Here is a 72,089-nt window from a genome sequence, read left to right as displayed (position 1 = left end):
AAGATGAGGAGTCACAGTACTTGTTTGAGCCTAAGTCGCTCCAGATAAGGAGGCACTACCCCGAGATTGTGATTGAGTCGTTGAGACAAGAGGATGTTTTATTGCAACCTGAGAAACTTGGGGTTGACATACAATAGGTAGCGCTTGTACTAGCGACGCATTCACCATAGCAGGTGTGGTGGGAATATCCGACACAGGGTGTACTGGTTGCATTGAATATACAACCCCTGGTTGTCGAGGTAGTATTGGTACCCAACCGCTGGATGTAATTCCAGTTTGACCTGAACTTTGTTGTAAACTCCCATATGGTTGTTCTCTAGGAGGGAACAATGAAAGAGCATACTGCCCTCCATACGGTGGAAATCCAATACTTAAAGGGTAAATTGGCCTTTGAGGACACATTGGATCAATTTGTTGAGTTTCAACATAAGAAATACCAGATGATAATCCGGATGAAGAAATAGGAACTAACCATGTCGTCGTCCCTGATGGGACTTCGGCTTGTTGTTGAGGACAATTTGCCGGGACAGATGGTATACCAGCGAACATCGTTGGAGTAGCAGCAGGAGGCTCTGCCGCTGTTGTGTCGGACGACACAGTCCTAGATGTCGACGGTTGTTCAGACATACTGAGTCTATCCAATAGATTGCCTAGCGATTCTTCAGGAACTTCACTGGTGATAGACTAACTTCGAAGATCAACGAGGGAAGGGTGATGATTATTCCGGTTAAAATAAATTTTATAACGACGCTTTAGACACAACTTGCTTTTTCACTTTTTAAGAGTCGAGAAAAAGCTAAAGATGACTCTAGTCTCCTTCGATTGTTTAACGAGCCCGAAGTGACAAATGCTCGGATGGACTTTTTCAGTTATAGAGTTTGAAAAAGGCCAAAAGAAACTGCTCTGAAGTTCTAGGCAGAGGGTGTGCCAAACTTTTCGCAAAACCACAGAATACGTTTTACGGTATGGGTGGTCGATCTTCGTGAATGCTGTGTTCACTGCATTGCGATCAGTAGGGCGATCGACACGGTTTCCTATGGATAAAGGCTTTGTTCCTATAGGGGTCTCCCAATATATACGCGACGGTACGTGGGAGCACAAATCCATATTGATCCTTATCGATTCACCGTGGAGGAATCACCCAACCACTCAACGCTAAGATATCACGTTTAACGACGCCGGAACACGTCTCTAGCTTAGACCTCTATGTGTTTGCGTTATGTTTCAATGCGTTGTTATGTAAATTCAATTTATTTTAAGGTTGATCTTGTTTAGCAGTTTGCCTTTATGGATCACCACGAGATGTATAGTAACACTCCTAAATGCAGTCTAAGATGATAAGCAAGCTTTTCAATCTTTCAACTTTGAAAATCTTAACTACTGAGGGAAAAGAAAGATAACATCTTTTCACACAGATCATAGAGCACACACTAATGCATTTTCCCCTGAATCAACATGCAAACTGTCATAATGCACATGCACAATGCAAGTATTTATTTTCTCTTCCTTAATGTTTGTGCGACACAAAAAGAAAGCTGTTGTATAACTTTGAATTCAATTTCAAGTGAAAGAAAACAAGCTTGTCCAAAATCAAAAGACACCTTAAGATTTACTTGTTTCGACACTAGAAATATATAAATTCAAACCAAATGACGAAAGCAAAAGCTCAATTAGCTATGAACAGCAAACAAACTAACTCTTAAGATCAAAACGACACTTTATCACAGGTCTAGATCTAAGAGGTCACATCAAGACTAGTTCACTTTCGTTATGGGAAACTGTAAATGATACAAGAAATACACAAAGAACAAACACAGTTTCTTTATACAACCGAGGCAGAATAGTGGCAAGGAAAGTTGGTTTCAGATAAGCACATTGACTGGTAACAGGCAGCAAAAATAAGAGTGAAAACAGGGCAAGAAACAGCAGGAAACCCCAGTAGCACAAGGCAAGACTGGTCCAGCACAGGTGGTACACACGCAGTTTGACCTTCAGCGTAGGTAGCCCCTTCGGGAACTGCGCTAAAATGCAGAAAGCCTTCACACAGCCTGCACTGAAGAACGAAACTTTCGTTTCTCTTGGTTTCCAGGTCACAGATTGCTAAAAAATTCACAGTTTTTGGCCAAATCAGAAGCTATCAGTCAAGTACACACTAAGGGATGAAAAGGAGGATGAAAAGCTATCACTAAGAGCTTATTAGAGTCCTTGTGGATCAGTTCTTCAAATCATAAACTTTCCCAGCAACTAAGCTAGAGTAGCTGCCCTCTACTTTGCATTTGAAAGATCCAAATACAGTTCGATTCGGTACTCCCTTTGTTTATGAAATGAATAGCAAAAACTCAAACAACCAACAAGATACGATCCCCAGCGGAGTCGCCAATTTGTTGTTGGGAAAAGTATCCAATACGGAATGACCCTATCCCACTCTAAGGGTGATAGTACCTCAGCAACAACCGAATGCAAAGCTATTCAAGATTACTTCTTTATGAGATGTAAGAGAGAGGAAGAAGAGATCCACTAACCATTATCTTCCGCTAATGATTGATCCAATCTTCCCTCTTTGCTGCTTGCTCCCAGCTCCTTGCTCTTTCACTGGCCCAACTACACAAAGATCCTGCAAAAGCACAAGAAAGGGAAACTACAAGAAATCTCCTCTTCACCTCCTTCAAGCAAATCACCCAATAGTTCTATGCACAAACCAACAACACTTCCTTACATTCACAAGATTCCCCGCCCCCTAGACCTCATGAGAGAGCTCTATATATAGGAGATTTGGAGAAAGGATGAGTCAGCTTGAGCTTGGCATGGAGCTGACTAGTGTCCTCTCCCACTTTAGTTATTCTTCAGTTCTTGAGTCCACTTGGAGGTTCTTGCTTCCACTTGGAGATCTAGCCCCTCTTACTCATCACAAGGCGAATTCCCCGATCCAAGTGTCATTTTGGAAGCTTCCTGGGCACTTGACACCTTGCAGAATGACTGTGCCACTTGGCCAATCTCGCCCAACGCAGGTAGCCTTCATTAGAGTTGACATTCAGCGTAGGTACAAAGTGGAGCAGTTGACATTCAGCGTAGATGCTCAGTGGAGCAGCTGACATGATCCAGAATTAGCTTGTTTTTGAGTGTTTTCAGGTGGAGAACTGATATTTAGTGCTGTGGTTTGCTGACCTTGTTCCTCTAGGGGTAGGAACAACATGTTTAGGGACTTTTGATCCCTCAGATTATTGACATTTCATGCTTCATACTGTAAGGCACAAAAATGTCTATAACATAGCTATTCCAACTCTTTGGAAGGCCAAGGAGAGCGAGGCTCACCATATCATCATCGGCAATAGTTATTCACACACTGCCAAGCTCATCTCTGTAGGTGGTGAGCTTGTTCAGATATGTGGAAATAGTAGCACCCTTCTCCATCTTGATTCTTCGAAGCTTATCTTGAGTGCCAATTTCCTCTGGTCACTACTATTCTGGTAGAGGTCCTTCAATGTGTTCCACATTGAAAATGGAGTATCCTTCCCACGGAGACTCGAGACAATATGGTCTCGAACTCCCTCAAGGATGATCTGTCTCACCTTTGCCGCACACTTCTTCCACTCAACCAACTCTTGTGCATTAGTTGAAGCTGGCTTTAGGATTTATTAATCAATGAATTCCTTCAAGCCATTGTCTTCTAATATAGCCTCCATTCTATCTTTCCATGCTATGTAACTCAAGCTACCTTCCAAGACATACTCGAGTCTCAAGCCATAGAATGCCATTGGCCAACCTTGAAGTATGATATGAATTCAATTTTCACTTGCAATCCCAAACTTCAAACTTTGAATTCTCTTCTTAGTATATTGTTCACAGCTCCGATACCATGTAGAAAACATGTGATAGGTTAACCGATAATGCAATATAAATCAAATCAAAATACTATAACCTATTTCTACTATCAATTTACAGAAGCTTAAAGATTGAGCTAAATAATATAACCAAAAGAAGAAGAATCAATGGCGCAATACACATGAAAATAATTTGGGGAAATCCTTAGATAAAAACCCCACACTATTGTATTATCATACATGGTGGAAATACATAGGAATTATACAAAGCCTTAGCTCTCACAGCTAGCTAGCTCTCAGTACAATCCTCATAGATGCTCACAGGCAATCTTGGCTTCTGTCTAGCCTTCCTCTCTACCCTCCAAGTTCCTATTTCCTTGCGTTGTTCCTTGTGGATGATTAGCCTATTACCAAGTGGAAAAACAAGCCTTCAAAACTACGCAATCCTCAAGGATGAATCCTTGAATGCATGCATGAGTTTTCTCCATGAGAAAACACATGCAACTGATAATACTCTGTCCTTGAACATTAATCTCAATTGGGTCTTTCTCATAATAGACATGCACGAGTTTCTGATGAGGGAATCTTCAGTTAACTAGAGTAGCACTAGTTCAGTGCATTAATGCATCAACTGACTGTTAACTCACTATTAGTTCCTCAAACAGTTTGGAACTAATTTAACTGGACTTAACTCAGTAAATTGAGTTAACTAACTACAACTCAAATATAACTCAATCTTATCTCCTTAATTTAAGGGATAACTCTTGCATGACTTCAGAAATACTTCTAACTTGAATTTCTCCAACTAATTAATTTAAAATAAATTAATTAATTATTTCCAAGTAGCTGTTAAGACTAAATTCGATTTTAATTCACAATTTAATTCAAGGACAAATTAAATTGGAATATTCTTATTTCCATATTTCAACAATAAATTCTCAGAAGAGCTCTGGTTCAGAGCTTCACATGGGCACACCTACCTGAGACTGCAGTGTGTCCACCCAAAGACATTTAAGATGAGGTCGCAAAGGTTTGTACTAACGGCAGAAGCGCTGCACAACGAGGTGGGATCATGGTTGGGAGTGGCTTGTGAAATCACAGAAGGGAAATACAACTATATTTTTAGAGCCTTGAAGCAACAAGTGCAAGGGCAAGATGTGGCGGAGAGCAGTAGGAAGTGACCAGTCGACGATGAACTCCAACCAATGGTGCTTTAGATGGAGGAGAAGATGTTCAAACTCAGATTGACAATTGCTAGTTTAGAATCAGTTGAGAGAAATTATCTTGCCCAATTTCAAGGCTCTACCATGTTTTCTCTTATTATAACAACCCCGCTGGCCATGAAAATCCCCACCGGAGTAGCCCAGGCTCCCTCCCAGCCAACAGTCCCCAAGCCAAAGAAAAAACAAGTTGTCCGTAGTTTGGTTGCCAAAAAGCCGAAAACTGTTCCACCAGCCCTGATTATCGACCTTACTGATGAGACTGAGCATTCAGTCTTCGCGACCCCCATAGTTGAAGAGATTCCTGCCATTTCCACCGCTTTACATCAGTTGCGGGAGTCTGCGTTGCACACAACCTCCAATTCTGTGACCCTGTCAGAGACCCTCTCGGTAGGCCGACAAAAGACGACTGTGGAAACGGAAATTCAATTAGCTGAGTAGGTAGAGGGCACCACTCCTGCCAATTGAATGCAACCAACATCACTTGCATCACCGATGTTTGGGTCAGACCCACCACAAGGGGGAAGCCTAGATGTTATTCTACAAGAAGCAAGGATTGAACCGTACCTTCCACCTTTCCCTATAAAGCTCACAGTAGTCCCAAACCCTAGCATCATTCCACCTACTCCACAATTCACTCGACAGTCACAACAAGCTCATTCGTCGGTAGCCTACCCATCCAACAATAGTTCCCTAAACCCAATACAATGCAGGACGACGCACTCGAGCACTGGTCCTTGGCCTAGTTATTTATATTTATACAACAAGTAGTGCACAGGGCTGAAAGGATCCATGAGGATCTGGCCAAGGAACATGAACAACAAGCAAGGCAGTTGCAGGAAGTAACAGAAGAGCGTGATCACCTGCGACAAGAAAATTCAGATTTGCAAGCCCAAGTTGATCAAATCATGCAGCGATTCTGAACATTATGGCCAACAATCATTGAGGAAAACACAGAGGCGCCGACGAACATCACGACATGCACGCTGGTAAAATGTTGCGACCACATCCAGGTGGCATGCTCAAACTTGGTAGCTACCAATGCTGACATGAAGAAGAAGCTAGAGACAGTGAGGTCCACACTGCCAGACCCAGTGGAGATCTACATGAGGACAGTCGAGGGAAAAATCGCCGAAGGGGAAGCAAAGAAACAAGCCTTAGCAGACACCCTCACCGACGGCTACGCTCTGATGAATAAAGTCCATGACAGTCCAGGAAGCCTAACGCTGAAGAATCACTCAGTCTATCCGATGAGAGAGAAAATACAGACCCTATTCACTAGCATAAAGGACTGTACAGACCCCACCCAACTACAGCAAATCAACGACCGTATTGACGCCATCCAGGCCTAAGTTGATCATATTGAGGAGGAGTCTATAAAGACAAAGAAGGTAATCATAGATCTGTAGCCACCAGTTCAGATGCAGGTTTTGACTCTGAACGAGCTGTGTGACTCTAATGGACAGAAATGGAGCGACCTACAAAGCCAGTGGCCAACAAAGCTAACGTAAAATTCGGCCGAGGCATTCACTCAATGCGTTGACGCAATCCTCACTCGACGGGACACTGCCACTCAAAGATACAGAGAGTTCAGGCAGCAGACCATGGCCATTATTCCAGAGTTGGAGCCTTCATTTGGAACGGGGGACACCAGAGGCAAGAAAGTGTAGTAGAGACAAATGCCACTTCACGAGCAATGGTCGAGGCAAAACAAGAACCAGCCCAGCCATCAGTAGAACCAACGCATTTGAAAATACAAATGCCATCCGTAGAGCCAATGGAAATACCAGCAGGAATGCCTAAGGTCAAAATGAATAGACTCAGGGATGAGTCAAAGGATTGTGATCAGGGCTTGTTGGGGCCTTCGTTTAATTTTGAAAAGGTTTTGATCAATTTTGGCTAATCGAAGGATGAGAAGGAAGTGAGTGGCAGAAATGGTTAGCTTGCAGAGGAGTTAGCTAGATAGAAAGGCAGGATCAGGCAGTTGCGCAAGAGTTGTGGCAAGGTGGTAGCATAAGACAAAAGCAACCGAGTGGGCGGGAAGGTGCAAGAGTAGCCAAGCAGGAACTGTCAGTCCAGGCAGCATAAAGGAATATAAAATGGGAGGGCCAAAAAAGGAGAGAGGTTGGCTGGTTAATGGGATAGTTGGCAAGGTTGTTGGAATTGGCGAGCAGAAATCTGATTGTGGCAGACGGATATTAGAACATAGGAGTCCAGGCAAACTGGGCCCTTGAGGCTGAGATCAAATCCATGGATCTGAACTGGGTATTCTTTTTAGTTTCTTGGAGCAAATGCTGAATTTATGTTGTACTATTTTATTGTTAAGTTAATATAAAGAAGGCTAGACTAGTTGTGAATCATGATATGTATGGGTCCCCTGGTGTGATGAGTTTCTAAAAAATTTAAATGTCCCATCAAATGCATGTATTTAGTAGTTCTTGTGTAATCGTTGTTATGTTGTTATCTCTATTTTGTGTGTAATGAATATATATTTGTTATTGGATGATTCCTCAGTTGGTGCTCCCTTGATGCCATGCTGAAACTTTCTTAATTCTGGTTGCAACACGCCTCAGGTGAGACTTCTTACCCTTTGGATAAGGTGAAAATGTTGGTGTTATCCTAGACTACAACAAACATTGTTGGCCCTCTGCGCCTGAACCCGGGGTCTTTTCTCCCTGATGACTCTTTCGTGCCAACATTCACCATAGCCTAATAAAGGTTATATTACTCCATCAGTTGACATAGAATAACATGACATGGGACACCTTCATTGAGGCAGCCTTGAAAACACATATAACCACTTCACCAAGCTAGCACCAAACCATGTCAATACATCCCATGGAGGTGGGGTCATCAAGCAAACATGATGAAGTTTCCAAGGCACCTAGGCCTGAGGTGACCAAGACATATTAGAGAGGAAAAAGGCTTGTGTTTTCTCCTCAAATTAAGGAAGGGGCCAAGCCTACTACATCAGTAGAACAAGGATCACCATCACATCATCAGGCTTCTTTGCATGATGAGGAGCCCATTGAGAATGAATTTGACCTAGTTGACTTGGAGGCACATGATGAGAATCAAACCCCACAAAAATTTATCAAAGAGAAGGAATCTCAGATCATGGAGCTCAAGGACAATTTGGAAAGGGCCAAATTCATCATTTCATTCCTTGAGCAAGAAAACAATCAACTTAAGGCAAAATAGCTACTCATGGAGAAAGAGAAATTCAAAGCCAAGAAACAAGAGATGAAAGGCAAGGAAGTGGTGGACCATGACGACATTGAGAAGCATGAAGGACATGTGTCCGGGAAGAGACTAAGGACAATGGGTCTTAGGAAGGCACCTTAGAGTGAAAGACAACAAAAGCCACCAATGGAAGAATTGACCTTTGTAGATAGGATTGCCATGGAAATAAATAAGGACAAGGATTTTTGGCTTGAGAAAGTCAATTGCCACCTTGAGAAGCTCCTTGAAAATGCCAATAGGGATAACAAGTTGCAAAAGAAAATGGCCATCCATTATTACACAAGGAATCAGGTTTCCAAGGTCAAAATCAAGCAATTGAAGGAAAAACTCAAGGAGACCCTAATCAGCCAAGAGGAGAAGTGTAAGTTAGATTTTCTTTCTGATGCATCCATGATTGCATAACATACCTCATTAGGCATCTATGGAAAAATTTTGAGAGGTTTTGGAGAAAATTTTGTGCTTTGGTGTAGACTGGTTTAGGCTTACAATTTTTTGGCAATTTTCTGTCTAGGAGCGCAACGAGCTCATGCTGCGCTTCTTCCTCAGGGCTCCAAATGATGGAAAATCAGAATTTTTGGAAATATTATGACCCCATTTCAAAACCCATTTTCCCACTTTCCTGGTCTGGGGCTCTTTTTTGAGATTTTTGCTAAAAATAGGCCAAAACTCACCTTTATGCCCCTCTTTTTCCATTTCACTGCGCAATTGGAGACACCTTGGGAGAATGGCCATATCTCAACCAAAAATGGGTCCCTTTGAGTGCACAAATACTCTAAAGACATCTAAACTCTCCCAAATTTCCAAAATAGGCTTTAGATATGTATTTGGACTTCAGAAAGGCACTCAAAAATGGCCTCCAACAGCTCGCTGTGCACATGGAAATTCATGAGATTTTTGTAAAATTTTTCAGTTGTATTTTTTGTAATTCCTAATTTGACTTTGGTAAAAGTCAAAAGGGTGAATTATATGAATGTGAGGGGTACAATTAAATGTAAATAATGGGTGGTTATTCTTTGTAAGTTGTTTTGATGTAATTTTGACCTCATTTATGAGAGAGGTTGGACTCAAAGTTAATTGTAGAAGTTTTTTTTAACTTCCCTAGACATTAGGGTTTGGTTAGAACACCTCATGGAATGGTTCCTGGAGTCATGGATTTGACCCCTGAGTGTGGGGCGATGTTTTTTTGGTACTTTAGTATCAGTTTCTTAGTGATAGAATGAGTTGGATTTCAGAGGAGAGAACTATTGTAGCTTGTACTTGGACATTTTCTAAAAATCAAAGGACATAGTTTGCAGTTATTATTTAGGAATTCATGTGCAGTAAGTTTGTGATGTTGTTTTTTCTCTGTTATAGCTTTATATGAAAGATATTCATCTTCTCTTTCCATCCATAAATTCCTCAATGGTTTTCCTTATAGTTTATAAACATAATTATTTGTATAAAGCTCTATTTTGATGGAAAAAGCATTATGTGTTACTTTCTTTCTTGCTTAATGAATTCATGTTTCATAATCATTAAGACCTTTTGATTCTTCTAAACACTACACTACACTGACAAAACCTAAGATCCATCACAAAAGTAATGCTACCTTTCTCCTTTATATATTTTTGTTGTAACCCTTTGATCCTCTGAACTAGCCACCTGGTTTTTCTCCCTTATCCAACAACAAAACCCTAAATTTTCCAAAACCCACCTGAGCCTAGCTATCTAACCTAAAATCCTTTAAATTCCAGTCATCTCTTGGCGGTGATTTCCTAAAGAGATCCCTCTCTGGTATGGTAGGGCTAGCTACCAAATTAAAATCTTGGTCTGTGGTTACCTCTATCGATCTCCTCATCAGCCTGGGATATTGTGGAGGATAACAGAGGGCATGACAACTGGGGAGTGCCAAGGTGTTCTAGTGAATGTAAGGTTCCCAAGTCATGGAAAAATGCGATGCTAGTTGTGAGGTAATGACTACCAAGGTGTGTTAGGGAATTATATGGCATGCTAACATGTGCCAGATAGTATAAAGACATGTCAAACAAGCTAAGATGTGCCAAGTGCTAAGGCATGCCAAGATGTGCAAGGGTGTGAAAATGCATGCCAGGGACTATTAAGGCAACAAAATGGAGGAACAAGTTAAACTACAAGGAAATGAGCACATAATAGGCTTAATAAGTCATAAATTTACCTTTTCCATGAGAGGCATGCTATGCACACCAACTCTAGGTGCCAATAGGTGCCAAGTGCCAAGTGTCACTGCATTCTAAGTGCCAAATATTCCTTCATTTATTCTCATCTAGTTTCCAATAATTGATCTCAGATAACTTTAATATTAAACTATGCCAAAGCATACCAAGTCATCTCAACGCATGCCAAACATGCTAAGACTTACCAAGTGCCAATATGCGTCAAGGAGTGTGATGCATGCTATGAAGTGGCAAAGAATATCAAGGAGTACTAAGGTGTGCTAGAGAGTGCCAATGCATGCTGAGTGTTAGGGAGTACTAGGAAAACACAAGGGAGAACTAGGTCAAAATGCATGGAAGTGAATGAATATGAGGGTGTCTCAGGGAGTGTCAATGAATGTTAGATGTCATGCTAAGGAGGGAGTGAAAAGGTATGCTAAGCATGGGTAAGTCATGCCAGGGAATATAAGGGAATGTCAAGAAGTTCTAGAGTGTACTAGGTAGTTCTGAGGTGTGCTAACATGTGCCAAATAGTGCCAAGGCATGTCAGATGCTAAGACATGCTAGGATGTGAAGGGTGCTAGAGTATGCCAATATGCATCAAGGAGTTTCAAGGAAATAAAAGGAATAACCAAGCTAAAATGTAAGGAAATGAACACATAATAGGGTTAATAAGTCGTGACTTTATATTTTTCAAAAGGGGCATTCTAAGCACACTAATAATATGTTCCAATATATGCCAAGTGCCAATGTGTGCCAAGCGCTAATGTTTGTCAATGCAATATTATGCCAAGCTGTTCCAGGGCATGCTAGGGACTACATGGTATGCCAACACATGATAGGGGGGTACTATGCTATGCTAGGGCATGTCAACATGTGCTTGGGTATCCTACTCATGGCAATATGTTATAGGTACAAAGATGTTCCAAGACATGTGAGGTGCCAAGGAATGTTAGTGTACTGTTCCAAAGCATGTTAAGGTGTACCATGAGTGTTGAGGAGTGTTAGGTCTCTCTCATTAATAGAATTGATAGAGCTTGATTATGTATTAAATAATATAGTTCCTACACACACTAGTGGATCTTTATTTAAAGGAATTTTGCTAGATAATAAACCTAATAGAGATTAATCATGTGTTTACTCATAGGAAAACTATATTGTTATGACTTGAGGGAAATGATACACACTAATTACTTATTAACAAATTGACTGACTATAACCACTATGACCTTGGACACATAATGAAAAAGACTCCACAACAATGGTCTTAAATTGTTGTCTTTTGATAAAAAAATATAGTAACAGGTACATATCGTCATCAAAAACTCATTGGAATGATCAATGATGACGAACATTTTTTGACCATCACCAAAAGTAACCAAAAAGAGCATTGGTGAGGGTCAATAAAATATCATCACTAGAAGTGTCACCAAAGAGAGATTTAGAGATGGGCCTTTAATGACCCTCACCAAAAGTGTCACCAAAGAGAGAATCAGTGACATGGCCTTTAACGACCCTCACCAAAAGTGTCATTGAAAATGGATTTGGTGACAAACCTTAAAGGACCATCACTATATACACTTACATCAATGTTTTATTAAAGACCATCACCATATTCGACATTGGTGACGAACCTTAAAGGTCCGTCATAGGCATGAAGTGTCATCAAAAACTCATTGGAATGATCAATGATGACGAACATTTTTTGACTGTCACCTAAAGTAACCAAAAAGAGCATTGGTGAGGGTTAATAAAAGATTGTCACTAGAAGTGTCTCCAAAGAGAGAATTAGTGATGGGCCTTTAACGACCATCACCAAAAGTGTCACTAAAGAGAGAATTAGTGATGGGCCTTTAACGACCCTCACCAAAAGTGCCATTGAAAACGGTTTTGGTGACAAACCTTAAAGGACCATCACTATATACACTTACAACAACGCTCTTTTAAATACCGTCACCATATGCGACATTGGTGATGAACCTTAAAGGCCCGTCATAGGTATGACCCTCACCAATGACCTTTTTTCTTATAGTGTGGGAAAAGAAAATCAGGTAGTTGATTTCCTATCTAGGCTCAACCATGCAGGTGAGGATATTCCAGTTAATGATATCTTTCCTGATGAGAATTTGTTTTCTATTTCTGTCAAAACACCTTGGTTTGTAGACATGACCAGTTATCTTTCTACAGGAAAGTTACCACCCTACTTCTCATCTAGTCAGAAAAAGAGAATTATTAGAAAAAGTGTTGATTACTCTTGGATAAAAGGAGACCTATTTTGCACCAAACCTGACTTGATTATACGCAGGTGTGTCAAAGAGGATGAGATATATTATATCTTGAGAACTTGTCACGATGAACCTTGTGGAGGACACTTCACAGATAATATCCTCTACTCAGGTTTCTACTGGCCAAGTGTTTTTAAAAGCTATAAATGAGTCTATTTGTAAATGTGATAGCTGCCAGAGAATAGGGTGACCTGTTCAAGCAGATTAAATTCCTTTGCAACCACAAGTTCTCATAGAACCAATCGAGAGGTGGGCTCTTGATTTTGTAGGTCCCATCAATCCTATGTCCAAAGGTAAGAAGTATATTTTAGTTTGTACTAATTATGTTACGAAGTGGGTGGAAGCGAGGGCACTACCTAGAGCAACAAAGAAGGCAATGGTAGAATTTCTTATATATATATATATATATATATATATTTGTAAGATTTGGGGTACCAAGGGAAATTGTTATTGATCAGGGTACTCAGTTTGTGTGAAATCTTGTGTAGGTAATTGTACTGAAATATCATATTACTCATCGGAAGTCCACCCCTTACCATCCATAGGAAAATGGGCACGTAGAATCAACAAATAAGGTGTTGGAGACAATCCTGACTAAGACAATGCAATTACATAAGAAGGATTGGTCTGGTCGACTTCCCGAGGCATTGTGGGCCTACAAGATCACATGGAGAAACACCACTGGATTTTCTCTGTATGAATTGGTGTATGGAAAACAAGTTTTATTGCCAATTGAATTTCAGATCAAAGCTTTTTAGATGGTAGTAGATTTGGGCATAAACCTTAATGAAGCACAACAACAGAGAATCCTGCAGCTTAATGAGTTGGATGAGATTAGGCGAGATGATTTTCAACATACTGATCTAATCCAACAACAATGGGATAAATGGCATGACAAATACATTAATAAAAAGCAGCTCAAAGAGGAATACTGGGAATCACTGTTTGATTCAAAATTTAATAATTTTAAAGGGAAATGTAAGTGGCTTGATCCCTATGAAATTGAGAAATTGTTTGATAATGGATCTGTTTGGTTTAAAAAAATTGATCATGGAAACGTTACCTTCTTGGTCAATGGGCACAAACTCAAACTATATCAGAAGCCCCAATCTAAGGAGAAATTTGTGTATGAGATTGTGAAGAAGAAAGAGCTGGAAATGGTGGAGAAGGGAGTCATTCCTTTCACAACCTCTTCTTGATTTTCTGCCATAATAAACTCAGTTTACTTTGTTCCTTCTCGTGCTTAGGAAACCATGAGAGGAATGTCTATTGGGTATAGTTTAATTCCTTTTTCTACCCCCAATGGACTAATTACAGAAAAGGAGCCCCCATGGAGTCTTCTCTTTCAGTATTTCAGACTCTCTAAAATTGAAATATGGCAAGCATGAACTTCCCTGGGCTCGTTAAAATCACAGGACAGTAGATCCTTCGAGATCCTCAAAATAAATTATGTCTTTCAGTTAATTTTTGGTTTGCTCATGTTGGACTGATGTGGGATCTCTTAAGGCCCTCCTTCCAACAATCTTGGCCCATCGACATCAGCAAATTATCTAGGTTCAATATTAGAGACTTTTGATTCCTTGAAGCTTGTATACCTTAATGACAATCTATCTCATTAGCGGCAATGGAGATTCATCATGGCTCCTTCACTGTTGGATCCTACAACGGAGTTCGACAACAACTCATACATACACACCTGATAGGATGCATCAGAGGTACCTTGTTCCTCGCTTTCATTAATGGTGATGGACCTCGCGTTGGTTAACAACTAACCTTAATGGCTGGTAATCCAACGAGATTACTTCATATTTGACTTCAACACCCATATTCATGTGCAGTAAATTGTACGAGAAAAAAGGGGAGAACATGGTTTCCTGCAAAGGTAAAAGTTCAACAGTTGCATTTCCTCTAGCAAATCACTTATTTCTTGAAGAGAAAATTTCCAGCATAACATTATCCTAAAGAATCTGTCAAATACTGGTCATCTTCACTGTTGGTTGAGGCCATGTAATTACACGATCTTGCATATATTATGGTCAAAGTGGTTTATTATTCCAAAGCAAGTGCAACCATCACCCAAGGTACTTGACCGTTGTAAGGTAAGATCGAGTAGGTACGCTTGGCATCAAAATACTTAAGGTAAAAAGGTAATGGTACAAAAATTTCAAATTTGCATGAATACGAGTGATGGCCACCCTCGCGGAATAAGGTGGATATGAGCCGTTGTGTCATAACATGAGTTCCCATTCCCGATTATTATTTTGATGTGTACATTGGTTATCTTCCCAACATTTATCCTGCAGAACGGATCATGATGGAATTCATGATCACATTCCATGTCGTTTGAATTTTCCTTATTACCCTACACCTTTCCTAAATTAAAACATTCTTGTTCTTAAGGAATTTAGACTTCTGTGATCCATAACATTGTTAAGATAATCTTCGGCAAGTTTTCGATTATCTAGCTTGGTCTTAGAGGCATATCAACGAATTGATCGAACTCTGCTCTCTCTCACTCCTAGCTACTCTTGAAAATGTGGTACGCCATCAAGTTCGAACCTCAGGGTCATGCATTAATTGATGCTTACCACAGAGTAAGTCAAGGTTGGAGAAGGTAGGATGGTTGTCACTTTTCTTAAATTTTAGCGGGCATAATTTAGAAGTAAACAAGTCCTTTTCTCTAAACCTAAATGGCGACACGGCGCAGGTGGGTAATAAAAAGTTCAGATCAACTAAGGGGCTGGTAGCCCAGGAAGGAGAACGTTGGTTTAAAAGCCAGCGATTCAACAAGAATATTTGTGTACCCTTCCTCAGAAAAGAGATGCAAACTCGGACTGGAGCAAATTCGTCTCCTTAACCATTTCTGAGACAAACCCTTGAATTTACCATATTACCTTAGAATGTCTTTGTTGAAGATGGCTACTTCTGCCAAGGAGAGGGTATCACATATAGAGGAGAACCTCTATCATCACAGTCTTGTCAAAATTATCGTGATAGAGGTTTTGAAGAAACAAAATAAAACATGGGAAGAGTTTTTAGTAGAGAATTACTTTTTGGATGATGAGAAGGAGCCTGATTTACCGGAAACCAAAGAGGTAGAACCAACGAATAAGCCGAGAAAGAAACCTTGGACCCGTAGTCAGCTGACAAAGGAGGTTAATAAAGAGGAGGAGGTGGTGGTAGTAGGGGAAACTGTGGGAAATAAGCCTAAGCCATCAAAGGGTACCTTTTCTCCTATTAGGCGTTTTTCGAGAAGCCAGGAAACGAAGCTGGAGATAAACGAAACTACAGAGGAGGGGGTACAACAAATTAAAACTGAGAAGAAGGATAAGAAGCCCCAAGACTTGTCTAAGGGGAAGAAAGTAAAGATTGAGTCAACTATGTTTGTTGACAAATAAGAGTTGGAGGCCACGTCTTTCCAAGACCCACAACTATAGGAAAGTGGGGATAAAACAGTCAAAGGTTGCAGAGAGCGGGAGGAACCAAGTCTGCCTCAGTCCTCTCAAGGGAAACATGGGGATGAGGAAACCTCTAAGAAGAAGCAGTCCCTAAAGAATACGGAGGAATCTGTCACCGAGATCATTGTGTATGAATAGGTTCTTCGAAAGGAAAACAAAGCTATAAAGGAAAACAACATACACCTGCAAAAAGAAATGAATGAGTGGAAAGCGAAGCATGAGAAGGCATTCTGAGTCATGAAGAAAAACCAAGTTCAGATCAAGCACGTGCAAAAGAAGAATGAAGAATATCGAAGTAAGGTTCAGAAAGATGAGTCCAGCAGGGCACAATTGGATCACCTGGCTACAGTAGCTGTAACACAGGGCAAAGAATGATTTTTCCTTCAGCTTTGCAACAATTTTTCTTGCATAGGGGACATGCAAGGAGCTAGGTGTGGGGGAGATTTTGAGTCCCAATTTTGTCCATTTTTGATAATGTTTCTAAGGCCTTTCTTCCCCTCTTTTAAACTATTTTTGACCCTTCATGTCTCTACTTTTTCCATATTATATGTGTTTTGACCAAAAGGGTACCGTGACCTTTAAGGTATGCAAATCATTTTAAAAAGTATCATTTCACTTTATTCTTGAGTATTTTTGAAGTTGAATGTTACCTAATTGAGTTATCTACAATTTCAAGAGTGTTAACTGAATCTTATGCAGACCAACTATCTTCCAAAGTGGTTCTGTGATTTCCTGCAAACAACCCATGATTTCCTGTAGATACGCTGATTTTCTATAACTGCTCTAATTTCCTGATTGCGATGGTTGAGTATGTTCTAGTCAGCCTCGAGGAGAACAAAAACATGGGTTTTTTCAAGAAATTCATTTACATGGATGTTGTCCTATCGGCTGCCTCAAAACTGCCACCGAAACCAGCGAGATCTTCAGACCTCTCACAAATGGCCATACTGGGAAACAACTCCAGCAAACTCAACGAGATCAATTTGATCCATGCTTTCAGTCATGTATCAAACTCAACATGTCTATTTTTATTGTCTTTTCTAGTTATTATTAGCAAACAATTGCATTATGTTAGTTTTCCTAATTTGGGCAAGTTTATGCCTCTGCACATGTATAAATACTTTAATGTTTCATTTGCATGGGGGGGGGGGGGGACTGATATACTAGACTTTTGTACTACTATAATATTTTTTCAGATTAATATAAATATCCATGTTCTGTTGATCTCGTTGTGTAAACTTCTTTAGCAGTTGAAAGGGTTGTGAGTAAGGGAGGGCCCCCTTTACTCACAACTCCTGTAGTTGCAAATTTGTGTTCTTTTAATTATTTTCATGAGTTGATTGAATTATTACACAACTTTTGTTCCTCTTTTCTAATTTTTAGCAGAACATGTATGATGGTTAAATGGTGAATCTTATTTGATGAATATGTTTAGAGTTATTTGAATAAGATTTAATTTACATTGCGAATTGTTGAATTGGTTTAATTGATGTTTGATTGATCCATTATCTTTTTCTGATCAACTTCGACAATTATAGGTGTTGTAGAAGGATGATTAAATCCGATCCATAGCCTTTGTTGCTAAGTGTTGATGAGGAAAAGAGATATTGAAGCTTCGTGTATGTGGTTTTGGTTAGAAAAACATTTAAAGTATTAGCCTGCATATATTTTGCATAACATTTCATAAGGTTACCTACCCCTAGTTGATAATTTATGTCTATCGAATTATAAGTCTAGAATTTTCCCAAACAATCGCAAAACAGTAAACCTTGGATATATCTCACAATATGTTGGTTAGGAATTTGAGTATTCTTGGTCAACTACCAAAATCAAGTGTCTCGAAATGTTTAATACAATAATTATTCTGACTATCCCCCAGACAAAAAAAAAATTCAGAGAATTGTTTGCAAGAAGCTTATATGGAAATGCAGGTCTTTCTACGTCGTGGACTGATAATTATTTTGAACAAATAGGGGTTCAATCCCTCGAAGGGAATTCTAGAGTTTTTAATGTTAAGATAATCATAGGCCTTTTGTTTAGTGCTATAGGAATTATGTTGTTTCTAGAAATATGTGTGTTGATAAAAGCTAAGAAAATGCCTCAGCAAGGGTTTGAAGATTCAAAAATAGGTGGCCATGGAAGATGACACTGTTCTAGAAACTCAATTTATCTTTAGAAGATGTTGTTGATTCTCTGTTTGATAGAAATATCATAGGAAAGGGTTGTTCAAGTGTTGTTTATAGGGATGAAATGCCTAATAGAGATGTCTATGCAGTGAAGAAGCTTCAGGATTCAAAGAAGGAAGGACAAGAGACCATAGCCTCATTTGGTGTAGAACTGAAGACACCCGGCTCTATCAAGCATAAAAACATTGTGAGACTTCTTGGCTTTTATTCCAACAACACAACCAAGATTCTCATGTATAATTACATGCCCAATGGAAGGTTGGGTGGTTTGCTGCACGAGATGAGATAATCACTAGACTAGGAACACTGATAAAACAACATTTTGGGAGCAACATAAGGGATTGTGTATCAAGATCACCACTTCATCCCAACTATCATTCACTGTGATGTCAAAGCTAACAATATATTATTGGGTTGTCATTTCGAGCATGACCTTGCATATTTCATCCTTGCCAATCTCATCAATTCCTCTAACAATTACACCAAATCTTCAACATATGTGGCTCGATCCTATGGGTATATTTCTCCTAATATGTATTGTTAAATCCGTTGTTGTGCTTATGTGCTATTAATAACTATTTGTAGGATTTGCTTCAGTAAAGGATAGGGAACTTAAGGATATTTGTTAGGCCAAAACAAAGCATGACAGTTATAGACACATAATTTATGAAGGATTTCATGTTGTAGCATCTTGTACATTCATAATTTACCTTTAAGGTCGTCAATCAATAATCTCATGTTGTGCTATTTGTATGTAATTTACCGAAAATTTCATGTTGTAGCATGTTTTACATTCATAATCTTCTTTTTTAATGTTGCATTTTTAATATTCTCTTTATTCATGCTTCTTATAATTCTCTTATTTAAAATGCCTGTATTGGATAGCATATATTTTGCAGACTGCCTCATTCCCAAGGGTTGGATGGTCATGCTACTTTAAAAAAAATCATCATAATCCATAATTCTTTCAAAATCCTCATACATTCGATCCTTCCATATTTGAGGTTAGTGAATGCAATGATTCCAAAATGTTTGGATTTTAAGGAGGATCAATGGTCCTATATATATATATATATATATTCCAAGGTTTATAGTGGAAATTAATGAAAAAAAATTATTTTAACTATCCAAGGTTTGTCGTGGACATTAATGAGAATTTGTGATTTTCACCATCTTCTTTTCAAGATCTACAGATATATAATTTACTTCAAACGAATTTTTTACCCTTGGCAGTGGAGTCCATTCATGCCCCAGGAATGAACTCGCAAAGTCGGACATGGTTATCCTGATCCACAATTCTACAACCAAGCACAGGTACCATTTCTACTAGTATTCGATTCCCTAAATCTATTGAAAAACATAAACGCTACGAAATCATATTTCAAGATCATTTCAATCCTGAATTTTTTAAGATGCAAACTAGAATTGAGCTTCGTCTTATAGACATACATAGAACTTACAAATTTTTGTTGCACCCATCCCCATTAGTTCACTGCACACATACCTCGCTATGTCATGGATATAAAGGTGGATAAAGTAGCAAGGAATATGTTAACAATATTTTAGGCATTATATTTTGTAAATATTTGCCTAGATTTGGGAGGCCTTTTAGAAATATAATGGAAATTTTCCTAGAAGTACAGGGTTATCAATAGATGAATATATACTCATGAAAATACTTGACTGTAAGGGGAAGCATATCAGAAAATATTTCCACGCACAACCATGGTGGTGGATTTCTGGTTTGTTTATCATTAATGGTGATCTATCAAGCCTTTGTTTTTTGACTTCATGCATGTGGGAAGTTGTGGGCACCAAGAGTATAATTCAATAAGGCTCCATCCTTGTTCCCAAATAAGGACTTCCACCAAAAGTCAGGCCCAAGACTGAAAAATCTCCAGGCACATGATCATCCTCACCACGTACTTAGTAGTTCCAATTGTAGTAGTAGTAGGAGACACAAATATGTAAGACTTATGTGATACTACATAAGGGGTTGTTCAAGAAAATTAATTAAGGCAAAAATTAATATTTTGTCTGAAACATTTAATTAAATTAATTTGGATGTCAGATAATCTACAAAACTTTTCACTGTTTTCATTTTTATATTAAAATCGGTTGAAATATATGCGTAATCGAGGTTTTCATAAAGACATGGCAAGGAGGAGCATAGGTCAGGCTAAAAGAGCTATTCAACTTGCTAAATGAGGTTTTCATACAAACTTGAGTGAGTTAAAATGGGATAAAAGAGCTAAAGTGGTAATGGTGTCAATGAAGCCATCCGAAGCATTTTTGCGACCTTTTTTTGTATTTGTTTATTGACAAATTCTAATAAGAAAGAAATGTGAAAGTTAATAGTTGCGGCAAGATATTAACAATTTGTGTTAATGCTAGTTACTTTGCTTTGTAGTATTAGATTAAATTGTTTGTAGATTATTGTGTATTGTTAACTTATTGTGTGGGTCATGCTACAGGGGTGTGACATTGAACTAACTCCATTGAGTTATTTTTTATTAAGTTAAAAATAGGGGTTGCATGATTATAGATTTTATGAAGATTATGTCATTATGTATCGAGCATTTTTTTCAAAAGAAATGCCTATGTATACAATTTCAAGGATTTCCATAACTCCTCACATAATTCTTTAAATGGTACCAACTCAATGAAGAGCACTTGCCTTATAAGCAGGAGGTTGGTGGTTCAGTTCCACTATGCCCTAATAGGCATTATGAATGATACTGTATTTTAATTTTAAATTAAATACTTTTATATTGATTTATTTTAACAACGAGACATTTTTCTAGATTCATTGTTTTATATTGTCTCTAAAGAGAGAGAAGTGATATTGTATTATTATTAAATATATTTGTATAGTGTCTTTAGACAGACAATAGCTAGGATTAAAGATGTATTGTCTCTATAAATACACTGTCTTTAATCTCAACTATTGTCTCTAGAGAGAAAAAATGGAAGTGTGCCTTAAGAGACAATAATGCTTATGTTATATATTGCCTTTATAGAGACAATTTTGTAAGACATTGATTTGAGAAACTCACTTAAAGATAATACACAAGTTTTCTTTTTCTTTTTCTTTTTTTTGAATTCAAGCTTCTATGATCCATAATGAATTACAAAAAGTCTTCCCGTAGAAATCACATAACATAATTTTTTTGGTCGACGCATTTCAAACCAACTAGTGTGTTCATCTCAAATATTGTTTTAAACACCCCTCATGTGTACTAGTGTAAGTGTAAAAAGGTGGTCCATAGTTGAATGATATCTCCTAGAGACACTTTAATCTCTGCCAACCTATTTCATAGGTTTGTCATTGTTACAATGTCAAAAGTTTATCTAAACTCAATGAAACAACACAAGAGATGGGTTTTATTTTTGCAACATTATTCCACAATGATCCTAAGTGTAACAATGCAGTCCATAGTTGAATGATCTCTACAATGACCCTCTTGGGCTTAAACTCTTTTTCCATCGCTTTCTAAGCTCCATAAGTTAATCATCCTTTCTTAATAATTACTTACACGTTGGCTAATGGGGTAGTCACAATAGTCCTATAATTAGAGGGAATGCTTTTATCCACACTAGTAAAAACAACTACAATAAGACTTTGTCTTTAGAGTTTAAAGAATCCCATCTTAACTTCTATGTGAGGGATGAGGTTAAACTCTCTACTTGAAAATTTCAGCTTCATAACCTTAAAAATCCTTAACTTTTTCATTTGCAAACTGCTTAATCACATATTCTATATCCATTTGTAAGTATATATAATTGGCCATAATAATTTAAATTATTTTAATTTCATAACCTCAACTATATAATTAATTAAATTAACATACATATATATTTCCAAAATATGTTATTTGATAAATTACTATGAAAATAGATATAATTTAATATATATTTGACAAATTATTACGAAAAATGGATATAATTTAAAAAATGCAAGGTAGTAAAATTTGAAATTCCAACCCCCCACATATATATGAGATTATCTGAAGCTGTAGCTATTGTAGTGTATTTAACGAAAATTATATATACCATTTTATGAAAAAGGTAGGTAGATATAGGCATTTCTTTATTATATGGCAAAACCAAAGGAATCACTTGTTCTCTGCCATGTACATTTTCACATTACTCCACCACATCAACATATTATATATACATTTTCACATTACTCCACCACATCAACATATTATATATATATGGCAGAGAACAAGTGATTCCATTGGTTTCGCCATATAATAAAGAAATGCCTACATCTACCTTTTTCATAAAATGGTATATGCAATTTTCGTTACAATAGCTACAGCTTCAGATAATCACACAGGGAATAGAGGTTATGGTGCAGGTGGTTTGAGGAGCAGAGGCAACCCATGCAGAAGTCTGGGAATAAAATACATATTAACCAATTCATCCGGCTCTATCAATTCCCAGTCGTATCTTAGAACAAGGTGGTACAGAAACACTTCCATTTCTATCCTTGCAAACTCATTTCCTGGGCACATCCGGTTTCCCTGCCCAAAAGGAATGAAACAGAATGGTTCCCGTCGTTTATCGAACTGTCCCGGATCAAATTCTTCTGGATTCTCAAAGTACTATCCCTTGTTCTGAGTCTGCGTCATGGAATAATTAACCTGCGTCAGTAGACATGCATGAATGTGAAATGTAAAAATACGATGTTCAGATTTCTAATATAAATTTGTTGTACTGATCTTTGAATACTGGGGATGAACATTCCTTGTGGGGGGATATCGTGAGGGGACCTGGGGCAGTTGAATAGTATTTAAGAAGTCGATCAGTCTTGCCAGTGAACACGGCAGATCAAAATAACATGTTGGCATGTCACTAGTTCTCAACGCTGGGAGTTCCTTCAAGCACTTCGCCAAATCCAGAAGCCTGCAATAATAAAAGGCATTTTTATGTCAGTGCATGACAGTGGATTCGCTGAAGTGTTTGGGGAACTCCGAGCGCCAATGAATCTACACTGGATGTACTGCTGGTCATATGTATGCATGTGCTTGCCTGGTTATAGTGTGCAAAATACATAAAACTAGTTTCTAAATTAAAGTTAGAGGAAGATCTAACACCGAAGTATGTGTCTAGGATTTTCCTTATGTTGTCGAACTATTTTGGTTTGTGTTTGCAGTGAATAATGCTCGCTAACTGGAATCGGTTTGGTTTGTGTTTGCAGTGAATAATGCTCGCTAACTGGAATCTGGTTGGTTGGTTGGTTGGTACAAAGTTTAATGTTCTATCAAATGATTTCACTGGCTCTATTTCTCCAAACAGTTGCAAAGATTTGATTAGTCTTCGGCTGGGTGACAATAAGCTTAGTGAGGAAATCCCAAAATAGGTTGGGAAACTATAAAATCTAGACTTCCTTGAAATGGCAGATAATCAGTTTACAGGAACCTTTTTTCCAGAGATTACATGTAAGTTTGTTGCCATGGAGATTCATCTATTGGATTTATAAAGAATCTTCCTGTATTGGATTTATGAGTGAATATGTTTGTGGGTTCCATACCTTTTATATTGGGAAATCTCATTTCACTGGACAAGCTGGCAATGAATTATGAGTGAATATGTTTGTGGGTTCCATACCCTCTATATTGGGAAATCTCATTTCACTGGACAAGCTGGCAATGAATGGAAATGATGTCTGGAGTGATAAAAAGAGAGATTTTGTTGTGCACTAAATTTCAGTACCTAGACTTGAGCAACAACAACTTGACTAGTGGCATTCTTTTTTGAGATTGGAAGCAACAACAAATTGACTAGTCCCATTCTTTTCTAAGATTGGAAGCATAGAAGGATTGGATATTGCAATGAATCTCAATTGGAATTGTCTCTTGGAGACCATTCCAATAAATTTTTCTAGACTCACAAAATGGGCAACCTTAGATATTTCTCACAATATGCTAGTTAGGAATTTGAGTATTCTTGGCCAACTACCAAAATCAAGTGTCTCTAAATGTTTCATACAATAAGAAATTTTCCAGGCATTAATTTTTTCAGAGAATTGCCTACAAGCAATTTATATGGAAATGCATAAAAGCAATTTATATGGAAATGCAGGTCTTTGTACTTCGTGGACTGATGATGATTTTGAACAAGTGGGGTTTGAGTCACTTGAAGGGCATTCAAGAGTTTTTAATGTTAAGATAATCATAGGCCTTTTGTTTAGCGCTATAGGAATGATGTTGTTTCTGGAGATATGTGTGTTGATAAAAAATAAGAAAATGCTTGAAGTGTTGATAAAAGATAAGAAAATGCATGAAGATATAGAAATGGGTGGCCATGGCAGATGACACTATTCCAGAAACTCAATTTCTCTTTAGAAGAGGTTGTTTATTATCTGGTTGACAACAATATCATAGGAAAAGGTTGTTCAATTGTTGTTTATAGGGCTGAAATGCCTAACAAAGATGTCTTTGCAATGTCTTTGCAGTGAAGGATTCAGAGAAAGAAGGACAACCAATCAAAGACTCATTTGGTGCAAAAGTGAAGACATTTGGCTCTATCAGGCATAGAAACATTGTGAGACTTCTTGGTTTTTATTACAACAACACAACCAAGATTCTCATGTATAATTACATTCCCAATGGAAGCTTGGGTTGTTTGCTGCACGATATGAGAGGATCACCTGGACTGGGAACCCAGATACAACATCATTTCGGGAGCAACACAAGGGATTGAGTATATACATCACCACTTCATCCCAGTGATCATTCACTATGATGTCAAATCTAATAATATATTGTTGGGTTGTCATTTCGAGCATGACCTTGCATATTTCAGCGTTGCCAAGCTTGTCAATTCCTTTAACAATTACACCAAATCTTCAACAAATGTGGCTAGATCCTATGGGTATATTACTCCCAATATGTATTGTTAAATCCTTTGTTGTGTTCATGTGCTATTAAGAACTGTTTATAGGATTTGTTTCAGTAAAGGATAGGGAACTTAAAGATATTTGTTAGGCCAAAAAAAGCATGACAACTATATGCACATAATTTACCACACATTTCATGTTGTAGCATTTTGTACATTCATAATTTTCCTTTAAGGTCCTTAATCAATAATCTCATGTAGTTCTATTTGTATGTAATTTACCGAGCATTTCATGTTGTAGCATATTGTACATTCATAATCCGTCTTTTTAATGTCGCATTTTTAATATTCCTGACCTTTTTAATGTAGAGAATGCAACAAGATGATGGAGCTTCGTGGAAAGAAGTCGCCTTCACTAAGTGGGCCCGCAGGCTATTTTTGGCGCAAAGTCTATTTTTAGACTATGTCTATTTTTAGACATATGGATCATGGTTTATGAGTTGCAGGATGCTATTTGTGGATGATTGGTCATGTTGGTAAAAATATATGGACTTCTATTTTTAGACATATGGGCAGGTTTCTATTTTTACACTGCCAGGCTAAATAGAACAGTTGAATATTATTAGCTTATAATAATATTTGGACTATAAACATTATCTTATCCTCTTGGAGCACTTCAGTTTGAGCTACAGATGTGGCACATGCAGCTGTTAGAAGGAAATACGCTTTTCTTGTGAATTAGTTGAGCTATTGCATGCAGGACTTCAGTTAGAACTCATGTGGTTGAGTTTGGTGGAGTTGATTGTGGAGTTGATGGAGTTGTGTTCAGTTTGACTTGGTTGAACTAGTTGTATTTTAGTCTAACTAAAGAATACACTAGTGATGAGTTGTGTGAATTAATTATTAATTAATTCACTAATTATTAACTCATAAATTAACTCAAGAATACATCAATTAACTCAGTGCATGCACAGTTCAGTGGAGATAGGTGTTAAAGGTTGAGATTGCTATCAGTTGTGACTACAGTGTGAATACAATTGTGCATGAGATTAGCACATGCATGGATGGAGATTGCCCATGAGGCTTGCGTAGTATAACCAAAGGAATTCGATTTCACAGAGTGATTGATTCTCTTGCAGGATTGCAAAGTGGAGGCAGGCTAACAATGGAGGAGATTTGAGGCTTCAGATCTGAGCTAGTTTGTGTGTAATAGGTGGAGATAATACTAAGTACTTGTGAGGAGTATTGTACTATGTAATGTTACATGTTCTCTATCATTATAATATACAAATAGTGTGGGGTTTTCAGCTGTATGCTTTTCCCGGGTTACATACTATGTTACTGTGTGCATGCGATTGATGTTTCATTGTTTTTAATGCTGCTAAATTGATGATCAACGTAGAGGAGATTATGTATTGTGCATGTATTCCGCAATAGTGTATAATCGGGATAATCTCTGTGAATAAGTGATATTATTCAAAATTTCTACATGGTATCGGAGTTGTTGATAATCAGATCTATTATTCAAAAAGTGTTTACATTTTATTTCTTCAGGCAGAGTCTGTAATCGGGCCAGGTAGCCTCTGGATTCATCCTTCCTCTGGAAGGTGAGATATCCAGTAAAAGCCCATATAGTCAATCTCTGTACGCGAAATAATTTGTTCTCACAAATTCTAGATCAGAGGCGGTTGAGTTTTGAGCTGGAAGAATTCGAATTTGCAGCAGTGTTTTCTTGGTGTCAATGTTGCAATGTCTTTCAACGGATTGTGATTGGAGTATGCTCTTAAGGGCAGCTCAAACTATATTGCATGGAAGGACAAGATGGAGGCGGTCTTAGATGATAATGGGCTGAAGGAGTTCATAGAGGCTAAGGTCCCAAAGCCTACTGACATTGCACAAGTTGATGCTTGGCAAACGAAGACAACAAAGTGTCGAAGGATTTTGTTGGAGGGCGTGAAGGATCACATTGTGTCCAGCCTACATGGAAAGGCTTCTCCATACTTGATGTGGAAAGCGTTGACAGATCTATTCCAAAGCAAGAGTGATCAGAGGAAGCTGGCACTCAAAGATAAACTCAGAAACATTAAATGCAAGAAGGGAGACAGTATGCCCAAGTATCTCACAAAGTTTACTCAGTGCAGGGATGAGCTGGGAAGTGTGGGGGTGACTGTCAATGATGAGGAATTGGTGAGCTTGGCTCTCCTTGGTCTTCCGAAGAGTTGGCATTCCTATCAGGACTCTATCAATGGTCGGGAGAAGTTGCCAGGATGGGAGATACTTTGGTCAAATCTTGTGTAGGAGGAGATCAGGCGGAATACCAGGGATGGATCTTCATCAAAGGCACCTGATGAAGAAAATTGCGCTTTGACTGCCAAAGCAAAGAAGGGGAAGAACAAGAAAGCTTCTCATTCCGGTGCGAAAGGCAAGAAGCAGGACATGTCCAAAGTGAAGTGTTTTCACTGTCACCAGCACAGACACTATGCCACTAATTGTCCACAAAAGAAGAAGAACAAACAAGCTACTGGATCTACAGCGGGAAAGGCTCTAGCCTCGCAGTTTGAGCTTGATTTTTCATTGATCGCATGCTTGGTTTCAAGTGTGATGGGATCAGTGTGGTTCTTGGACAGTGGTGCGTCTTTTCACATGACAGGAGATCGAGATTTGTTTTCTGATCTAGAGGAGAAAGATCTTGGAGTGCACATCGATATGGGCGATGATGGTAGATACAGTGCGACCGGTATTGGTACCATTTCCTTTGAGAGGGAGTCTGGTAAACCCTTCATATTGAAAGAAGTGATGCATGTTCCAAGATTGAAGAAGAATCTTATCTCTATGGCGATGTTAGAAGATAAGGGATATGATGTTGTTTTCAGCAAGGGAAAGGCTTTCCTACGCAACAAGACAATTGGAGAAGCCCAGAAGATAGGGGTTTGAGTCAGGAACCTTTATCAGTTGCATGTAGATGGTTGCGCAGCAATGGCATGCAAGGCAGAAGGATTGGTGAGCCGGGATGATGGCGAGCTGTGGCACAGGAGATTGGGTCACCTTCACCATGGAGCCTTGAAGATACTGCAGCAGATCACTATTGGGCTTCCTAAAGGCACTCTTGCGCAGTCAGATCAGTGCAAGGGGTGTACTTTGGGAAAGTTTGTGAAAGCCACCTTTCACGAGAAGGATAGTCATGCCACGACAATCCTTGAGAGAATTCACACAAACGTGTGTGGACCTTTCTCAATTGCTTCGACAACAAAGCACAGGTACTATGTGATCTTTGTTGATGATTGACTCATTTCTCTTGAAAGTGCTAGATCTTCTTCATGCAGAAGAAGAGCGAGACATACTCAAAGTTCTGTGAGTTCAAAGCACTAGTCGAGAAGGAGTCAGGGAAGAAGGTGAAGGCTCTTAGGAGCGACAATGGTGGTGAATACATCTATGGCGAGTTCAAGGACTTTTGCAGCGCAGAAGGGATTCGAAGAGAGCTCAGAGCTCCCCATAACCCACGACAGAACAGGGTTGTTGAGCGGAAGAACAGAACAATCGTAGGTGCTGCACGGGCGATGTTGCATGATCAGGGCCTACCCCTTCACTTGTGAGCAGAAACATGCAATACAACAGTTTATGTGCATAACCGTTGTCCTCACAGGATACTTGGCATGAGTACACCCGAGGAGGCTTATTCTGGTAAGAGGCGTGATATTTCTCATTTGAGGATTTTTGGTACTAATGTTTACATGCATGTAACAAAGGGTGCTAGGAAGAAGCTGGAGCCAACCGTAGAGGTTGGGATATTTGTGGGGTACACTGATACGCCCCACAACTATCATGTGTATTTTCCAAACAGTGGCAAGACTGTTGTGCGACGGGATATAAAATTTCAGGAGGAGAAAGACATGAAGTGTTCGCTTGAGAAGGAGCCACACTTGCATGCAGATGAGGAGCTATTAGTTCCTAAGGATGAGCTTCAGGACGTGGATCAGCCATAGGACGAAGTTCATGGAGTGGAAGAGACCACTCATGCAGTGCCAACCATCAGAGGGCGAAAGCGCTTGACAGAAGCTGAGCGGCTGGCTCAAGATGCAGAGAAGGTTGTAGGACCACCTAGAGCTCAACGTAGATAGAGACAGTCCCCTGATCGGTACACTGGATACATGGCTCTTGTGAGCAAATGTGTTGTGACTGAGCCATCCTCTTTCGAGGAAGCTGTGGAGGATCTCGCATGGGTAGATGCCATGGTGGAAGAGTATGATTCGATTGTCAGAAACAGTGCATGGGAGATTGTCCGGAGGCTTTTCACAGATAGAGGGGATCGATTATGAGGAGACCTTTGCACCTGTTGCAAGGTATTCTTCCATGTAGACGATTCTTGCTCTCTCAACGTAGATGGGGTGGCACATTCATCAGATGGATGTGAAGACTGCATTCCTCAATGGAGTCATTGAGGAGGAGGTGTACATAGAGCAACCCAAAGGTTTTGAGATCTTCAGCAGCGAGTCGCATGTGTGCAGGCTCAAGAGAGCGTTGTATGGGTTGAAACAAGCACCACGTGCTTGGTACACATGGATAGACAGTTATTTCACCGGACTTGGATTCTCCAAGAGTGAGGCGGATCCTAACCTATACAAAATTGTGGTGGAGGGTAAGTTGCTTATCATTGTACTTTATGTAGATGATTTGATTCTAACTGGTGATGAGCTGTTGATACTTTCATACAAGGATGATCTTGCTAAGGAGTTTGAGATGAAGGACTTGGGCCTCCTTCATTATTTCCTAGGATTGGAAATTTGGCAGTGCAGTGATGGACTATTTGTTTCTCAGGGTAAGTATGCTCGGGAGATACTGGAGAAGTTCAACATGCATGGCTGCAAGCCTGTTGATACTCTTCTTCCTGGAGGTTGGAGGAAGGAGGATGCTACTTCAGCAGAAGTAGTGGATGCCACTGTTTATCGACAGTTGGTGGGGTCGCTTATGTATCTGGTCAATGCACGACTCGATATATGCTATGCTGTTAACCAACTTTCACAAGCTATGGTTAAGCCAACCAAGCTCTTCTGAAAGGCAGGCAAGCATGTATTGCGTTATCGCAAAGGCACATCGGGATATGGATTATGGTACAGACAAGAGGATGAGGTGAAACTATGTGGCTTCACGGATGCAGATTGGGCAGGGAGCCCAATGGACAGAAAGAGCACATATGGAGGGATTTTCAGTATCGGGTCGACAGTAGTTCCTTGGTACAGCAGGAAGCAGAGATCTGTGGCACTCAGTTTAGCAGAGGCCGAGCATATGGAAACAAGTTTGGCTGCATGCAAGGCTATATGGATGAGGAAGATCCTGGTCGACTTGTTCGGTTCTCACTTGGAGCCTACAGTGATTTATTGTGATAACCAGAGTTGCATTAAACTCTCGACTAATCCAGTATTTCATGATAGATCCAAGCACATTGACATCAGGTACCATCATATCAGAGATTGTGTGCAGCGGAGAGTCATGTTACTTCCATACATTCCAACGAAGGACCAGGATGCTGATATCTTGACGAAGGTGCTCACGAGGAGCAAATTCGAATACCACCGAGGCAGGATAGGGGTTGTTGATAATCCATATCTTGTTGAGAGGGAGTGTTGAGAATGCAACAAGATGATGGAGCTTAGTGGAAAGAAGTCGTCTTCACTAAGTGGGCCCGCAGGCTATTTTTGGCGCAAAGTCTATTTTTAGACTATGTCTATTTTTAGACATATGGATCATGGTCTATGAGTTGCAGGATCCTATTTGTGGATGATTGGTCATGTTGGTAAAAATAAATGGATTTCTAATTTTAGACATATGGGCAGGTTTTTATTTTTAGACTGTCAAGCTAAAAATAGAACAGTCGAATATTATAAGCTCATAATAATATTTGGAGTATAAACATTATCTTATCCTCTTGGAGCACTTCAGTTTGAGCTACAGATGTGGCACCTGTAGCTGTCAAAAGGAAATACGCTTTTCTTGTGAGTTAGTTGAGCTATTGCATGCAGGACTTCAGTTAGAACTCATGTGGTTGAGTTTGGTGGAGTTGATTGTGGAGTTGATGGAGTTGTGTTCAGTTTGACTTGGTTGAACTAGTTGTATTTTAGTCTAACTAAAGAATACACTAGTGATGAGTTGTCTGAATTAATTATTAATTAATTCACTAATTATTAACTCATAAATTAACTCAAGAATACATCAGTTAACTCAGTGCATGCACAGTTTAGTGGAGACAGGTGTTAGAGGTTGAGATTGCTATCAGTTGTGACTATAGTTGTGCATGAGATTTGCACATGCATAGATGGAGATTTCCCATGAGGCTTGCATAGTATAACCAAAGGAATTCAATTTCACAGAGTGATTGATTCTCTTGCAGGATTGTGCAGTGGAGGCAGGCAAATAGTGGAGGAGATTTGAGGCTTCAGATCTGAGCTAGTTTGTGTGTAACAGGTGGAGATAGTACTGAGTACTTGTGAGGAGTATTGTACTATGTATTATTACATGTTCTCTATCATTATAATATACAGATAGTGTGGGGTTTTCAGATATATGCTTTCCCCGGGTTACATACTGTGTTAATGTGTGCATGCGATTGATGTTTCATTGTTTTTAATGCTGCTAAATTTATGATCAACATAGAGGAGATTATGTATTGTGCATGTATTCCTCAATAGTGTATAATCGGGATAATCTCTGTGAATAAGTGTCATATTATTCAAAATTTCTACATTTAATGTTGCATTTTTAATATTATCTTTATACATGCTTCTTATAATTCTCCTATCATTTATTGACCTTTGAATATCCCAACATAAAACAAGAAATCCATGTATAATGGAGAGATGAAGTTGGGCATCGAGTGCTCCAATTTGCGAACCATTCTAACCAAATCGTTTTGGTTGTAAAGCCCTCAGATATAGTTTGTCATAAACATTCTTGTTGTAGATGCACCTTAATGCCTACCAATTAGTGCCTTAATCGTGGTGGATTTTGACCCCACTAATGAAATGAGGCCCCACTGTAGTCTGGCTTGGTTGAAAAAGACCATCTACAGTCAAGAAAATCTGGGCTGTGGTATGCATATAGTTCTAGATATTAGTTTTCGGTGTTAGAAACAATTACACTAATCAGAATATGCAGGAAGATTCCATTTTACCTAACACCACTTGGTGGTGTTGTTTCTGTATGAGAACATGATTTCTTGCTTCTATATGGGATCTTAAACTCCCACTCATATGTTCTGTTATGGAGCAATCAATGTTGAATCAAATGTGTGATATAAAAAATGTAAAATGCATTAAGCACATTACCATCTAGTTTATCCTTTACCATGAAATTTTATATTTCAAATTAAGCTAGTTATAAAACTCCGCATTCTATTATATATCCAATACTAACTTTCTAAGTGTTATGCTTTTGGGTTGGTATTCCAAAGTTGCACAACTTTTCTTATAATTTTTATATTAACCTTTAATTATGTGAATGTGATAACATGTCACATCGTTGAGTTTCAATGTTTAATATGGTTACTTGACCTTCCCATACAACTTTAAATTCTATGCAGTAGGGTCTGTATTCCTTTCACATATGTAACAATGATCTTCTATTTATGCTTATGCTCTTGAGTCTAACCTAGTATAGAGCTATTGTACTTATGCTCAAAATTTGTTGAGTATAGAGTTATTGTATGTAAAGAAAGTTGTTTATCATTTTAGAGTTTGTTTTGTTACCTAAAGCTTGCGTGTAATTAGATTGCAGATTTTGGAATATATAGGAAACTTTATATAATTAGTGAAGTCAATGGTTTGTCTTCACTCATGTCTGTGGAATTTCCAAAATATTTTGAAATCTAGAATTGAGATAAAGATGACCCTTTCCAAAAAAATTGGCACATTAGTTGTTGAACTTCTTATAATTAATTTTTTTCCCTAAATTACCTAAGTGTAATTAGATTGCAGATTTTGGAATATTTAGAAAATTCTATAGACATGAGCGAAGTCAATGGTTTGACTTCACTCATGTCCGTGAAATTTCCAAAATGTTTTAAAATCTACAACAAGATAAAAATGACCCTTTCCCAAAAAAAACATTGCACTTGCAAGTTTAAAATGCCTTTATACCAATATAACATATATTGTGCAAACTACCTCATTCCCAAGGGCTCGAAGGTCATGCTACTTTTCAAAAACATTCATCATAATCCATAATTCTTTCCAAATCCTCATACATTCGATCCTTCAATATTTGAGGTTAGTGAATGGATAAATCCAGAAAGATATATATATATATATATATATATATATATATATATATATATATATATATATGTATATGAAAAAAAATATTTTAATTGTCGAGGGTTTGCAATGGACATTAATGAAAATTTGTGATTTTCATTGTCTTTTCTTCAATATCTATGAATATATTATTTACTTCAAATGGATCAAGGTTATGTCCTTGTTGTTGCAGAGACCTCCAAAACATAAAACATTTCTACCCCTTGGCAGTGGAGTCCATTCATGCCTTAGCAATGAACTCACAAAGTTAGACATGCTTATCCTGATGCACAACCCCACAACCAAGTACAAGTACCATTTCTATTAGTATTTGATTCCCTAAATCTATTGAAAAACATATTAAAGCTACGAAATCAGATTTCTAGATCATTTCAAACCTGGAGTTTTCAAGATATGGACTAGATTTGAGCTTCCGCTAACAAACATACATAGAAGTTCAACATTTTTGCTACACGTGTCCCCATTAGTTGACTGCACACATACTTGGCTATGTCATGGATATAAAGGTGGCCAAAGTAGCAAGGAATATGTTGACAATATTTTAGGCATTAGATTTTGTAAATAGTTTCCTAGATTTGGGAGGCCTTTCACAAATATAATGGGAATTTTCCTAGAAGTACAAGGTTACAAACAGATGAATATATACTCATGAAAATACTTGACTGTAAAGAGAATCATATAGGAAACATTGTTAGGTGGAGCCATGGTGGTGGATTTATTGTTTGTTTATCGTTAATGGTGATCTAACAAGACTTTTTTTTTGGACTTCATGCAGGTGGGTCATTGTGGGCACTGAGAGTAGAATTCAATATGGCCCCATCCATATTCCCAAACAAGGACTTCCAGTAAAAGTCAGGCCCAAGACTAAAAAGGCACATGATCATCCTCACCACGTAATTAGTAGTTAAGACACAAATATGTAAGATTTAAGTCCTACTACATAGGGGGTTGTTCAAGAAAATTAGTTAAGATGAAATTAATATTTTGTTTAAATAATATAATTAAATTAATTTGGATTTGAGATCATCTACAAGACTTTTCATTATTTTCATTTTTATATTAAAATTGGTTGAAAGATATGCATAATCTAGGTTTTCATACAGACATGGCAGGGAGGAGCATAGGTCGGCCTAAAGGAGCTATTCAACTTGCTAAATGAAGTTTTCATACAGATTTGAGTGAGTTAAAATGGGATAAAAGAGCTAAAGTGGTAATGGTGTCAATGAAGCCATGTGAAGCATTTTTGGGATAATTTTATTTATTTCTTTATTGACAAATTCTGATGCAGAAAGAAATGTGAAAGTTAAGAGTTGTGGCAAGGTACTAACAGTTTGTGCTAATTCTAGTTACTTTGCTTTGTAGGATTAGATTGAATTGTTTGTAGATTATTATGTATTATTAGCTTGTTGTGTAGGTTATGCTAGATGGGTGTGACACTGAACTAACTCCATCGAGTTATTTTTTACTAAGTTAAAAATAGGGGTTGCATGATTTAGATTTTACAAAGATTATGGCATTATGTATCTAAAATCAATGCCTATGCATGCAATTTCAAGGATTGCCATAACTCCTCACATAAGTTTTAAAATGGTGTTAACTCAATGGAAGAGCACCTTCTTTGTGCCCTAATATGCATTAATGAATGATATTATATTTTAATTTTAAATTAAATACATTGATTTATTTTAATGATGAGATATTTTTCTAGATTGATTGTTTTATATTGTCTTTAAAGAGACATAAGTGATATTGTATTATTTTTAAATATATTATTTTATTGTCTTTAGAGAGACAATAGCTAGGATTAGAAATGTATTGTCTCTATAAACACAATATGTCTTTAATCTCAACTATTGTCTCTAGAGAGACCAAAATGAAATTGTCTCTTAAGAGACAATAATGTTGTGTTATATTGTCTATATAGAGACAATTTTTTAAGACAATAATTTGAGACACGCTTAAAAACAATATTTAAGACAAGACACAATTTTTTTTTTTTTTGTCTCTAGTTAAAACAAATTACCCTAAAATTCGCCTCAAATATTGTCTTAAACACCCCTCATGTGTAGTAGTGTTAGTGTAAAAAAGTGGTCCATAGTTGAATGATATCTCCTAGAAACAGTCGAATTTCTTCCAACCTATTTCATAAGTTTGTCATTAGTACAATGCCAAAACCTTATCTAAACTCAATGAAACAACACAAGATATTGATTTTAATTTTGCAACACTATTCCACAATGATCCTAAGTGTAACAATGCAATCCATAGTTGAATGATAGCTACAATGACCCTCTGGGTCTTAAACTCTTTTTCCATGGTTTTCTAATGTCCATAAGTTAATCATCCTTTCTAAATAATTACTTACATGTTGGCTAATGGGACTAGTCACAATGGTCCTATAATGAGAAAGAATGCTTTTATCCACACTTGAAGAAACAACTACAATAAAACATTGTCTCTAGAGTTTAAAAAATCCTATCTTAACTTCTATGTGAGGGATAAGGTTAAGCTCTCTACTTGAAAGATTCAACTTATAACCTTGAAAGTCCTTAACATTTTCAATTGCAAAACTGCTTAATCACATATTCTATATTCATTTGTAAATATATGTCATTAACCATAATTTATTTAATTTATTTTGATTTCATAACCTCTCACCTATATAATTAATTAAATTAACATACATATCTATATAAAATATGTTATTTGACCAACTATTATGAAAAGTACATACAATTATAGAAATGCATAGCAGTAATATTTGAAATTCCATCCATCATTTTTTTTATATATATAGATATAGATATATAATGTTGATTTGGTTGAGTAATATGAAAATGATCTCTTTTTATTTATTTATTTATATATTTAATTAATTAATTAATTAATGTGGATGGGGTGGAGTAATATGAAAATGTACATGGCAGAGAACAAGTGATTCCTTTGGTTTTGCAATATAATAAAGAAATGCCTACATCTACTTTTTTCATAAAATGGTATATAAATTTTTCGTAAATACACTACAATAGCTACAGCTTCAGATAATCACACAGGGAAGAGAGGCTATGGTGCAGGTGGTTTGAGGAGCAGAGGCAACCCATGCAGAGGTCTGGGAATGAAATACATATTAACCAATTCATTCGGCTCTACCAATTCCCAGTCGTATCTTAGAACAAGGTGGTACAGAAAAACTTCCATTTCTATCCTTGCAAACTCATTTCCTGGGCACATCCGGTTTCCCTGCCCAAAAGGAATGAAGCAGAATGGTTCCCGGCGCTTATCGAACCGCTCCGGATCAAATTCTTCTGGATTCTCGAAGTATTCTCCCTTGTTCTGCGTCTGCCTCATGGAATAATGAACCTGCATCAGTAGACATGCATGAACGTGAAATGTCAATATAAGATGTTCAGATTTCTAATATAAATTTTCTGTATTGATTTTTGTTGTATCGAAATTTCGTAGTTGAAAATTTCCCTTGCTGTATGGGAATTTCTGAACTTGTTAGAGTAATGAACATGAATCAATGAATAGCACTTGAGTATTTGCTTTGTTGTATGGAAATTTTTTAACTCCTTGAATATTTTTGGGTGATATGGAAATCTTTTGCATTTGGCTGAATGTAATAACTCGCAAATCATGACCATATTTAGCCAATTAAACAATTTTAGAACTTAGAATTATAGAATTGAGATGGATGGCATTAATACTATTAATTTCAACCACCATTATGATGAGTGAATCTGATGGTTAATTCAAAGAAGATTAAAAGTATGTACATTTTATACTCAATAATATAATTGTTGAATAAAAAACAAAAAGTTGTCTGTATGTTCTCCTCGTGTTGTAGGTTAGCTTTTGGAAATTTATTGTGCGCACAATTTGGAGTTGTCTAATGTTTCAAGTAGATTTACTACTTATCAATATTCCCCTACTTATCAATAGGAATAGAAGTAATCTTATCAATAGGAATAGAAGTAATTGTTTCAGGTAGACTCACCATTAGGGACAAAAACAATTAGTAAGTAATGAGTTTACTTAAAATTTTGGATAACTCCAAATTGCACACCATTCAAAAAATTGACATACAACAAATAACTTGCACACAAATGACAAAAACAATTAATAAGTAGTGAGTCCACTTAAAGTTTTGGATAACTCCAAATTGCACACAATTCCAAAAATTGACATACAACAAATAACTTGCACACAAATAAAATTATTTTAATTCACCAAACTTTAAGAACTTAATAATAATATTAACCTTGGATTAGAGTACGTACATCTCCTACGTTCATCTTAATTCTAAATCTACCAAGCACCCAAAAATATAAAATCTCTTAAAATGCAAACCTCTTCTTTTAAAATGAAAAGAGATTTGATTGCTCTCTTCACTCTTAAATATGCATCTATGTTAGTTAATTTATTAATTATTAATTACAATTATTAATTTTTATTTTTATTTTATGTAATTTTAAAAATCAAAATATCTTATTAATAATTATAATTATTTATTTAGTTTAATTTAACTTATTTTGTTTTTATTTTTATTTTTATTTAATTTGATAAAGTCAAAAATATTTACAAGACAATACCAACATTATAACACCTCTTTCAGAATAGCTTATAGAGTACCTCCTAGCATAAAAATAAATAATTTATAGACAACAAAAATTTATAATTAATAATAATAATAATAATTTTATTTACAATCGAATAAACAATATAACCAAATAACTAACACATTTACTCAATTATAAATGGTTGAAATAAACAAATAATTTAATAATAATAATAATAATAATCCAAATTAATCACAACCTAATAAACAATAATTGATCATTAATCCACTATTTTTATTTAAATGGTTGATTCCATTTTAATCACAACCTTATAAATTAATTAATGATTAGTATATAAATTGATTATTTATTAACTAATCATTGAAATTACAAATTCTAAAAATATTAAAAAATATGATTGATAAAAAATAAAATGAAACAATCAACTTATTTAAAAATATTTGAAAATCCAATAAACAAAAAACATATCAAATAATTAACTTAATACTTGTGTATCAAATTTCACAATACTCCTGAAATGTAAAATTTAATTACATTCAACTCCACTAACCAAAATAAATTAATTTTTGATTCTTACCTTCCATCCTTTTGGAATGGTGTAACCTCCGTAGAATATGTTTGTTTTAGCCCTCTTGAAGCCTCCGTTAACAGGAGCCACAATGCGCAGCCCCTCTGATATAACATTGCGTAGATATTCTATACCTTTTATCTCTTCCCACCTGAGAGATTCTTCGCCATTCTTTTGCTCCCTCACCTTTTCGCACTCTGCACCAGAGAGGTTTTCTCATTCTTAATTATTTTGACAAATTCATTTAAAATTTCAAAATATTTCCAAAATCTACCATAAAATTAAATTCAACCAATTAAATATAATTTACCTCATAAAATTAAATTCAACCAATTAAATATAATTTACCTCTACGAAGTTTCTTCAATACATGAGGTGTGATGCAGAGATACTTGACAATGGTGGCAAGGGCCGAGGCTGTTGTTTCCTGTCCTGCAGAAAGAAGAGCTATCATGTTGTCTGCAATTTCTTCATCGCTCAACCTTAAATCACTTGATTCCTCAAACTCTCGAGCAAATAATATCATATCCAGGAAGTTGTCTTCACCATATACACTCCTAGTTTTCTCAGAATCCATGGCGATCCCGTTCCGATTCTGCAGCTTAAGTCTGTTCTGTATTTGTGCATGAATCTGAGAAAGTAAAGACGCCCGCGCCCGCTTGGCCTTGCCGAAGACTGTCCAGGGAAGATCAAGAGGGTGAGATAAAACCCCAGGGCCGAAATCATGATATGCCCTCTTAAAGCCCTCCAGGGCCTCTCCGGGCTTCAATCCCATTAAATAATCAGCGGCCACGCACAAAACCAGGTCCTCGATTTGGTCGAAGGCGCGAATAACATGGCCATTTGAATTCCAGTTCGCATTAAAGTGTTGCAGCACAATCTTTTCAATTTTCCCCACATTTTTCTTCAAGGTTTCTTGATCCAGAACAGAGCGTATAACGCGGCGGAGCTTCTTGTGCCTCTCGCCCGAAGACATAATCAGAGCCTGATCCCCAATGAGAACTTTCACAGACAGGGGCCAGCTGTTATCAAAGAGCTTATTCTCATTTATCAGTATGAATTTGTTGGCCTCCGGCCCTAACATCACCACAGTCGGGCTGCCCAGAACATGGGTTTTGAAAATTTTCCCGTGCCGAGCCCTTCTAATATCGTACCACACATCTGGATTCTGAGGGTTGTTCCATGACTTCAGATAGTCCAGCGATTCTCCCCAGAATGGAATCCCCATGCCTCCTGGCGGGAGCCGAGGCATGTTGCCGAGCTTTACCCTTAATTCTGCGATGAACAGAGGCCCATAAGTCATCAATAGAATATGTGAGAACGCCATAACCAGAGCAGCTGTAACTCCAAAAGAAATCCATGAGAGGCTGAAGTCACATGGATTAAGAACTTTGGAAAATATGTGAGCAGGATTCATCAAATTCTCCATTACACAATTTGCAAATGTTGCAGAACAGAACAGAATTCTGCATCCTCTACCATAAAATATAATTAAATAATTTTCTTAGTTTATCAGATAATGGTTAACAAGGTCGGCCTTCAAAGGGTGGCACGAAAGGGACTCAAACGTGCCCAACTAAAACTCTTTTTCCCTAATTTCACACACTTTGATAAGATGATGCTTCTGGTTATCGAACACTCATTATTTTTTAATTCCACACTCTTGATGCTTTTATAATTGTAGATAGGGATTAAAAATCTTATTGTGATAACCCAACTTTATAGAAAACATTTTGAAAAAAGAAACCAATTTTATATAAATATTTTATTTTTGTCATTCATATATTGTATGAGATTTATGATAATTTATTAAATATGTTATATTTAATGTTATATATTGGAAAGATATTTTTGTATTTATTTAAATAAAACATAAATAATTTTATGATATTGTTGGTTTTTTTAATTTACTTTGTTTTTTTGAAAAGGTTTAAATAAAATATTAATTTATTGAAATTGTTATAATAATTTATTTAACTTTATGGAAAACATTTTGAAAAAAGAAACCAATTTTATATAAATATTTTATTTTTATCCTTCATATATTATATGAGATTTATAATAATTTATTAAATATATTATATTTAATGTTATATATTGGAAAGATATTTTATATTTATTCAAATAAAACATAAATAATTTTATGATATTGTTGGTTTTTTTAATTTACTTTGTTTTTTGGAAAGGTTTAAATAAGATATGAATTTATTGAAATTGTAAGATTTATAAAGTGTTTTTATTCTTCTAGTGGGGTTACATTTACAGTTCCTTTTTGATGAAGAAGTTTTTCATAGGAAAAGGTTTAAATAAAATATTAATGTATTGAAATGGTAAGATTTATAAAGTGTTTTTATTTTTCCAGTGGGGTTACATTTACAATACCATTTTGGATGGACAAGTTTTTCATAGGTGTCATTTCGTATTCTGCAAGGCAAGATTTTATTTCTCTAAACATGATTTGAACATGTATCATTATCTATCATTAAATTATTTGTTTGTTTATTTTGAACATTCTAATCATTTTCATCATTCAAGTACATTTTTGGTTTGTGTTTTTTTTGTTTTACTTTCAACATTCTAATCATCTTCATCATCCAAGTACATTTTTGGTTTGTGTTTTTTTCCTCTTTGAGTGAGTTTGGAAAGATGCCCTATTTGTTCACATATTTAACACTAAAAAGTTGTATTCTTGTCATCCCATGCAAGTTTATCTAAAAATTTCTTTCTATAATATCTTGTCTAGTGAACCCTCATTAATAAGAATCTCTACACATATTTAGGGATATGTGAAAAGACCCAACTTAATCTACTCAAGATATGTTTATAAATTTTTGCTTTGAGGTGTTTCTAGTTTCTTCATAAACTATTTATTGCTAGAAATTTAATGACAAATTGGGAAGGTAAAACCAAACTTCCATTTGGCTGGAAACATAGTGGTAGGGTCAAATTTGAAACTCCAATGTTACAAAAAGACTCTCTCTTCCCCAACACCAAAAATCCTCATGAACTTTCTTATAATTAATAAGGTTGTAAATTGAATAATAAAGAAACCTTTGGAGAGTAGATATGCCTCATAGCACTTTTTCCAAATCAAATAAATCTATTGGCACAAGTTTGAATACAAAGGAGTTTGCAACTAGTACCACAATTAACAAAAAGCATTTCTCAAATGGGATAATTTTCCATGCCTTTTCGAAAATAAAATTTGTTCAACTTCCATTTTTTTCTAAAAATGATTCACCCAAATATCATATGATAAAATTATTTTACCTTAAGATTTCCCAAAAAAATTTAAATACTATATAAAATTATTAGCAATTTGAATAGTTTTACCAAAATATTGGCAAACATTTTACAGTTTGCATATTAGGGATGAGTAAGACTCCCCAATATATCTACACTTCAAAATAAATTTCCAAAATTATGAAAACTATTGAATTTACAAATTACCATAAACAATTCATTCTAGAATGAGACAAGACATGTAACCTACTACTTTGAGTAAGACTCTAACATTGACATCCTTATAATTTCTTCACTAAATATCCACTCCGTGGAGGAAGGACTCAAAATAGATGAAATGGAGGGTTTATTTATGAGTACATCCTTAAAAAAAACATGCTTTGAGGATAAAAGTGTTCCATTGCCAACCTTTCCTCCACGCAAGAAAAAAACTACATAAAGAGTTGGGTCTTTGCATATTTTGTAGCCACACAATAGATCATGGTTAAGATGTTTACTTGCAAATAGAATTCGTTGTTGGTCTATAGGTATCCATGACAAGTGTTTTATCTATACCACATTATCATTATTGTTTATCGAAAAGACCCAGGTTTTCTTATAAAATACTTGACCATGATTCGAAACCTTACTTTCATAGTATAACGTTATTGGGATCAAGGTCTCCCTAGCAGGTTAATTGATATTATAAATTTAATCAAACCTTTTTCATTCATGCATATTGTCAAACACTTTGGTATATATTTCACCAATAATTCAAGCATACACTATCCCACTTATTGTTTCTTCATTTACAATGTTAAGCTTTGGAAATATTTGATTGCAAAAGGCTTAAATGTGAAAACTCAAAGGACATAGAAAGCATTATGGAAAGAAAGAGCCAAATAACCATAAGGGACAATAAGAAATATAACTTATTAGCCAAAGCCTCAAAAACCCTCATAACATCTCAAAATAATGTGCGTTCTTACCTAAATAATAATTTCAATATGAGACCAAATAAGGATAAAGGATTTTGTCTACCATTCCCAACATAAAGCATGTTCTTCCTTAGTAAAGCACGTTGTTCCTTAGAAAATGGTAATAGGGTATGCAAGGTTTGGCATTTTCTTCTTGTTCTGAAAAAAAGTCCAATTTCTAATAGAGGTTTGAAGGCCAACTAACTTCTAGAGAACCTTTAACAAAGAAGCTCCACAGCTTTTTAAAAAAATATAAAAAAATCCTGTAGGTATTTATTATTATTCATGTCACAAATGGATGAATTAAAGGAAGCATTTAACGCTTCTCCTATAAGTATGCATACATGACCTTTTTGTTTCTTTATATTATGTAATATATCTTATATTTCTAAATGATACTAATTAGTTTAAAATAAATGTAAATATGGTATATAATTATATTTTTTTCAATATAATAATAGTGATAATAATTTAATTTCAAGTTTATGGTTTATTCTAAATTTTTATATGAGACTTCTTGTATATGTCTTACTACCTTCTAAATTTGAACTTATGGACCATTTTTTCTCAAACTCAAGCCTATGGCCTATTTCCCTCTAGATTAAAATTTATGACCTCCAAAAAGGAAATACATGTTCTTGACTACTAGGTCAACACGTAATAGTATTTCTTTTTATACATCAATTTGTCATATGTGTGTCCATCTATAATTTGTTATAAGTATTATATGTATATATATTTAGTCATCATATGGAGAATTATGGACGAGAATTCCCTTCTATTAAGATGTGATGGAATAAATAATATGAAAATTAATGGATTATGGAGAGGATGCACAAGGGATAGATGCCATTTTCAACATAAAGAAGGATAAAGTATTGGCTAAGAAAGGAGAATAAAAATGGGCCATAAATTAAAGCTTTATACTTCAAAATTGAGGTAAATAGAGAAAATGTTGAAATGTGTTATCGTCATTAGAAACCAAAAACAAATATGCAATAACACATTTCATTGTCTAAGATAGCCAAACTATGTTTAGACTTTGAGCATTTTATAGACATAACAAATAGTAGCTAGAAGAAAAGCAAGGAATGTTTTCTACTTTCATCTAAAGAATTAATTACAAGGTTGACAACTCCGATTATTAATCTCAAAAATGATTGAATCCATTTGTAGTATTGGCAATTGATTGTGCAAAGGGTTAAGCTCTCATTTTCCCAGGCAAGTGGTCAAAACCCAATACCTATTTCTTATATTCATTCAAACAAATATTTCATCCCTCATTCCACGCCAACTCCATCATTCCATGGTGTTTTTTTCAAGCTATTCTCTAGTAACAATTGAATAAAAATGTAGTGCTGTTGACATTTGAATAGGCCTTTGCTACAAGACCAGTGAGTGAAATCTCGCTTAGAGAGGGGAGATTGTGATTTTGGGAAGGAAAGAACACAAAATGTAGAGAGAGAAAAGGTCTAGATGTGTGAAGATGCAAGACAATAAATTTAGGATGGTTCTTGGAGACGATTTCATTATGTTGCAAATTATGGATTTGCAAGTAGGATGGTTCACGGTTAATTTTTGTGGGTTTTATATTCAACAAACTTTTCCCCATTAGTGTATCTTTAAGGTTGAACTACCTATAGTGGGTTGTTATCATAACTTGATGTTGGTTGGATTTCACTTTCTTGAATGGTAAAGGATGCTAGGAACATTCAAAATGGAGTGTGGTTATAGGTTAATTCCTTGTATCATTGAAGAATGTTACCTAAGTTTAACTTGAGGCACAAGAATGAAATAATACAACCCATGTGGGAAAAATTACCAATGTTAATAGAATTGTGGAACTCATAGATTCTCAACAATAGGATATGTTTTCAAGTCATTCAAAGATATCAATAAATGATGTGTAACTGGTGTTTTTAAAATAGTTACAATAATGTGTTTTTATGAAATTGGGGTAGGGACTCCCAAAGAGCATCAAAATAAAGGTGGGAAAATAGATTTACAAACAATCCCTAAATATTAAACTACTTCTATTCAAATATATTCATCCAAGAAGAGAGATTTGAAGGCTTTGTTGGAAATATTGTTATTATTAATGTCCCTGGATGGGGTGAGTAACATGATGGAGGGGGGATGTCATCACCCCACATGGAAAATATGTTGGGGGATGTGGCAATCTCGCTCAGTGGTGTTTAATGCAAATGATACATGCCTTCAATAGCAATGGTTCATGATTTAATGTTATTGATGGTGTGGAAGAGAAGACAAGCTATGGGTGGTATGAACTTCTAGTGCATTCATGCAATGATATAAGGGAAAATAATGGAAATCAACCTATTAAATCTCCAGCATAGGAATGTGGATGGTCAATTTGTAGGGAGTAGGCACATTGTGGTGAAGGTTATCTCCCCCCTGCTAGTGGTGAGAGTGAACTCTTAGGGAAGAAGCTTGGAGAAGGCCTGCAAGGCACTGCTAACTCTCACTCCATTACTTTGGCCTTTGCATTTGTCTGGTACTATTTTTCATGTGTCTTGATGTTGCAGGTCATTTGCTAAATTGGACTTCAAGCATATGAGAACGGATTTTTCAACCAATTACAAGTGAAAGAGTTAATTAGGGAGTAAATTTAGTATGCCTCTCATTCACAAATTTAGTATATTTCCCTATCCCTTTCACAATACTATTAGTAACTACAGAGTTGAAGTAAGGATCATGGGATTGCTCCAAAGCTGAGTGATAAGAGGACGCGGGTTGCATGTTTTCCCCCTATCAATGTGGATTTCGTTTTGGGCCCTCAAGGTTGTTTCTTATCCTCTATTCACAATTCCCTTTTATTTTATGTTGGGGTGAATTTAATTCTTTTGGAATTGATTAAGCTAATGAATGTGAATTTCTTTTTGAATTATGACTCTAAGGCCCGATGGTGGAATTTTGGGGACTATGAGTGGGTGTGGTGCTTGATTTATGGTGTCTCTTTTTCTGACAAGCTATTCTATGCGCTTTATTTCAAGCGGTATTTGGCTTATGGTTTCAACATTCCTCATCATTATAATAGTAGTGGGAGGGAAGTCTCACTGAGTATTTTCTATTTGAGCAAGGAGGAGGTTGTTGGACGAGTTGTACTAACACTTTTTGTTGATTTGGGGTAGCATCGGATGTGCTCTAGCCACGAAAATTGGTGGAGAGGCTAAGGCACATGAGATCTCCAATACCCATAAAGGGTTTGGGAAGATTCTAAACAGTTTGGGAGATATTAAAATAATTAATATTTTTAATGGAGTCCCTAAGTCTAAACTTAGGGAAAATAAAATATTAATGTGAATTAATATAAAACTGTCTTAGAATGGTCCAAAATTCATGGATCAAGCCAGATCTAATCTTAGCCATTGATTAGGGACTTAATCTCGGCCGTTGATGTGTCAACGAGAAAAGTATAAGAGGAGGCTTGAGGGTCACTTGGAGAACACACTGAGGGAGACCAGTCAGTTCAATTTCTGGAGCGAGGTTAGCTGAGAAATTGAACCAGTGGTCTGGTGAGCAGTTAGGAGGCAGCAAGTACAGAGCAGAGAGGCGAGATCAGTCGCTGAGGTAGGAGAGACAGACGCAAGGATTTTCAGGCAGACGCAGAGGTAGCAGAAGACTTCGCAGCCATTAGCTGGGCCTGCGTGGGTGACGTAGAGAGGCCCAAGGCTGGCACAGAGGGTTGGAGAGCCACGCAGAGGTCAATCAGGATAATGCTACGATTGGGAGAAGTGCTGGAGAATTATTTCTCTCTGTGGGTAAGCCAGTTTGGCACCCTGTTGTACTAAAGAATTGTTGAATAATAAAAACCTCCCTTACTGCACCGATTTTCCTGCATTGGGTTTCTTCCAAGGAATGTTGTCCAAAATAACTGTGTCAATGTGTTGATTCTTGTGCATATGTTTTTTTTGTATTACGGTGTGATATCTGCAGCAGTGTTTATTTTAATGTTTATTGAAGTAATTTCATGAATAACTTATTGTGGAATAACTAGGAAAAGTAAATCAGTTGCTACAATGATAGAATTTTCACAAGGTATTAGAGCGAGTAATCAAAGACAAGAAGGGAAAATCAGTTATGGTTCGAGACCACAATGCAGAGGCATCCACTTCAGGGGACTCACATAGATTTTCAAAATATTTCACAAGATAAAGAGATGTCGATTTCTCTATGTTAGCTTCTAGGCTGGAAGAAAAAGTGGTGTGTATGACTAGTGCTACATCATCAAAAGTATGATATATAGATAGGGGAGCCTCGTGGCATATGAAAGGAATCAGGGAGTGTTTCTCAGAATATAGAAAATATAAGATGAACTTTCAGATCACCATGGGGAACAAGGCAAAGTGTACTACAATAGGGAAGGGTACCATAGTCTTTCAGAAAAAATCAGGAGAACGGTTCCATGCTAGAAATTTGCTGCATGTACCAGGATTGGGGATGAAATTACTTTCGGTATCGCAACTACAAGGCAAGAGATATGACGTCTACTTAATCAAGGAGAAGGTATACGTCAAACACTGAAGCTGGAAAAAGAAAGTGCTAATCGGGATCAAAAGTAATTGGTTGTATAGATTACAACTAGAATCACCAATGACACTAATAGGCAGTCATGGAGACAAGGACTTGAATGAACTATTGCATAGAATAATGGGTCACTTGCACCATGGAGCTCTGGGAATTATCAGGAGCACTGTAACAGGAGTTCTGGATCTGAGTACGGAACGAGACGATGTATGCAAGGGATGTGCTCTAGGAAAGTATGCCAAGGGTGCATTTCCTAGGAGCAAACAAAGGGCCAAGAGTGTACTAGGATTGATATACTCAAATGTTTGCAGACCTATGTCTGTCAAATCTCTCAGTGGTGCTGAGTATTTCCTTACCTTCATTGATGACCACTCAAGGAAAACTTGGATTTATTTTCTGAAAACCAAGGATGAGGTTTTCTTTCGATTCAAGGAGTTCAAGGCTCTAGTGGAGAATCTGATTGGGAAGAAAATAATTTTTTTGCGCTTAGATAATGGTGGAGAATATGTCGATAAAGATTTCACTGATTTTTGCACTAAGGAGGGCATCATAAGAGAGTGGACAACTCCCTACAATCTGGATCAAAATGGGGTAGCAGAAAGAAAGAACAAGACTATTGTAGAAGTAGCTAGGGCCATGATGTATGATTAGGATATGCCAAAATTCCTGGGCGGAAGCATGCAACACAACAGTCTATGTTCAGAACAAGACTTCTCATCGAGCATTGGGCAAGATTACTCCATAGAAAGTCTTCATAGGGAAGACACCTGAACTTAGTCATTTCATGATATTTGGGAGTTTAGCATATTACTGCATACCTAAAGAAAAGAGGAAGAAGCTAGATCAAGCTGCAGAAAAGGGATATCTGATGGGATATAGAGAGAACGCTAGGGAATACAAAATCTATCTTCCAAGGAGCAGGAAGGTAGTAGTATGACGATGTGTAAAGTTCATGGAGGATAGGGCTTTCAGAAGATCTTGCGAGATGCCTTCTGAGGAGCAGTCGAAAGAGGAGCCATTGGTTAAGCCTCTTCAACCAACATATGTAAAGAATTCTTCCTCAGGATAGGAAGATTCTCAGGATGAGGAGGAGGAGCGAACAGAAGCACCTACTGGTAGAGGAAGAACTAGCAGGAAACTTCGTTAGATTCTGCGAGATGCAGAGGACTTCATCGGTGCGCCAAGAAATAATAAGAGGGAGCAAAAACAACTAGATAGATATTAGGAATTAGTAGCTTAGGATGGAGAGCCTGCCAGTTTCAAGGAGGCAGCTCAACATCAGGTTTGGCTTAAGGTGATGGTGGAGGAATATAACTCCATAATGGTAAATGATGTCTGGGAGGTGGTGCCAAGGCCTCAAGACAGATCAGCGGTAGGTTCAAGATGGATCTACAATATCAAATATGTCACGGACGACAATGTTGAGAAATACAAGGCTAGGTTTGTGGCTAAGGGGTATGCTCAAAAGGAAGGTATTGACTATGAGGAGACCTTCACCCCGGTAGCCAGGTATACATCTATTAGAACCGTGATATCTCTTGCAACCCAAATGGGATGGGAGATCCATCAGATGGATGTCAAAATGAAATTTCTGAATTGGGTAATAGAAGAGGAGGTATACATTGAAAAACCAGAGGGATTTGAAACTCATGAGAAGAAGTCTCATGTATGCAAATTGAAGAAATCCTTGTATGGGCTGAAACAAGCACCGAGAGCATGGTATGGTCGAATAGATGGCTACTTGCTGAAGATGGGGTTTGTCAAGAGTGACGCAGATCTGAATCTCTACTATCCGGTTGTAGAGAATGAGATGCTAATCTTAGTATTGTATGTGGATGATCTCTTTCTGAAAGGATCATCCAAAATCATTGGGGACTGCAAGAAGAATCTAGCCACATAATTCGATATGAAGGATTTGCGACGAATGCACTACTTCCTAGGGTTGGAAGTTTGATAGCAAAAGGGAGAAATATTCCTTGGGTAAGGGAGTTATGCTACAGAAATCCAGAAAAGATTCGAGATGGAGGAATATAGATCCATGGCTATGCCAATGATCACTAATTGGAAGAAGATTGATGCATCAAAAGATGAGGATGTCGATCCCACCCTATACAGGGAACTCATAGGGTCCTTGATGTATTTGTTCAATACCAAGACAACTCCCTAAGTTAGTTGGAACCGAAGAGGGCGCACTGGGCAACAGCCAAACATGTTCTCAGGTACTTACACGGAACAGTAGATATGGACTCTTATACACCAGGAGTAAGGATATCATATTGAGTGGATTTATTGATGCAGATTGGGCAGGAAGTTTAGTGGATCGGAAAAGTACCTATGGGTATTGTTTCAACATTGGATCGGGAATGACCTCCTAGTGTAGTAGGAGACAAAAGTTTGTGGCTCTGAGCTCATCTGAAGTAGAATATATGGCGGCAAGCATAGCTTCGTGTGAGGCCATATGGCTTTTAAAATTGCTTGTGAACCTATTTAGAAGAAATATGGAGGCGACCAAGATCATGTGCGATAATCAGAGTTGCATCAATCTCTCTAAGAATCTAGTGTTTCATGATAGGTCAAAGCATATTGATATCTGGTGTTACTTTGTTAGGGAATGTGTCCAACAAGGAGCTATACAGTTGAGCTACACTCCTACAGGAGAACAGGTGGTAGATATACTCACCAAGGCCCTTGGAAGGACTAAGTTTGACTACTTCAAGGAAAAGATGGGGATGGTAAAGAACCCATTTCAGTAGCATAAATGGGAGTAATAGTAGCAAGGATGCAGAGGGAGTTGTAGTGCGGATGCAGTGTTGGGAGAAAGGACCAGCAACAACACAAATGTAGAGGGAAATGCAATAAAGATGTAGAAGTGGCAGTGGCAGGGCCATGGGTAGCAGTACAGGATGCATCAGTGTAAAGGATGTTGGGTAGCAGGCCTAGCATCAACGCAAGGACCGATGCCAGATGATCAGAGTGATGCTCAGTGAGGAGTATTACTAGAGCACAATCCTCACTAAGAGGGAGTGCTGATTTGGGGTAGCATCAGATGTGCTCTAGCCACAAAAATTGGTGGAGAGGCTAAGGAACATGAGATATCCAATACCCAGAAAGGGTTTGGGTAGATTCTAAACGGTTTGGGAGATATTAAAATAATTAATATTTTTAATGGAGTCCCTAAGTCTAAACTTAGGGAAAATAAAATATTAATGTGAATTAATATAAAACTGTGTTAGAATGGTCCAAAAGTCATGGATCAATCAAGATCTAATCTTAGTCGTTGATTAGGGACTTAATCTCAACCATTGATGTGTCAACCAGAAAACTATAAGAGGAGGCTTGAGGGTCACTTGGAGAACACATTAAGGGAGAACAATCAATTCAATTTATGGAGCGGGGTTAGCTGAGAAATTGACCAGTGGTTTGGTGAGTAGTCAGGAGGCAGCAAGTATGGAGCAAAGAGGTAGGATCAGTCACTGAAGATCAATGCTGAGGCAGGAGAGGCAAATGCAAGGCTTTTCAGGCAGACGCAGAGGTAGCAGAAGACTGCATAGTCACTAGCTAGGCCTGCGTGGGTGATGTAGAGAGGCCCAGGGCTGATGCAATCAAGCAGGGGCTGACGTAGAGGGTTGGAGAGCCATGTAGAGGTCAGTCGGGCTGATGCTGGGATTGGGAGAAGTGCTGGAGAACTATTTCTCTCTTTGGGTAAGCAAGTTTGGCACCCTATTGTACTCAAGAATTGTTGAATAATAAAAACCTCCCTTACTGCACTAATTTTCCCGCATTGGGTTTTTCTGTGGACTATTGTCCACAATAACTGTATCAATGTGTTGATTCTTGTGCATATGTTTGTTTCTGTATTACAGTGTGATATCTGCAACAATATTTATTTTACTATTTATTGAAGTAATTTCATGAATAACTTATTGTGGAATAAGTAGGAAAAGCAAATTAGTTGTTGTAGTGATAGAATTTTCACACTTTCGTGGGCTCCTATGTTGTTGGATTTAGGCCTCTAGATGGTTTCCTCATCCCTTTGGTTTCTTTTGTTTGGTTAGATTTCTCTTTCATTGTCTCTGTGAAACATCCTCAAAGATATTGGGTTGTTGTTTCTATCATTGTGCTAAGGTGGAGGCCAGTAGGATATTGTAAATACCTCATGGAGTTTATTGTTGTGCCTACTATGGTGGGGATCTATCAAAATTTATGGGTTACTTTTTTTCCATCAATTTGGGGGTTTTATGGAGCTGTAGGCTCTTTGTGGTCTTAGTTGTGCAAATTGTATCCAATAATTGCTTCAAATGGTGTTGGTGAATGACCAAATGTGTATTCCAATGCCACAATAAAGGGAAATCATCAAGAGAGGGGCTTCATATTATTTTTATCATGCATAAATGGATAAATCCCATATGCATCACCGATTGGAAGACATTTCTTGGCGATTCCAGGAGCTTACACTAAGTCTTATCTAGGAGAAAATTTTCAAAATTGAGGTTATAATCCCCATGAAAAGAGCCCCCCTCTTAGACATGGAGGTCCTAGTTGAATGGGTTGATTCACACTGGGCATACCAAGGGTCAGTTCAATCAATACATACAAACTATACAGCCTCTATTGGTAAATCAAAATTCCTTCTAGGTCACACATTGGTGGATAAACAAGAGCATCGGGAGGTCATCCTGCACTCAATGGATCACCTTCAATTCCATATAGATAATGTATATCATAAGCTTGATAAGATTGAGGAGTATCTCAACATACCTCAGGTGATGGAAACAGCTTAAGAGGGCTCAAAGGAGCATATGCAAATTTCTATATATGATTCTTATCCCTCTAAATATTTTTATGATGTACATGTTCTATGCGACTTTTGATATTAGTATTTATCAATTTTTTATCCAGGGAAAGGTCCCCAATAACCTTTTGGTTTGCCCCATGTATTTTTGTATCCAACTATCTTTTTACTCTCTTTAGGGAGTTTTTTTCTAGTCATGGTCAAGTTTCACAATAAGAGACTAATCAGTCAATGATAATTTTTTATGTAATTTCCAATTTTTGGAGATAATAGAAGTTAGGCTTAAAAAAATATTTAATGTCAATAATGTCAAAGACAAGGGGAGAATACTTATTTCCGAGATAAATATTGGAAAATGAAGATTGTTGGAAATATTGTTCCTAGACTTTTGATGCCCCAATTGGATACCTTATATTTTAAGGAAATTTTATTCCAATTACCTAACTCAAATTTGATCATAGTATATATGGTTGGAAATATCATTTTTATTCCTTTCCAATGGTATATGAAAATCCCTCTAACTCCATAAGAATGGGGATATATGACATATTTCATCGGGATGACCCATCCAAAGTACAAGCAGGCTAACCCAACTAGTTTTACAAGTCAGCCACATAAATGATCATAAAAAAACTATAAATAAAGGACATATGAGTTCATAAATTCATAGTTTCATTGGATAACATATATGAGGTTGCAAGAGGAGCAAAGGAATAAATTTTTGGGTGATTCTTGGAGACTTCTAAATGTGGAAGAAAAAATTTGATTTATGGAGTGAACGTGTCATCTTCGAATTTTTGCTATATATTTTCGTATGTGATGTTTCATATGGTTAAACTTTGGGGATATATAGAGAATATCTTCATGTACCTATGGTTCAAGATTTAAACCTTTATTCACTATAATTTCAAAGATATTCCTGAAGGAATTTATTCTTCTTGAATGCTTTTGAAATATTCCACAAACAGGTTAGCTATGAATCTTCACTATAACTTTTCTTCTGTGATGTTTCAAAATGTGAAGCTTGAAGGAGCTATATAGAATATCTTATTCTTATTTTGATTCAATATATAAAACTTTATTTTATATATTTTTAAAGATATGGCCGAAGGAAGTTAGGCTTCCTAAATTCTCCTAAAATCTTCTTCAAATAGGTTAGCTAGGAATTTTCACTATAACTTTTTGTACTAAGTTTTTTTAGATTGTGAGACATAGAGGAAATATATATAATATATTCATGTACATGTGGTTCAATTTTGCATATACCTTTATTCGCTATAATTTCATAGATATGGTCGAATAAATTTAGTCTTCCTGAATGCTCCTAAAATCTTCTTCGAACAACCAAAAGAAACAACTTATGGGAGAAGTAGACTTGGAGAGGAAGAAGTAGTATGTATACCAATTGAAGGAAAAATAAACTAACATAGTTGGTGAAGAAAAAAAACACAAGTAGCATTGGTGAAAGTAGAAGCAACTAACAGACATTGTGAAGAAGAAAGCAAGTATGTTGGTGCCTACAAATCATGCAGCAAAGAGGATTCATTTCTCATTTATGTTGGTTCCTATAAAAAAACTGAGGGGGTTGGTGTTTCATGTAGGTTGTTTCCTACAAAGAAACATATGGGATTTGTGTTTCTTGTATGATGGTGTCTATAAATCAGAAAAGGGGGTTGGTGTCTCCTATAGGTTGGTGCCTACAAAGCAACATATGGTTTGGTGTCTCATATAGGTTGGTACCTACAAAGCAACATAAGGTTTGGTGTCTCATATAGGTTGGTGTCTACAAATTGATGTAATAGTAGGTTGGTTCCTACAAGATATTTCATATTAAGAATTGTTGTGGTTTTATCTCGTAAGGGTTTCCATGTATATCTTGTGTTACTTGTTCACTTTATGAGATTGAGGTTTTATGATGTTTGAATTAAATTAAATAAGTAAAAATATTCATTATACTGATTCAACCCCCCTCTCAGTATAATTGTGAATTCCAAAATTGGTATCATAGTAGATTCCTTCATAAGAAGTCTAACCACTAGAAGGTATATCTCAAAGGGACCATGACTAATGGGGATAGATCTTACACAATCATATTTCCATTATTGGATGGATCATATTATGCTTTCTAGAATATACGAATGAGAGAACATCTAATGTATCTAGGTGTTGACGTTTGGTGTTCAGTGATAAAAGGTTATAAAATTCCAAAAATTCTTCCAACATATGTAGATGAGAAGAAAGATTATGTGAATAATTCCAAAGAAATGAATGTCATTTTTAATGGTCTTGATAAATCAGTTTTTTTCAAGGTAATGCACTATGACTCTGTTAAAGAAACTTTGGGCAAGATTTAAAGCATCTATGAAGAAGATGAAAAGGTAAAAAGAGATAAACTTCAAACTCATAAAATAAAATTTGAAAATTTAAATATGAATGAAGAAGGCATTGCAATTTTTTTCCTTCAAATAGATGAAGTTGTGAACACTATTAACAATTGGGTGAAAATATTGAAGAATCAACAATTATTTAGAATGTCTTGAGGTCTCTTCCCTTGAGGTTCAATCCAAAGTCTTTAGTTATTAAAGAAATGAAAGACCTTGAAAACTTGAATATGGATTAACTGCATGGAATATTCACTAAATATGAGATGAGAATAGGAAAAGAGAAGTTCATACTAAAGGAAGTATCTTTCAAAGCATTAAAGAAAACAAAAGGACATAAGGACCATGATCACTCTAGCCCTTAATCAGATGAAGAAGAAGCTCAATTCATGACAATGCTAAAGAGAGGTTCGAGAAAATATAAAGGTAATCTACCATTCAAATTTTTTAAATGTGGTAGAGTAGGTCATTATGCTTCAAAATGTCCATATGGGAAATCAAAATATAACAATGATGAAAAAGAACAAAGAAATGGAGGAAATTTCTTGGAAATAGGAAGGGAAGATCTCTTAAGAAGAGAAGTTTTTATTCCAAGGAGGATAAAAGCTCATAAAAAGAAAGTGATGAATGCGTATCTAATGATGATCAAGAAAAATGCTTAATCATGGCCTTGGGAAATCAAAAATAGAAAATACAACACAATGCAATCTATCTCAAAAGGAACTAGCAAAGGCAAATGCAATATTCTACTTTATTTTAGTTGTGATAATCAATGTCATTTTTCTTCAAGATGTCCATATTCAAAATATGAAGGAAATTATTATAAAGATGATTTTATAGTCATGCATGCTCAAAATTTTTATCCAAAAAATAAATATAACCAAGAAGAGAAGACAAACATGGAGGAGGAAATTGAAGAAAAAATAATATTTCCAAGGTGAGTTCTTTGCTTCCTTAGAAGAGATAAAGAGACTCACAATAATAAACAAAATTTAGAAGGACCTATTGTAGAAGTATGACAATAAGGATCTTTATGAAACAAATAAAATGGTTGTCATCCTTAAAACTCAATTAGAAGAAGCAAAGAGAATAAAAGAAGTGGTGACAAGCCAACTGGAAGAAAAGGAAGAACATTGTGAGAAACTAGAAGGTGACATTGTTTCCTTCATAAATTATCTTTAAAAGGAAAATGATTAGTTGAGGTTTGGAAGAAGTTTTGATACCTTGGATAATCTACTTAATTTCCTGATATATCTTCTTATTAAAATAGTTCTTGAATATCATTGAAAACATCAATAGGAAAGAAGGACAAGACCAACAAATATCTAATCCTTAAATGAAATAAAGAAATATCAAGAAAGGAAGGGAAGACCAGTCAAGACTTATATATGGATTTAGGAGATTAATTTCCCCAAGAATGCCTTTTACATCGAGGCATCAAAATCTCTTTTAAGGATATTTGTAACCACCCCCCTCCCACATTTACCCAAATTCACTAGATTTCTATGGTAAACTTGAGACAAAGAGTTACTATGACATGACCCTACCTCCAAACTTTAATTATGGAAGTGGGGCTGACAACTAAAAACTTACATACATCCCTCAAGGCTTACAAGACACTCATGGGCCAAAGAACCACCCCAGACTAAACCCTGAGTTGGATAAATTTTTCACTGACCTGGTTCCACAACCGCATGCATGACAAGGAAAGGGTGCAGTTATATCCCTCCAACCACAATCACAAGCTTCCTTCCCTACGGTTATAGCCAAAATTTCCAGTTCAAAGGGTTCGGTCTCGAGATCTGAGCCAATTTTCCAGGCTAGCTATAACTTCTTAGAGTGATAAACCACATAATGACAATGTTATTCATACAAAAATTGAACAAGAACATGACCTGTCCAGGCCTAACCATGACAATCATTTCATCAAACATATGGTGAACATGTAAGTTATAATTCATGAATTCATATCTGATCATAGGAGTTTGAAACTTATATAAGAATCATCAAGAAGGTCTAATTCCCTCATATAATAGCAATAATAACACTTGTTATCCCATGGATTCATTAAGCATCAAATACTTATCAAATACGAACAAGTCATAGTTAGAGCACATTACAAATCCATGCTTATAACTAGCTTATAACCATATTATTAAACATGATGGAACAACCATCAAATCAACATAATAACAATTACAAGTGATCATAGATTGCAATAGAAAAATAACTCTTATTAACTTATGCAAAATCCAACCAAGTCAGGGACTTCCATGTACCATCCAACGATAGATTGGGTTGAACCAAATATTTCTTTCATCCAATCACCTAGATGCCATATTCCAAGCATGAATATAGGATCTCAAAACATAAACAACCAAGTCTTCCCAAATATTAAACCACCTCCATCCTCAGGCTACCATGATCTCGCCAAAACCGGTTAAGAGATCAAAAAGCTAAAAACAAGATTGGATGCCTCAGAGTTTCTTCACCATTACCTTGAGGAATTTTCCTTTCTCCACCCACTTGTTGAGGGCTTCCTAGAGATTAAACCACCTCCACCTCCAACCCTTGGGAATTTTCATGAGACCACCTCACTCGGTTCCAAGACCTTCCGATAATCAAAATCTCAACCAAGAATGAACCCCTTCTCCCCATGGCTATCTAGGAAATGGAAAGGCAAGGCTAAAACCACTGTCAAACCAAGAAAAACCAATTCTAAATGACAACAAAAGAACCAAATAACTGAATTCATGTACCATGCATTCACACCTCAGCTACTAAATCACACATGCAACTTATTTCCTACAAAATCCTCATGTTGAAACTATTAGATCCAACCTTCCTTTCTTTCCTTGTCCTTCCTTTTTCCAATGATAGAGTGCTCCAAGAATTCTCTGTGTGCAAGAGCATGAGAGAATAAAAGAGAGCTCCAAAACTGAATTGACAAAAGTTAAACTAGCAAAAGTTGTGAATTGATCCTCATAAGACTGTTTATCAACGAGGCCTCCATTTTCTTTAATTTTACTTCAATTTAGTTCTCATGCAAATTTGTGACCATTCGTCTCTCTTTTCTCCTATTTTCCTTTATCTTCATAAATAAAATTCCAATTAATGCCATTTTCCTTTAACAATGTATTTTCCAATTTCCATAGCCATAAATAAACGGAAAGTGGCCCCCAATGTGATGTTTTCCCACTGCTTATCTTGGACTATGTGTCCCATGACCTTATTATTATATTTTTTTTACATGTAAAATCAACCAAGGGTTGTTACAAACCCCTTCCCCTTAGGGGAACACCATCCTCAGTGTTCTATGACACCTATGACCAAAAAACCATTGAAAAACAAAACATACTACCTATGGAGATTTATAACACAACTCATTGCAGTATTTACAATGACATCTTGCTGAAAACATGACAATCATGTCATTTATTGGAGATTTATAACACAATTCATTATGATATTTACAATAACAACCACATATACTTATGCACATTTGCTTCAACCAACAAACAAACATATTGTTTATGGAGCTTTATAAATCCAGCTCGAGACAATATTTACAATAACATACACATATACATATGCACATTTTCTCTAACCAACAAATAAAAGGATGTGATTCCCGCATTAGCAACAAGGGAATCCAGAAGCTCACACCTCCACCCTCAATGTAATATCAGGATTCACCTCCTTCCCAGGAAGTCCAAAATCCACTGCCAAAGTCAAAGTCTACATCCAATATCTAGTGCTATGATCCTTGTGTTACTTGTTCCCTCAATGAACAATTACTGATTCATTATTCCACGGAACACTCCCAATGTGCTTCAAATCCCTTCTAGCAATGCTAATGAAAAAAAAAAAATCATTCCCCAACCTTCCCTTCTTGGCTACATAATCCCTCGAGAAATCTATTCACCCCCTTTCATTCAGTCACTCACCTTCCAAGTTCCTCGACATCCCCTTCTCTACAACATAGCCCCTCGAGAAATCCATCCCTTGGAAAGGTTTCCTCACATTGGAAGGTACAAAAACAAAGGCATATCCCTACCTCAAAACCATCATATTAGTCATAGAATGCTAATGGAAATCAATGGATATTATTAGGTACCAATGTCCCATAATGGCCCTGCTCCTGAAGTTATTTACCAATCTTGTTCTAATTCCTTTTTCTATTGCTGCTAATTCTTGTTGTCAATTTCAACCACCCAAATTGGGTGTTTGCCTACTTTCCTATACCAAGCACATAATTTCCATTAGACTAGAAAGGAATTGAAATAAATTCAAATCATACCTCATTGGTGGCACATCAATAAGGTACACTTGCAATTATGTTTACTTCATGTCGCAACAAGTAAAACTAGCTCTTCGATCAAATCATCATGTATAAACATATCACATCTAGTTAGCTCAAAACGTAACCATCATAAATCTGAATCATAGATCACATGCATAATTTAAAACTAAAATAACATATTGATACTTATGTTTCAACTAGTTCTTTTTCTTTTGCCTTTGTTCTTTGTCCTTTCCATACACACACAATATAGATTTCCAAACCCGGCAAGCACCGAGTGGCTTATTTTTTCTTCAATCCCACACACACATTGGATCAGTTTCCAAACCTGGAAAGCACCAAGTGCCTTCTATTCTCTTCAAATCAATAAGGGAATCTGGAGACTATACTACCTCCTCCATCAATATCAGCAATAAGGTTATCTAACCGCCTCCACCCACAACATCAACAACAAGGGAATCTAGAGACTAAAATGCCTCAACCCTCAATATAAAAAACAAGGGAATCTAAAGACTAAACCACCTCAATCCTCAATATCAACAACAAGGGCATCCAAAGACTAAACTGCCTCAACCCTCAATATCAACAACAAGGGCCTAGACAATCCCATATTTGTTTGTCCCATCACATTGTACAACACATACATATACACAGTGTACAACATAACACATGCACCTAGACTCGATGTACAACACCACACATACACCTATAATCAATGTACAACAAAACACATACACCTACACCTACTATATAATACCTCACATATAAAAGTACACACAGTAAAATACAACAAATATACAATATGTGTAACACAATACACAACATGCACACCATGTACACAATACCACATGTACAACATGTACATAGCACCACATGTACGCAACACCACCTGCACAACAGGTGTGCAACACCACATGTACACAACACTTCATGTACAAAATGCACACAACACCACATGTACACAACATCACATGTACAACATGCACACAACACTACATGTACATGACATTTTCTGTACAACATGCACACAAGACCACATGTATACAACACTGCATGTACAACATGCACACAACACCTTATGTACATAGCACCACCTCCACAACATGTACACAACACCACCTACACAATGTGTACACATCACAACATGTACACAACACCACCTACACAACATGTACACAACACCACCTGCACAACATGTACACAACACCACATGTATGCAACAACAATATTGCACATCTAGAGACCACGTTGTCTACACCATGCAACCTTGCTTCTAATGTCTTTCCACTTTCCATGCATGTTCTAGCATGCTGCAGATAACACTACTTTCATTTTTCTATTGTATCCTTCAACATTACATGTCCATAACATAAACATAGACACAACATAAGAAAATAATATCATACCACATCCACATGGTACTAACCTCATAGATTTGTTAGGGCTACTTTGCCCACTTGATTCCTCATAAACCAGGAACTTCTTCATGCCATTCACCTACATAAGCAATCATTCCCCCACAAGAATGATCCCTGGACCTTAAGGACCCTATCAGATAATGACACACATACATACATGTATACATATATAGATATAAGAAAAATCATGATCAAAACATAATTAATGGGCATCAAAAGGTTAAGGTTAAGAGAACTCCCTTTATCTGTGCAACACATGCACAACATTGAGTACAATAGTTCCCAACATAGCCGAGGTATCTAATGCATCAAGTCCATTTACTTTACTTTTCCTGTTACCTTTCTCATTATTGTTCTACCATCGTTGATTTATTCCAATGGACCCAACCAGTCGAACTAGTTGGAATACCCTTGCCTTTAGTTGCCCTTTACTCATGCACTGAGCTTCATCTGATTCTTACATTACCTGTTGGGTTTGATTAAGATTTTTGTGAGCTCCATTAACTTTTTTTTATCTCCAATCAATTCCCAAGACCCTCAAAACATAAAAGGGAAGAACGAAAGGAAAGAAAAAGAAAACCATGAAAAACCAGTAGTAATATGACACCACAAACAAAGTGGCATGGCCATGCACTATACATCAAGAAAATTGCAAATCAAGTGCAAACAAATCACAAAGCACCGAAAGAACAAAACTTTCAACATACACCATGACTCAATCCCCATGGGTTCCCAATGCTTCCGGGGGAAATCTAAACTCGAGCCTTCTTAAATATTTCATGGAAATCTCTTTTTCCATGTAATCCTCTGCATCATACTACCATAAACACACAACTATCAATGCATAATTAAACATAACAACATATCAATTACCTTACCTTGTTGGACCCAACATTTTGACCTATAACTGAACATGTACATATATCATCTCTCAAGGGACTCCAATTCTCTTCACAAATCCAACTATAACTAGAAACTAATTGTTATGCCTGCATCACTCAACATTAGTTATATAAACAAATGAAAATTGTTACCTTGTCATGCTAATACCAATTATGTTTCCCTACAAATGTTCACACATTTCAATCACATGTTCCAAATATCAATACACTGCTTCTATTAATTCGAAATCATCCTTTACCAAGACTAACAACCATCCAATAATCAACTCACCATCATTAGTCATAAGACTATAACTAGCACCACTTTCAAATAAGTGCATATCAATTACCTCAACACATATTGTGTTAGTACAACCATATTAAAACATGATCATTCCTTCATGCAATCTTATAGACACAAACTCATATCATGCAATTAATCAAGCATTCAAACAACCAGTAAACATAACCCCTTTCTTTCCATGGTCCACAGTAAAATAGAAGGAGGCAACTACTATAATGGACCAATATCTAATGTCCAACTATGAAAATGGATCTCCAAAGGTCTACTAAGTTTAATCACACTTTCCAAAACTTGATTTTTATTTCTCATACATTTTTTACTTGAAAACATACCACATAATCATGTCACTTTTCCATTCCATAGATTTCACGTCACGCCTGTAAGGGGAGTCATTTGAATTGTAGTCCAATACTATACTCTTCATCCCTGATTTTCTATCTCCTACAAACATACCATGTTAGATCAACCAAATAGATAACATAATCAAACACATACCTCAATGTATCTTGGGGGGGCTACCACATCTAGACAAGTCACTCTAGATTAGTATGATGCAATATCAAAAGTATATCGACTCATACCTAAATATCATAACCATAACCATCTGCATAGGCCAATTTAGCTAAGCATGATACATATGACATCAATATCTTAAATTCAATGACCATAATCATCATGTGTATGATCACAATGCATATAACAACAAGTTAATTACCAGGCATGACTAATTGACGCATGTACATATTATCGCATTGAACAACTAGCATCTATCATGCATGTAACCACAACAACAATATAATGAAAGGCATATACATAACCATAATGTATATAATAACCATTAGCTATCGTACCTTCATTCCCAACATACAAACCTATATGACGATCTACTCTTATCCCGAGGTTCAATGCTGCAACCTCATTCTGATAATCTTCATCTCCTGCTCCATCTCAGCCAACATATTAGCATCATAACATACCAATAACATCATGATGACATAAAATGCATAATCACCACCATGATTCATGTCTGACCTGCTAGGCATGCATAACTATATACATTTAGCCCATCAAATCCAAGTGTTCGAACTTAGCTCCGATACCAATCTGTAACCATCCCCCTCCCACATTTACCCAAATTCGCTAGTTTTCCATGGTAAAAATGAGACAAAGAGTTACTATGACAAGACCCAATCTCCAAGCTTCAATTATGGAAGTAGGGTTGACAATTAAAAACTTACATACATCCCTAAAGGCTTACACGACACTCAAGGGCCAATTAACCACCCTAGGTGACCAAATGTTGAGTTGGATAGCCTTTTCACTGACTTGGGCCCACAACTGCATGCATCATAAGGCAAGGGTACGGTTATATCCCTCCAACCACACACACAAGCTTCCTTCCCTGCGGTTATAGCCGAAAATTTCCAGTACAAAGGGTGTGGTCCTGAGATCTGAGCCAATTTTTTAGCCAATCTCCAGACCACTGCCTAGAATTACCTGTACCTTCTTAGAGCGATAAATCACATAATGACAATGTTATTCATATAAAACTTGAAGAAGAACTTGACCTAGCCAGGCCTAACCATGACAGTGATTTTGTCAAACATATGGAAAACATGTAAGCTATAGGTCATGAATGCATATTTGATCATAGGAGTCTAAAAATTATTTGAGAATTACCAAGAAGGTCTAATTCCCTCTCATAATATCTTTAATAACACTTGTTAGCCCATGCATTTACTAACAATCAAATTCTTATCAAATGTTGAACAAGTCATATCTAGAGCACATTATAAATCCATGCTTATAAACAACACATAACCAGATTATTAACCATGAAAAAATAGCCATCAAATCACCATAACAACAAGTACAAATTCTCATAGATTACAACAGGAAACTAGCTCTTATTAACTTTTGCAAAATCCAGCCAAGTCAGGGACTTCCACGTCCCACCCGATCATAGATTGAGATGAACCAAATATTTCTTTCATCCAATCAACATCGTGCCATATTCCAAGCATGAATGTGGGATCTCAAGACATAGAAAATTATGGCTTCCTGAAGATTAAACCACCTCCACCCTCAAGCTACCGCAATCTTGCCAAAACTGGTTAAGAGATCACAAATCCCAAAATAAACTTGGATGACTCGGAGTTTCCTCACTATTACCTTGAGAAATTTTCCTTTCTCCACCCACCTGTCGAGGGATTTCCTAAGATTAAACCACCTCCACCTCTAACCCTTGGGAATTTTCCATACACCACCTCACTCGACCCAAAAAATTTCTGGAAATCCAAAGCTAAACCACGAATGAACCCCATCACACCATGGCTATCTAGGAAATGGCAAGGAAAGGTTGAAACCACTATCAAACCAAGAAAAAAAATATGCCAATGATAGTAAATGAACCAAAAAATTGAATGCACGTACCATGCATTCACTCCTTAGCTAGGAAATCACACATGCAACATGTTACCTGCAAATTTGTCCTACTGAAGCTACTTGATCCAACCTTCCTTGCTTGTCCTTTCTTTCCTTGTTTTTCCTTTTCTTTCCTTGACCTTCCTTTTTCCCATGCTAGAGAGTGCTTCAAGAATTCTTTACCTGTGCAAGAGTATGAGAGAATAGAAGAGAGCTCCAAAATTGAACTAACACAATCTAAACCATCAAAAGCTATGAATTGATCTTCAAAATCCTTTTCATCATTGAGGCCTCTATTTTCTTCATTTTCCTTAATTTTCCTTCAAGTTCCTTCTCATGCAAATTTGTGACCTTCCATCTCCCTTTTCTCCTATTTTCCTTTATTTTCATAAATAAAATGCCAAGTAGTGCCAATTGTATTTGCCAATGTCTTTTCTGATTTTCATAGCCATAATTAAACTGAAAGTGACCCCCAATGTGATGTTTTCCCACCATTCATTGTAGAATATGTGTCCCATGGCCTTGGACTTATGTTTTTTTACATGGAAAATCAACCATAGGTTGTTACACTATTGTTTTACATGTAATAGTTTTGTTTATAAGGAAATATATCATATGAAAAAAAAATTACAAGGAATAGGATCAGGGGAACATATAAGATCTCAAGGAATTCTTGTCGGTGACGCAGCTAAGTTGCGTCTTTTCAATTTTCCACTTGTGGCTTGTGAATTAGAGCCACATTTACATCGGAAACAATTTTATAGATGGACTTCACATAACATCCACAAACAAACAAACCACGGAAAAATACAACACAACCTGTAAATGAACACCGGTCCCACTTCGACGCATAAGACTGGATCTCAAATAGAATTAAACTTGCATTGATAACTCATCGGGTCCGATTTCCAAATTAACCAGTGCACATCTTCCCATGTGATATCCGTCATATTTCCAACAAATTGGACAGTCACAATTTGCCCATCAATCAACTCGATTTTATAGGGTTATTAGGTCCAGTTGCCACTTTATAGCGAGTACATCTTTGCATGTGATCACCTCATCACCGTCGGATCTCCCCTCGATGAACAGTCACGATAGTCTCATGACTTTCACACAACTTTTGTTGGTTTTCTTTTTCTGCATTCCGCCAAGTTAGCACTTCATTGACTGTGGTACTTTGCCATTACTCTATTTTCCAAATAATTTCTCTCATGAGATTACTCGAACAAATGATCTCGATGTATTCAAACAAATACAAAAAAACTATGTTGAATTCCCTTTTCAACCTCATTTCAACTGGATCATCATTGATCCTATCTGTGATCGATGATGAATTCTCTCATAAATCAACTCTGATCCACCTTTAATCAGAGTTTCGACAATCAAATCTCTGCCGAGGAATTTGTCATACACTAACTCCACTATAGGATTTTATCATGCATATTTCTATAGGATTTTATCATGCATATTTCCTTCACAAAACAAATCATTTATCACACCAGTTATATCCAGAAACTAAGGTTTTTATCCTTCAGAAAAACTTCTTCATTCAATTAGAAATCATGTACAAAAATTGATTTAAATAGAGATCGGTCTCATTCAATTATGGTCACACACAGGAACAATTTTGAACACAATGAAACCCTCCTTTCAGTCATGAACAATATTTACATAATTTCAGAACATCTCATGTTCTGTCTACTCTTTTTTAGGTCTGATCTATATTTATTTGGCCATTCTCATCTCTCTGCCCGTAGACCTAATTTAGTCCTCTCTCTTTTTTAATTCTTTGTCCCTCATGCCTTTAAGGCTTACAAAAAGTTTTTGGAACCATTTCTGGTTTAGATCCATAGTTTTCTTAACAAAAACCTAAATATCTCCTAAATCTATTTTTGACTCAACTAATTTCCTAAGGATTCTCTCTAATCCTAAAAATCATGAAACCATTTCCTAATCTAAATATTTATAATATCCCAAAATCTCTCAATCCTCACTAAATCCTCATGTTCTCCTATACTCGAGAACATTTATAAATTTACTATCAATGATTCAAAAACATTAAAATTACATTAATTTAAATCCTTTTGGGAACCAACTCCCTTTAAACACAAGACCCCCTATTCTACTAAATGCAATGATTTTTCCCTGAGCTGGATGCTCTTGCATCAGACTGCCAAGGTGAATTTTTTTTATGACCTCCTGGTCATAAGCTTTTATGTATCACTCCACCAGGATCCCAAACTTTAGTTTGTAAATTTCCATAAGCTTTGCTCCCTTGTTGCTGTTGTATGTCTACTATCCTCTGTTTCATCTTCTTCTCTTCAATCAGCTTCACATTCTGATTGATCATCCCTTCTACTGTCAACCTTCTTCTTTTGGACTGTTTCATTCTTAATTTCCTTAGTTCTTCAATCTCTATGCCCAACACATCATTGGGATGGCACATACTCTGCCATTTATTTCTTCTTTCTTCTTGTTGAAGATTTCTGCTATCATCCACTAGCTATTGCATCTCCACATTCAGCATATATTTAAATTGCTGATTACCTCCTCCAACTTTTCCCATTTCAACTCCTGTTATTTCTCCTGAAATTACTCCAGGCACTGTTGTAGATATTGCTGTAGTTACTGCTCTAAATATTGCTGCAGTTACTGCTCTAGATATTGCTACCTCCCAAACTTCCTGAATATCTTTGAAGATATCTCCCTCTGCAATATCTAATTGCTGCTCCTTGTCTGCCAATTTACCTTGAAAAGTAAATTGTTCTTTAACTCTTTATATTCTATACAATTCCTTTCAGCCATCTCATCACTATGTTGCTTATCAATTCCAACATAACTCCCCTCTTTAATCCATTTCTCAAAGAATTGTATTTCATCTTCATGCTCTCTTGTTTCCCAATGTTGAAATTGCGATTTTTCTTCTTCTTCCATGGCTGCCTCTTCCTAAATCAAATCTTGTCTCTCCAGCATTCTTTCCAGCAATTTAATATCTTTATTCCATGGATTAAATACTTCCATAGAATCTTCCTCTCCCTTGTCTATTTGGTTGTTTTCCTGTAGCAAATTTTCTCCAATATCTACACTAAACCCTGCAATCATAAAACAATTTTCAAAATTAAAGATATAAGGCCCTTGTGCCTCTTCTTCCTTTGGCAACATTTTAGTATGTTGCTTTTATTTTTTTACCTCTGTCAGCACATCAGTATGCTAATTCTAGTTCTCCAAAGAATTTTCGAGACTGTCAGCTAGTCTCTCCTCCACATCATCTGTTCCAAGAATGTCTCCCTGCTCTAGTTCACAATAGTGAACTCTTTTCTCTGTTAAATATTCTTTGCAATATTCACCAGGTTCTTTCCTTTCTTTTGATGCTTTTAGCCAATTATCCAGTAATTTTACCTCTTTCTCCCATTCACTGTTTGTCATTACATCAAAATGATGATCTCCCATTAATGTTTCAGCTATCATGATCTCTCTTTCAAATTTACCTTTTACTTGTTGTAGGTTACCTTTACCTTGGATTTTTTAGATTCTTGCTGCAACCCTTACATCCTTACCCTCTTGACACTTTTGAACTTCTACCTCATCTCCAAGCAATTTCTGCCCAATCTCTTTGATCATAGAATCATACTCATTCATGTTATTCAATGAATCTGCAAACAAGCTATTGCTTTCAAAACGTTCTTTTGTCTTCATGACTACTAGAGACATGTTTTCATCCTCAGGAACTATAATTTTAGCCTCTAATTTTCTGCTATCAGGTTCTTCTAGCATTTTAAACTCTTCTTTAGATTTAATATGCATTTCCTCATAACGCTCTTCATTTCTAGCTTCATCTTTTACATGATTACTATTGTTTATGGGATGTTCCTCAATCTGATTTTTGTCCACGGACAATTTTGTTTCAGTCATCTCCATAACAGAAGTAAAATTATGTTCTTTCCTTATGCTTTCAGAAAACAATGGTGTATTAGTTCGATGCTATGTAACAGTATTCGAACATTGTACTCCTTTGACATTTACAATCCCTACATTCATCAACCAATTGTTAGTTTTTCTAAAAATGTAAGGCTTAACAACATCAACTGATTTTCTCCATATCAGCTCTTCAAGCTGAACCTCATCTTCTTTCTCCACAAGAAATTGTCTTTATTTTACAATATCTTCAAATAATTTTCTTCCACCAAAATCTATGAGTTTTTTCTACTGTAACAAATTAGTAACTTCCTCGTCTATGAGGAATTCTTCATCATACTTCACCTCAAGAACTTTATTCATCCTTGTGATAGTTTCGCAAGACTGTCCATTTCCTTCTGCAAATCTTTCAAACACACCCAAATTATTAGACTCAAACATATAAGGCTTGATATCCTCTTGCTGATCTGAACTTGTCCAACAGTTTAGAAAATTATTAATATTTCCTTGCTCAGCAAAGTAAACTTCTTGTTGTCTTGAATTCTCACTGTAATTTATAAGATCTTTCACAGATCTCTAGTCTTTATTTTCACTCAGGAATTCACCCTGTTCTGGTCTACAAATAGAAACTCTCATTTCTATCTTTGCTTCTTTGAGTTTTGTCTCCAGCGACTTCACTTGCCTTTGCTGTAGCTTTTCCTGTAATTTAGGCCACTTCATTGTCTTTTCCCTCAAGACCCAACCTTATCTTTGGTCTTCTTCTATCATCATATTTAATTTATTAAATTGTTCTCTTATCTCAGCAATCTCCTTGTCACTCTCCTCTTGACTCATCTATTTCCTGCAGATTTCTTTAGCACCCTTCTTCTTCATCTTGTAGCTTTCTTTTGAACCTTGCACATGACTTCTCATAGTCATCTTCTCTTCTATGTGAGCTTCTAAACCTGCAACGAATCAACCTCCCACTGGTTAATCTTCTCACCAAGCTTCTCCTCTACCTGGTCTTCAAGTTCTCTCCTTCTTAGAACTTGCATTGAGAAATCTTGCTCTCTTTTCTGGTTGTTGTACTCACTTCATTTAAAAACACCACCGTCCCTATCATTTCCAAGCCTTAGCTAGAATAAGGTCCTGCTACAATTTATAAGAGCTTTCAAAAGTTCTTCCTACAGTCTTAGTACTGTAATCTTGTGCCAAAATTTCCATTCCTTTAATTTGTTGTAGTCTTGCTCAGAACCCTTACGATGACTAATAGTAGTCATTTTCTTCTTTCCATCTCTATGAGTTCATTACTCACTCACTCACTATGAGTTGTACTAAGCCTCTACAATAGCAAGTCCTTCCTGCTACCACTTACCTCACCAAGTTCTTCCTCTGGACTTGGATTTTTGGCAAGTACTGGTTCTCTATCTCTGGAACCTCCTTGAGCTTTCCTCTACTCCTTCTAGGCTTCCACTCATCTATTCTTAAGAACACAACTGTCCTCTTGTATTTCAATTTCTAGATGAAATACTAGGTTCTGACTACACTTCTTCTTTCACTCATAAATCCTTACTAGTTTTCTTCATCACTGCTTCTTAAGGTTTGATCTTCTTTTGCTGAGATATTCTTCCTTCATCTGTAACCTCTTTCCAATACATGCAGAATCCACTTCTTCTGCTCTAATACCACCATTGACGCAGCTAAACTCTTTTCAATTTTCCACGTGTGGCCTGTGAATTAGAGCCACATTTACATCATAAGCGATTTTATAGGTGGACTTCACATAACATCCACAAACAAACAAACCACAGAAAAATACAACACAACTTGTAAATGAATGTCGGTCCCACTTCGACGTATAAGACTAGATCTCAAATAGAATTAAACCTGCGTTGATAACTCATCGGGTTCGATTTCCAAATTAACCAGTGCACATATTCCCATGCAATATCCGTCGAATTTCCAACAGATTGTACGGTCATGATTTACCCATCAATCAACTGGATTTTATAGGGTTATTGGGACCAGTTGGCGCTTTATAGTGAGTACATATTTGCATGCGATCACCTAATCACCGTTGGATCTTCCCTCGATGAACAGTCACAATAGTCTCATGACTTTCATGCGACTTTTGTTGGTTTTCTTTTTCTGTGTTCCGCCAAGTTAGCACTTCATCCGCTGTGGTACTCTGTCATTACACTGTTTTCCAAATAATTTCTTTCATGAGATCTACTCAAACAAATGATCTCAATGTATTCAGATAAATACAACAAAACTATGTTGAATTCCCTTTTCAACCTCATTTCAACTGGATCATCATTGATCCTATCTATGATCAATGATGAATTCTCTCATAAATCAACTCTGATCCACCTTTAATCAGAGTTTCGACAATCAAATCTCTACCTACGAATCCGTCATATGCTAACTCCATTACATGATTTTATCATGCATGTTTCCTTCATAAAACAAATCATTTATCACACCATTTATATCCCGAAACTAAGGCTTTTATCCTTTAGAAAAACTTCTTCATTCAATTAGAAATAATATACAGAAATTCATTTAAACAGAGATCGGTCTCATTCAATTATGGTCACACACAGGAACAATTGTGAACACAATGAAACCCTCCTTTCATTCATGAACAATATTTACATAAGTTCAGAACATCTCGTGTCTGTCTACTCTTCTTTAGGCCTGATCTATGTTTATTTGTCCATTCTCATCTCTCTGCCCGTAGACCTAATTTAGTCCTCTCTTTTTTTAATTCTCTATCCCTCATGCCTTTAAGGCTTACAAAAGGTTTCTGGAACCATTTCTGATTAAGATCCATAGTTTTCTAAAAAAAAACCTAAATATCTCCTAAATCTATTTTTGACTCAGCTAATTTCCTAAGGATTCTCTATAATCCTAAAAATCATGAAACCATTTCCTAATCTAAATATCTATAATATTCCAAAATCTCTCAATCCTCACTAATTCCTCATGTTCTCCCATATTTGAGAACATTTACAAATATCCTATCAATGATTCAAAAACATTAAAATTACATTAATTTAATCCTTTTGGGAACCAACTCCCTTTAAACACAAGACCCCCTATTCTACTAAATACAATGATTTTTCCCTGAGCTGGATGCTCCTGCATCATCTAGGTAGCAATCCTAGAAGTTTTAATGAGAATGATGTCAGAAATTACTATTCATTTCCCCCTTATTATATTACATTGAATGTTTCAAGTGCAAAACAATTAGACACAAAGTTTGTGATTGCAGAAGCTATATATTGAGGCCTCAAGATCAAAGAATAAAGGAATACATCATCATTAATAGAGATAAAATTATGAAGATATGGAGAAGAAAGCATGAGAAAGATAAAGAATGCAATCTATCTCTATGTGTTAAAGACAAAGAAAGCCAGTGGTATATAGATAGTGGACGCTCAAATTATTTGACAAGTGATAAAATAAAATTTCTCTCTCTTAAGTAAGTTAAAGGAGGTAGTTTAATACTTGGAATTAATGATACAATAAGGATTATCAAAAAGGGCACAGTTAGTATTAATGCTAGAAGGAAAAAAACTTCAAATGTTCTACTTGTTGAAGGAATGAAGCACAATCTATTGAGTGTAGGTGAAATGGTTGATCAAGGATATGATATCACATTCAATTCAAAAGGGTGTGAAATAAGAAAAATAAAGTTTAGGAAGAGTGGTAGCAAATGAAATCAGGTATCCAAACATCGTATATGTCCTCAATGAAATTAAAAAAATAAAAACTCCTCTATGGGAGTAATATCCCTAATAGCTCAACAGAAAAAGAGAATATAGCTTCAAGTGAAGAAAAAGGTGGAAGGTCTCATAAATAAGATGGTAGTGTTAAAACATTAGTTGCAATGGAGGAATGACTCATTTTAAGAATCTATATAGTAGATTATGTGTGAATAAGGTGAATTAAATGATGTATTTCAACATTGCAGAAGTTCAAGGGGAGTAGCATCTTGCCCTTGATATCAAAAAAGGGGGATAAAATGTAGACATAAGGAGAGGTAACAAACAAAGAGATCAATTGTAGTCACTAATAGAAGTTGAAAATAGAGGAAAAGTTGTATACACTAAAGTTTCATATTGAAGACGAGTTATAGGAAAGTAGAAGCACAAGTTTTGGGGGAGAATCCCTTTTCCATTGATGTCAAATGAGAAGAAGTTGCATGAACACAGAGAATTACAGATTATGAGAGTTTTATAGTATTGTTGTA

General features: G+C 36.6%; 2 protein-coding genes across 2 annotated transcripts; one reads left to right on the top strand and one right to left on the bottom strand.

Moving 5' to 3' along the window:
- The first annotated feature begins 13,498 nt into the window (after positions 1 to 13,498).
- LOC149203553 (uncharacterized) lies at positions 13,499 to 13,939 on the top strand. Its single transcript, XM_089401909.1, has one exon. The coding sequence runs from the start codon at positions 13,499 to 13,501 to the stop codon at positions 13,937 to 13,939; it is 441 nt and encodes a 146-aa protein (XP_089258035.1).
- A 22,554-nt stretch (positions 13,940 to 36,493) lies between these two features.
- LOC149203552 (cytochrome P450 716B1-like) lies at positions 36,494 to 40,316 on the bottom strand. Its single transcript, XM_089403498.1, has 3 exons — positions 39,033 to 40,316; positions 38,694 to 38,881; positions 36,494 to 36,896 (listed from the first exon to the last, which is right to left on the bottom strand). Exons 1-3 carry the CDS (start codon positions 40,111 to 40,113, stop codon positions 36,600 to 36,602), a joined length of 1,566 nt encoding a protein of 521 aa, XP_089259624.1. The 5' UTR covers positions 40,114 to 40,316; the 3' UTR covers positions 36,494 to 36,599.
- Positions 40,317 to 72,089: the final 31,773 nt, after the last annotated feature.

This window comes from Pinus tabuliformis, chromosome 2_1, assembly GCF_031772625.1.
Source record: "Pinus tabuliformis cultivar Carrire ecotype Pingquan chromosome 2_1, CPIR1, whole genome shotgun sequence".
Taxonomy (NCBI): Eukaryota; Viridiplantae; Streptophyta; class Pinopsida; order Pinales; family Pinaceae; genus Pinus; species Pinus tabuliformis.
Note: the sequence above shows the minus strand (reverse complement) of the source record. Positions and strands in the feature narration are given on the sequence as shown.

Excerpts from the sequence above, each read along its gene's own strand:
- LOC149203553 (XM_089401909.1), top strand. The coding sequence starts at position 13,499 with ATGGTAGTAGATTTGGGCATAAACCTTAATGAAGCACAACAACAGAGA.
- LOC149203552 (XM_089403498.1), bottom strand. The coding sequence starts at position 40,113 with ATGGAGAATTTGATGAATCCTGCTCACATATTTTCCAAAGTTCTTAAT. Across the intron at positions 38,882-39,032 it reads ATTGAAGAAACTTCGTAGAG|AGTGCGAAAAGGTGAGGGAG; the intron begins GTAAATTATATT and ends TCTCTGGTGCAG. Across the intron at positions 36,897-38,693 it reads CCATTCCAAAAGGATGGAAG|GTTCATTATTCCATGAGGCA; the intron begins GTAAGAATCAAA and ends CTACTGATGCAG.